Below are 72,089 nucleotides of genomic sequence, written 5' to 3' on the forward strand. Positions count from 1 at the left end.
TTCAGATAAAAAGTAGCTAACTTTAATTTTTAAAGGATAGCTGTCTTTGTTAATTTAAAAACATGAATTAAGGATTTCAAAAATCTGAGGTTTCGCTGTTTTTTGTTTTGTCAAGAGAACTGAAGTGCTTTTCATTAGATAGACTAGTAACTAACAGGAAAAAACACATAACTGAAGCTACAGCAGTGAGATGTGACTGCTGGAAGAAAAATTTCATAATATTCAAAATAACCTTTGACAGCATCATTTTGTTTGATATTTTACCAAACAAAGCACCAAATATAAAGTGCATTTGAGTCTGTGCAATTGGTACATAATTCAAAGGAGGTTCCCTGATATAATTTCTGCTAACGTTTTAAATCCTGCTTCTGTGCTTCTCTTTGGTCCTGTAAAGAATGAAGGGAACAATAGCTGTCTACTATAGCTGAATGCTGTTATACGGGTGAACAATAATTCCTGTGTACCTTCTAGATAGGAGAGATATTATAATCCTCTTAAGGCTAGGATTGTGTGATCCGTTTGTTTGCCATTTGTTACGCAGACGGTAGCAACTGAATGTCAGTTTTCACAAAAGAAGCTCTGAAGCCTGGCTGTGCGTTGTATCAGAAAAATGTAACCTAAATAATGTTTAATTGACAGAGCAGATTGTTTATTTTCAAATAATTGCACTAAATTGCAGTGTTTAAAATGTAGTTAGGCTTTGCCTGGCTTTATCAGCCTATCAGCAGCTGGAGAATCGTATGTTTTTCTGCAGTAATAGGCAGATGTAAAAATTAATTGTGGCAAAGTAGCCTGAAACTACTTATTCTAATGTAGTGAATGACTGACTCTCCAGCTCCAGATGTTTTTTTTGCATCGATCACTGTTAAGGCAATGAGCCACAGCCCAGATTTGGGTCATAGATTTGCCTATCTACAAGAACTCATATTAGCGTGTGTGTGTGTGTGTGTCGGGTGTGTGTGTGTGTATATATCTATATCTGTATCTCAGATGGTGAATAAAAACTTGGGAAGAGGGACTTGCATGCAGGAGCATCTCAGTTCTTTGATTAGGAGCTGAGCAGACAGTCATTAGAAGAGATTTAGCTGCTTAGAGCAGTTATTCTGGGTTCATGCACTTTAACTTCATGTCTCCTGTAACATGGAAAGTGTTAAGTCATTGTTCTCTGAAAAGCAAGATTTTGAGGCTAGTTTAAAATGTCTAATGTTGCATCCAGATCCATATGTAGTCATCAGTCCTGCAAGCACAGCAGAGGGTCAGGGGAGCATCGCCAGGGCACAGAAGTCTCCAAAGCTGCCAGCTGCAGGACAAGAAACCCAGTCATCTAACCAGCTGTATCCGATAGATGTTCTAAAAATGGGACATGTAGGTGGTCAGCTTGACACAGTTACGGGTGCAAGTCAGGGGGAGTCAATTTGTTCAGTGTTGCTGTAAGAAAGGCTGGATATTGACTTGCATATGGTGTAAGTATCTAGCTTTGGACAGTAACATGCAAAAAACCTGATCTTGTTCTCTAGATTCCGTACCTTTCATAAAAATTGTTATAAATATACTTGATAGTTTTTAACTACATTTAATTTGCTAGTAGTATTTAGGTGACAGCATTTCTGTCCAACTATTAACTGATTTTAGCTCAGTTTAACATAAACATTTTCAAGGAAAACTGTCTGTACGTGTATTTTAATAGTAACACCCTGTGTTAAAACTCATAATAATTTTAAAGCAGTCCCTTATAATTTGACCTCCATGATTGCTCTGTCATTTCAATACCATTTGTGCCTACCCTGTGCTCATACTTATTTTCAATGTTCTTTCCATCTATCAGCTGCCCACAAATGTTTAAAAAAAAAATCTGACAAAAAACAAACTATTGTACATGCTAAAATAAACATAATCTCCACACAAACTGCCCCTTTCTCCCCACACCTCTGAAATGCTTTTACCAGATGTGCTTTGACAGAAGGGCCAAAACCAGTAGATGTTGATCACATGGTCACAGCTGGAATTGACTTAAAAATCTCTGTTTAGTGGAAATTACCATCTTGCTTTATTTTCCTTCAGCAACAAAATGGTAACGTAGATGACATCTGTCTTTCCAGCTGTTTCTTGTGCTCAAAGAACCACTCCTCTTTCTCTGAAATTAACCAATCATCCCCTTAGAAATAAGAAGCAAGAAAAATAAGATAAAGAAAAGAAACTGATGTGGGAATACATATAAAAATAATCCAGAATGGGTAATATGATAAGCAGGTTACATTTATATGTTCTGCTGTAGTTTCCCAATGTTGAAATAAATCCCAAAGCACTTCACAGGCTTCACCATCTGATTAATATATTTATAATAAATTAAAATCGCTGTTATTAAATTGCGGAAGCATTCTTCAAACACCTCTGAGCATCTAGCTCTTCTGCACTCTGCCTGTCAGTTGATCTGCAGTAATATGTATGTAACTTTCTCAATAGCTCAAAATTTAGGAAAAGCAGCCATTAAGAATACCTCAAACAAACATGCCTTTCTTCATTTGTTCCCAATTCTGGACTTCTGTCCAGTATTACAGTAGCCTATACTGTATTCCATTTTTGTGAAATTTGATCCTGAACAAATTATCAAGTATGAAGTCTTCATATCTGACGGCTTTCTGCTTCACACAAGAGATTTTTCTGTGCTCCTGCTAGGGATCCTTTTTATCACAAATGTTGTTGCCACTAGATTTGGCCATAAACAAATACCTGCACTCTAGAAATAAAAAAGACCTCTTTTAGTTAAAAGAAACTTCCTACATTTTGGTGATGAACATGTCAGGTTGGACTATAGCAACCCACCAGGTATTCAAAAGAATTGTGGTTTGGGAGGAATATATTCTACACTCATTTGTGACAGGAATTAGTAACCAGATGAAAATTGTGCTATGCGTCCTAATAATTATAGCAAGAATGTGAAGCTGTAGGCCTTCTCTCAGCTGATATGCCCTAGATTTTATGCTTAAGTTCCACTGGCTTGTTAAGAAAATCATTCATGTCCTCTGAGGAAGAGAGTCAAAAATTTTAAAAGCATTTGGTCTGCTCCCTCCATCAGTGTGGGTACTTCCATGCAGTACTTCCAATGCTAAAGCACTTTTCGAATCCTGTCAAAGACATAGAAGGATGGATGGGACGGATGCTTATGTATATACCTATCTGTTTCTATCTATATATGTATAATTTATTTCCTGCTGTCATTATCATCCTTCATGCTTTTAGGAGATATGGCCCTTTTATTTCTGCAGCTACGAGTTCTAACGTCCAGTATACTCCCTTTCAAAATAGGAATTTCAATTGCTAGATATGGAATACTCGTATTTGTATTGCACATATTGAATAACATGCACGGGGAGAGGTATTGATTCCTCCTTCCCCCCTTTTAGGTTTTTTGCTTTTTTGGAGAGTGCCACAAATTCTTTGGGAAAAGAGGCTTCAATTTAACCTGTTGGATTTAAATTATATTAATATTTGGAAAAACCAAGGGAGTTAATAAATCTTAATCATTGGAGAGTGTTTGTATTACCTGGATTTCCATTACAAGCCAAAATATAGGGCAATTACCAATTTCTAAACATAGTTGTTTGTGGGAGTCTGCTGGCAAGAAGAAAAAAAATGTTTGGTTTAGTAGCTTGGTTTGACTTGAAAGCCAGTCAAGCCCCTAATTTTAAACAAGAAAACAGCTGTTTGTCTGTAGTTTTGACTTGGATATTTCATATTGATGCCTGATTTATTTTCCTCATTTTTCAGTTTTGAAAGTGTCAATGATCATGACATGAATGAAAGGGAGTTTACTGTGTTCCTAGGCTACATTATTGCCCATAGACAACTAACAATTTTATGTATTGCTGTGCAAGCAAATCACTTTGAATATGCCTTCCCAAACACAAATATTGACAGATGGAGACGGAGAGGGGAATGAGGGGAGATAGTGACCGATCTATAGCCTTGGTATGGCAGAGTCAAGTAGGGCAAAGTATTCTATTGCGAAGTCAGTCAAATGAAATGCTAGTTGATCTTTATCTGGGCTAAACCAGCATATTTTTAAAACAAATCTCATGTTCCAGACTAGGCACAGAGTTCAGTACTTTCCTATGCTGGGCAAATACTTCCACACTGAAACTGCACATATCAAATAGCTGCACTGGTGCAGTATAAGGGACTCAAATGCTGCTTAAACTTGCTAATATATACGCTTGACTTTTTTCCTTCATAGTGTAACGTCTAGTTCTGCTTCTTGTTTCTGACTACTGTCTGGGATTGTGTTTCTGTGTTTATGCTTCGCTCATAGTTTTATTTTCAGATATGATTTTTCCAAGAATCTGCAGCCCTTACCAAAGAGAAGAGTATTGGTCATTTTTCATTTTGGCAGAATTCCAGATACTAGTGACTAGATTAATTTAAAGTTGTATTTAACCCTAGGAAGCTGTGGCCGCCTTCTAGGGGTTTTACTTTTTTTTTTTTTTCGTCCATCTATAAAAATACAGGTGTATTTATTTCTGTCTCCATATAATTGTGTCCTTATAGCTGACCACTCGCTCTTTGGCAAAGCAAAAATTTCAATAACACAACACAAAATGTGCAATTCCAGAGATAGTTAATGTCCGTTTTAAAGATTGAAACCTAATTAAAATAGCAGTAAGATTTGGGAGAGATTCTGCAGCTGCTAATACATTTTCCAGAGTGAATTCCAAAAGTAAATTAACTGAAATAAAAATGTTGACTCAAGGAGTAGGATATTTCTCAATGTGACTAAGAAGGGTTATCCCACTTTTAGCCACTTTCCATAAATGGCTGCGCTGTAATTACAGCATGTGTTAAGTCAGAGGCTTGGCTGGATAGGAATATTTATAAAAGCTGACATTTCAATAAATTGACCTGGTTTTCAAGATTCTAAAGAAACAGCAAGAAATAAGGAAAAGCCCACCTGACGTGGCAAGCGAACTTGTTTTAAAACAAATCAAATAAGTAGTTCTGATTTGTGACTCACAAGTACTTTTATATAGCCAATGGAGAAAACAAATCCAATGCTTGTAAATGTTGTTTAAGGGCTTACACACAACTTGACTTGATTAGAAAACTAAATATTTAATTATTTGTGGTTTTGATTTTATGAATGTTGCTTTCCTTTACTTGTGCTCTCAAGATGTTTGACGTCTGGGGAGAAAAACTGTGGATAGCGTTTCCATGTGTGGTGCCCATACAGCAGATTTTGATCTTAATGCTGTGCTCGCTTAGCCATCTTCATGCTGGAATCCCATCCATGTCCATGGGAGTTTCTTAATGAAGAATACAGAAACTGAAATCTGAGATCAGAATTTGGCTTGAGAGTTCAATTCAGGTTCCTTCCTTCAGCCAGTATGATGCCATCATCATTTCAGTCCCCTGCTGCTTTAATACAATGTAGGCTCAAAACAAACCCAGGTTCCAGTGCCGTCTTGTCAGTATGACCACATTTGGAAGGTCCCAGTTAGTATTTTCTTTCTTTCTCGTGCTCACTCTTGCTCTCTCTCTTGCTTGCTCGCGCTCTCTCTCTCTCTCTCTTTTTTTTTTTTTTTTTTTTAAGCAGTTTGAATTGCACATGGGCTTGGTGGTAAGATTGTCAACAAGATTTTTAAGACGCATTTACCATTGCAAGATTAATGGGTATGTTTGATACTTTCAGAGCAATCAGACATGCTGGGTAAATGCCAAAAAAGTTACGAGATGCTGAAATGATTGTTGAGGCAGATTTGCTGTGTCTTTGGTTATCAGGTCCAGAGCTGTACTACTGTGAGGAAAACACGTGCATCCTAATTGCTCTTTGTCTCATCCACAAAGAAGCTCTCACTGAGGAGTTAAGGGATCCTTCTCCTATGTAGAGAGCACTGTGACTTTCTTGAAAACCATCATGGCTTTTAAAGCTTTACAGTTACAAAGGCTTTGTTCTCATAGTGTTTGCAATGTGCGTGGCAAGGCAAAGGAAGAAGTGGTCTAAGGCTGTGACATGGGCTCTGAGTCTAAAAATGAGAGAACTATAGAAAAGCAAAGAAAAAATGTGGCTGTATAATAGGAGCCTGGTGCTGTGGAAGAGAGAACTCTGAACAGGACACTGACTCGAGGGTCTTGGTTGGACACCCCTGGAGCCCATTGGAGGGGACAGAGCAGCATGGGGAGACTGCTTAGAAAGGACCTGCATGTGGGAGTTGTTTGGAGTTTGCAGCTACTGAGAGAAAATCTCCTCTGGCATTTTGTTCTCCTGCTGGTGTTGATAAAGACAAGACTCCTTGATCCTCTCCCTTCCAGAAGTTACTGGTTTAGCTTTGTCTAACCCCTGTGTTTCTGCATAAATATAATGAAACAAGTATGACTTTGGTACTGCTCTAAATATGACTGAGTTTTAAGCTTCTGTTTGCTCTTCTACACTTGAGTAACACAGGTGTTTTAAAAACCTGAATATTATACAAAGGCAAAATCTTTTGCATTGATACTTGTGCAAGAGATATCCTTGGGCAAGAGAAATTTCTGAAGATAGTTTTGAATCTGCTTAGTGCTGAACGCCCCATTGATTTCCCCTAAATCCAGTGGCTTCTTTGTTTCTCTGGTGCCAAATGGCTAAATAAACCAGCCCAGTAAGTCACACGTTCGGCAAGAGGCTGTAGATATTGCTGCATGGATCCTCAAGTCCCGAAATGAGCTTAGGGACACAAGCAGCCATTCATATTACAAATTACCCTTTGCTTTTGAACTGTAAATTATCTTTATTATTAGGCTGGCCATGGTACTGCAATTATTAGGTGCCCTGTGTCTAAAGGTTTGAGCAATTAGAAGTCTGGGGTGACAGGCTCATGATACAGAGTGATAAAATATGTCCAGTCAAGACAAAGAGATGGTCTATATTCGTGTCTTCAGCATGTATTACAGGGAGCCTGGAAATTGTGCTGCTCTTAAACATTTCAATTAGCCCTGACATGGCCACTGTGAGCCCACAGATTAGTTCTGTGTTGCTGTTAAGTTTTTATGAGGCTTTCCCCTCAGATTACCCATTTCCACTGTGATCTATAAATCTGAAACTGCAACATCTGATTAATTCTCCCAGAAGAGAATAGTGAAGATACAGATTTTTTCATTAATGAAGTATGTGCTGTTCTGAGGTCTCTCATATTTCAGCCATTGTTTTGCAGTTTTTCCCCATTCTAGTCTCTTTCCTTAGGTACTAAGGAAGGCAAAATCACCCCTTCCTCTGGCTTAGCAATTTAGACTGAATTTTCTTGTAGCAACATTTTGCAAGCTGATGGCCATTCTTTGTTGTTTTCAGAGTGAAAAAAGCTGTAGTGTACCATTATTATTTCTTCATAACAAACAATTGCTTGGCATCACTTTGCTATTGAGTATTGTGCAGTCTTTTTATATACCATATTCCAAATTAAATGTCATGTGGCTTTGCATATTTTTGAGCTTTGAGATCAGATGAATCCAAAAATGTAAAATGAAACTGAGCTAAATCCGTTACATATTTCCTGGTCCCAGATAGAAAATTTGAGAAACAAATTTCCCTTCACCCTTTGGAGATAGGGAAGCTGAGGCACAGATGTCTAATTAAGGTATTCCATTGGCAGATGGAGAAGAAATTTCCTCTGTGTTAGTGTCTTATCTGGTGGAGAAAGCTGGATGATATTCATGTGGTATTTTCTTCAAGAAAGCAATTGTTTCATTGCAGTATTAGATCAATTAGATGAATGATGAAAAGGCAGATAAGAATACAGATGTCACATGTAGGAATATCCTTTTAATTTGCTTGTGAGCCTTTGAAGTAATGCTTGCCAGGTTCTGTGTTATAAAGACCTCCAAAAAGGTGTCAGAAGAGCAACGTGATTTGTATGTTTGCATCTATAATTCTCATGCAAAGATCAAAAAGATATAGCCTGGATAAATATTATCCATGAACCGAGGTTGTCTGGATTTTTTCAATGTTTCTTTTTTTGTGTGTGTGGCAACAGCATGACAATGGTGCTGAAATTCCTAATGTCTGGAATTTTGTGAAGAAAGGACACTATCCTCCAGCTGTCCTTTCCTGGCTTTAACCTGGGGCTACCGCTTCTTGAATTATCCAGACAACAAGCTTAGGGGCCAGTTCAACTAAGCCTGTTTAGTAATTTTAAACTTGTCCATTTGGTGGATACTGTACTTCCCTGTATGGAGAGGGACAAGATTTGCCTTTGTCTTGCCTTCTGTGTTATCTGACCAACAACATGCACAGGAACATGCTCCAAGCAAAGGAACGAACTAGGTCAATGAAACAGGTCAAACTGTGTCCCACAGATCACTTATAAGCCTCTAGAAAGGAAACACTGAAAATCCGGGAAAGTGCATCTAGAGCAATGGTCTGCGAAACATCTTTTGATTCTGTACAATAAGTTGCAATCCTCTGGCCAGAGGGCAATAACTCATCTTGATTTCTGTTTGAGTAAGGTCTGTCTCCTCATGCTTTCATGTTCTCCATGTGGATTTCCTCTGATATCTATCCTGGGACCAATGAGATTTTGTTCTGTCAGAACATCAAACATGAGGATGTCAACATGAGTCGCAGGAGGGAGAGAGAGAGAGAGAGAGAGAGAAACATTACTGCAGCTCAAGCAAAAAAAAAAGTCAATTTTATCACATTCTTGTACAACCTGATAACATTAAATGTATACATTTTTCTGGCCAGTTTGAGAAATCTTGCTTATAATTTAAAAAGAAGAAAGGATCATAGTTTGTTCCATTTATGTAAGCTTTATAGGAATTCAGATGTTTTCCTTGCCTTTAGTATTTAGTGAAATAGTGTAGATGAATATAGGCATTTCCTTCACCTGTGTTGCAGACATTTATAGGTTTTTATTTCTTTTTTTATTATATATGTTTATATATGTGGTATTTCCCAAATAGTCTATTCAGCAGTTGAGAGCCTGAAGCAGCCCACCATGTTTTTTCAGCCATGTTATACGTATTGGTAGGAATGCCTGTCATCCCACATCTCATGCCAGATCTGCTTCATTTACACTCTGCATCCATTTGTTGTTCCTTAATATTCCTTAAGTATTACATTCCATAGAAATCCATGCTACTAATGCGTGTATTTTGAAACTGTGTTTGCTCTTGGTTGGTTAGAGCTCCAGGAAATAGCATGATTATTTAGAGAGGACTTGTAAAATGATCTGTGAAAATAGGAGTTGGTTTTGAATGTATGCTATTGATGAATGTTAGTTAATTCTTTAATGTTAAAGGTGGAGGCATTGAGTGTTTCAAAAAACAAAGTTATCGACTGATCTGTTGAATAAAACCTGTGGTGACAATGCCTTCTAGTAATTATACGGTAACTGTCCCCAGGCATGTCAGGTTATCTCAAACAAAATATTTCATTGTAAACTACAGAAATTAAGTTTGTATTCTTTTTAGTCCAACTCAATGAACATTATCCCTTCCACCTGCACTTTCCTGTTTGAACAAAGGTTTTAGTGCTAATAAACTCTCGTTCATCCTTCCCAGCCTCAGTGCTTCCATCCCAGTTTATTTTAGAAAGGTATTTCTTCTTGAGGCTCTTCTTTTTCTTGCCTGCAGTGATTTGAACTGTCAGTCACCAGATTTCTAGCAATGATACCAGCAGGGACACTGAAATAGTGGTGTTTCCAATTCAAAAACAAAAGTTTGTAGTTTCTGTTTGCATTACGCCTCAGCAGTTACCTATGATAGGACAATCCATTTCTTTTACTTCTGTTAATGCAAAGGAAACACATCAGCTGACACACGTGCCAGCACAGTAAAGCATGTGCTCCTCATATTACCTATCTCTGCCATCTTCCATTGTTAGCATCAACATTAAGGCATGTGCAAAGCATTCCTATGATCCCCCTTTGGCAGCAAGGATCATACATCTGACTAAGGGATGTAGGTTATATACCCAAGTAGACAGACCACCACATTGTTATAGTCACAGAACTACAGTGTTTTACAGTGCCATTAGTCATCACAGCTCTAGTTTTAGGCTGGTTAATCGATAGATGTCCCGGAGGAAGAGCCACTGCATCTTTGCCAGGCCTGGTTGCCCATGTTCTAACTCATGACTGTGAATGATCCCTTCATAAAAGGAATGTATATGTTGAAAGGTGTCTTGTCTTTAAGCTAGTACACTGCAGGATGCAAACATTGGCATGTGAATGTTCATCTATCACATCAGCTACCTAACAGGCATAATGAGAGTATACCCAGTACATGGAATTTGGAATATGGAATATATGTCGGTATATTCTGAGGAATCAGTATTTTGTGCATACCTCGTCTTTTCCTTACTCCTTAGTCTTCCACAGCTATGAAATCTTTCCTCTCTTCTCTCTGTCTGGCAGGGATAATGCCCTTGCCACTCCCTCCCTTGTTAGTATCCCCCTCTGTTCTGCAGATTCATACTACCCATTTCTCTCAAACTGCCTAACAGATTAACAGAATGGAGCTAAATCATAGCAATCGTTTCCAATCTATATTTAGCTTTGAGTTTGTTGCTTCTGTTTCAGGTGTGAAGATACTCTTTTATGCCTGAAAGCTTATCCATTTTTTCTCAATTGTAGCAGTTAGTCTAATAAAATATATTCCTCTTCCCTGAAAACTTTGCCTCTCGTTATGATGTCTGAGATTCTCCCCCCAAATCAGGATCATGCTAGACTGCTCTGTAGTAAAGCAGTAAAAGGGTTGTGTGACCATGATTATTTCAGCAAATCAGCACTGCCTCAACTTTAGAAATGTATGCATTGGGAATTATATCATTGTTAGAAAATTCATCCTTTGATAAAGAGACAAAAAAAAAAAAAAACCAGCCCAGTTCATGCAAGAGATGGAAGGGGAATCTGAATCGTTAGAAAGCTCCAGAGGGCCCTAGGTTTTGTGGAGGACTTAATGTGGCCCCTCCAAAAGGGCTGGTGGGTTCCTCTGCCCCTTCCTCATTGCTGTTTAATTCAACAAATCTTTTTTCTTTTCCCCTTTATTTCTTTATCCTTCCACAATCCATTGCTCCTTTCCCCTGCCAGCTGGCTCCCTCAGCTGCTCCATTGATCTCTCAGCCGCTCTGGCACTCCTGATATCAGACTCAGTGGGAGGCAGAGTAGCTCAGAGATCAGCAGACCGGCTGACAGACCAATATAGGAGTGAATCCCAGAGCCTCAGAAAAAAAACCTGAATTTGTTCTCTGACTCTCTCTCTCTCCCATAGCAACCCTCTTTGAAATGGTAGATTGGCATTCAAGAGTCTGATGCTTTTAGTAATAATAACAGTAATAGCTCTAATGTTTCACCTAGTTTCTGCAGTTGTTTTTGTATGGTTAGAGTTCTGGCTCAGCTATGAGAGGCACACATCGTATTGTCAGGAGAGAGCGTCCCTGACTCTGTTACCAACATTAGGCTGCGACTTTGTACGCTGCTAAATGCTGTCACTGCAGGATCTGTGCCAATCACAGAGTTTGCAAAGTTAATATTTTTAATTTGAGAGGTAATCAGGAATCAGTATAGGGTGAAGCAGGAAGGCTCTAAGAACAGGTTTTGGATATAGTTCTGATGAGTTACTTTTTCCCTTTTTCCCTTTTTGTTGACTGCTTGTTATTTGTGCTGTGTAAAACAAACGGCATGGCCAGAATGAATTCAGATGTGTCAGAATGATTTTACATAACATATGCACACTTTCCATCCCCTAGAACATGGAAGGAGAAGGTGACTCAGATAAGCTGCAGCGACAGCAGATACATCTGCATTTGTTTCCAGTGTCATTTATGGTTAGGTACTGCAAATCCACATTTCGGCAAAAGATCAGAATGTCAGTAGCTCTCATTTTGACAGCTCTTTAGAGCAGCAGCTGAATTTATTTTTAAATTTTGATTTTAATGTGCAGTGCCAGTGGAGATGCACTACAGTGCATGTTTATTCAAAGCAGGTCTAGGAAGCATTCTCCAAAGCCTCTATAGCCGGTGATGAATTTCGTTGCCCAGAAGTACCAGTCTGTATTCACTCTCCTCTCCCCTCCCCTCCTCTCTTCCTGTCTTCCCTCACATGCCTACACCAGGATGTTTAGAGACAAGCTAGATAAACCACTTTATTTAGTAAAGAAATTGGAAGTAATAAAAGATCAGTTGTTACTTGACATCTCCTTGTTTACAGTGAAAACAGATCACAGTAATATTCTTGTTGTTCTTTTCACGGGAAGATCTCAGAGTGCTTTACAAAAGTTATTTTTATCATTGCCATATTCTACAGATGCAGAATGTTGCTTAAGTCCACCCAGCAGGACTGTGACAGAATCAGAAATATCTGAGTCACCATCTAGTACTCTATCCATTAGTGAGAAATTCTGAGGCAAAGATCCCCAGGCTTTGGGAGTTCAAAACCTCAATGTGGATCAAAATTTCACATGTGGTTCCTTTTCCTTTTTCAGTGTTGGCTGAGCTGAAATAGCAGATCTTAAAACACCCGTCTAGGTCATCAGCATCTGAATATAATGATTTCACTGAGCTTATAAAAACACATTTATTTTCTGAATAAAGATATTCTCAGAGGGGCAAGAAAAAGAGTCCCTTTAGAGTAGGACACTTATGCATAAAGACCTGTAGGAATGGAGGAGCTAAAAGGGGGAGGAAAGAAGTAGTACACAGTTATAAATGGCTTTAAAATAATCATGAATATTGCATAAGTGGTGTTGGTAACAGCTTAAGTATATTTCCATAGGTGTTTCTTTATATTTACTTATCAGTTAATGGATACCTAAGATATTATGTTACTAGAATGTCTGTGATGTTCATGTTTTATTGACAGACTATTCTGTCCAATAAAAGTTGCCAGACATTATGGAAAATTAATTTGTACAGGCTTAGTAGAATGCAGAGTTTCTTAACTTGCCAAATGTTGTTTTTCCTTGCAGCCCTGGAACTGCTAAGTGTTCAGTGCCAGAGTAACCATGCAGTTTACGTGCAGAAACACCTTGTTCCCTGGCAGTTATGGGCCCTTCTCTCACCACCTGCAAAGGAAGTTTTGCAGTCTCCATATGTGGTCTTTGTATGTTGTGTATGCCTATCCTGTTTGAAGTCTTCTGAGGTCCTTGCAGAGCGTAGATAGGGCAGAGGAGTCAGTAACCTAAATGCCAAGGTTTAATATGTGCACCACTGTGTTTGAGTCTTTCCTTCCTTGCCTATTTTGTACACTCTTCCAAACACAGACCTTAAGCAGCCAGTTCACCATTCCTTTGGTCCTCTCACCAGTCAACCCTGATTTTATGCTGAACTGTAGGAACATCTGGTTTCTAATATGCAAGGGGTTGCTGCATGAGCTGTATCAGGCAGAGTGAAGGATGAATGGTCGGCCTTTTGGAAGTTGCTTTCCTGGCTCTCCGTTCCCCGTGTTCAAATCTGAAATCTACTGATCTTTGCTAATAGCAGATCTGAATTCTTGAGTTAAGATCTAAACCTTGGGTGTAGCCTCAGCATAAAATGTTTTTCACAGTTATGCAGAGCAGGTTTTTTTAATTAGATTTTCTTGCAATGGATTTATATAAAAATTTAGGCCAGGATCTTTGCATTTAGAAAAGACCCCTGAAATTTAATTTTTCTTAAGAATGAAAATGTTTGAAGCCATAGGTGATAATAAATGATAAATGGAAGGTAGTTTTGTTTTTTCTGAATCCTGATTCAAATTTCTTACATCTGCTCTTGTGCTTTAAAAGGGTTCAAAAGGTTTGGTTAATTAGTAGTGGCTTGAGCCTTTCTTAAAATGGTATTGCTAAATTCCACACATTCAGGAGCCTATTACACAAAATATTGGCATAGTGAGTTTGATTCAGTTGCCTAACCACAGGTGCATGGAGCCCTTGAAATCCCTATGTTATCCAAGAAACCTTTGCATGGCAGGCAGCTATGAGACTGTGCTGTTTTGAACCAGCAATGGGAGAAGCAGTTGAATCCCCAGGTGTGTCTCCAGTGGTGCTAGGCATCTGTGTTGGGACATTTCAGACAAGTTGAACTTGTCTGAAATAAGACTGTGAGTGTTGCCCAAGAAACTGTCCATTAGGACTATTTGGCAAAATTCAGGGCAAGGAATCCCCTCAGCTCTGCTGTTGACTCAGTTGTTTCTCTTTCCTCATATGAATGGAAATAATAATTCCTATCATACTTTCATGCTCAGTTTAATATTTGCACAGTGCTTTAAAGATATAAAATGCATTATAAATATTATATGTACACACTAAATTACAGCAATTCGATAACATAACACTATGAAATTGTCTGATCTTCCATGCAAAGCATGGAATTAGCATGAGTGATTCATTGCTGGGGAACTCTGCGCTCTGCGTCAGCTCTTGACTAGCAGTGTTAAAGGGGCACTGTGCTGCTGGAAGTGAGCTGTCTTCGTGGAGATGTAAAATGAGAGTCTTGATCACTGTTATTAAGGAAGGGGTGGTGCTTCTAGTTAACACTAGTGTTCAGGCCATTTCCAGCTGAGACAATTTGTTATTTCTGTACACCTATTTTCTCTGGGGAAGTGTTAATTGTATAGCTGGTCAAATGAAAGTGATCAAAAATGAGGTGACATATTCAATGATTTAGATATGTTAAAAATAAAATTTTGTGTTATATGTGTTAGATAAAAGAATTATTCCTCATTTTCCCTTGTGAATTCTTTCTGTGAACAACTCCAGTGTTCAACCAAAAGAAAGCTAGTTCCAAAAGCAGTTTAAGCAGTATACTTGCAATCATCTTGAAAGATGTTTTGGAAGAAAGGAGCAAGCTTTTCAGCATCCAAAAAGGAGAGCATAACTCTGAATTCGGCACATCTTTGTCCTAGTGTGGCAGGACCAGGATAATTATTCTGAATGCTCAAAAGTTGGAGCCCTTTATGGAAAAGTCTTTTTAAAAGATAAGTAATTAAAAGGTCCTCTACTTGTTTAATTTCCAAATGAGAATATAAGAAAGATCATTTTGAACCAGCTGTCAGTGAGTTTTGTGGTTTTCCTTCTCCTGACTGCATGTTTGATCATCTATTTATTCAAAAAAATACCGAAAAATGAAAACTGGCATAACAAAATATATAGGAAATTATTTATGTGTGAATGCATTGGAGATATTTTAGGAGCAGCTGACGGTAATTGTACAGACTGGCCCATATCATTGCTGAGGTCAGAATCATTTAATGCTATAGACTGTGTAAATATTTGGTCTCTCAAGCTAACGCAGCCAGATACAATTTTTGGATTTGTACCCTTGACTGATCCAGCTGTTTTCTAGTGGCAAGATCCTTAGCGAGGGTGACTGATATAGCTCGGAAAAGTTATTAGCAAGCTTTTCAGATTCACACCAATTAATGTTTAGTCCTTTGGATTCAAGATCTAATTTGCTGCTAGATAATATTCATTTAGTTTGGTTTCCTTGGTAGATCCATCTTTTTTTACTGTCTCCTACCATACTTCTATGTGATAAATTGGGAAAAATATACACTTCAGACAACCATGTTATTTTACAGAAGTAAGGAATGTTATTGTTTTGCTTTTGGGGTCTTTTTCTCTAGTTATGTCATCAGCTACAAATACATCATGCTGTAACCCAGAAAATAAAACTGTATGTTTCCATTTTCATTATAAATTAAACGGTCTGGAAGAATTAGATTGGAAGCCCTATTAGTAATAAATCACATAGCTCTCATCACAGGTCGTTGGATTACAGAGATCTTTGTATTTGGTTTGGGGAAGGACAGGAGAATATCATCTGAATGATTTTGAGCTTGATCTTGAGTTCTTGGGCTTCTTCCATGGCACACTGTGGCATTTGGTATCTTTTGACTTCTGTGAGAAAGGAGTCAGCTTTGCTGCAAGAGACTGGCATGGAGTGGATGTTTTCTAAATTTTTGCCTAGGCATTTGCCACAGGAGTTGTCTGGAGATCCAGGTTGATTCTTTTGGCCTTTTTAATGCAGTTTTTGAGTTTCACTGAGCTTCCATTTCATATAAGCACCTGAATCTCAAAAGAAAATGCAGTTAATGTATTGTTAGTATTACAGCTAATGTTACAAAGGGAGGTTTTCCAGAAAGCTGGCTATGCTTTCAGAAACTAGCCGCTGTTTGCAAGCAGTGTTTGCAGACTTCTTGTTTTTCTTGGGTTCAGCTGTTGTTTGTTTAAAAAAAACAGAAATGGGATCATACAATTTACTCTATTCTCTGCTCCCAACAAGCTTCAAGGCATCTTAAAATGGGGATTACTAATGATGATCTGATCAGTGACAGCTTAAACTGTCCACATGTACTTTTGAAATTCTATACATCTAAAGACATGGAAAGGTCTGATCTTCTAAAATAATGCTTTGAAATGCTTAGAATCCTATATTTTAAAACCAGAGCTATAGAGAGGATTTTCAAAATATAATCTAGTACAGATGCTTTTCTTAAAACTATCCAAATCCAGAACTTTTGACCCCAAAGCTTGCTATTATTTTAAGGGTCTACAAGAGATCAGCTTTTGAAGGAAATGGAGGTAAAACCTAAGTGTACACTTAAAAATACAGATTGTTTGAAAATTTGTAAGAGTAAAGGTATGAATTTTCAGAGACAAAGGTCAATACAGATTATATCCTGTGAGTCACAGAAACTGATTTTTCTAAGTTAGAATCCAGAGATCCTTATTTAAATTTTTCAGAACTTAAAAAAAAAATCACTTTAGCATTCATTCTGCAGTGCGGGGAAGAATATTCTGCAGAGGGTACCCTCCTCAAACTAATAGGATATTAAAACACTGAAAACAATCAAGAGACTGATCATTCATACAGCAAGCCTTTTATGTAACAATCTCAGCCTGAAACCATACCAAAATAAATGAATAAGTATGAGGCTTTTTGCGCTGTTCTTTTATGGTTAATATTTGCCCTTATCCCTTTTCTAGCTGAAATCCAGTATATTTTCTATTGCTTGGTACGTAAGAAATATATGAAAATGTCACTTTAAAATCCAAGTAATACATTATAAAGAAATATGAGACATTACAGTCTTTCACAACTAAAACAAGCAACATAGCAAACATGGTGGTGATCTTCACTCAGCTTTCGGAGCGTGGTCTGCTTTTGTGACCTTAGCCTGAGTAACATTTCTGTAAAACACAAGTGCTCTGGAGGGACAGGGCTGATGGTTTGCTTTACAGCCTTTTAGTTTATTTAACAAAGTACAGTAACAGTTGCTTTGTAGTCAACTTTGCTGGACGGATAAACAATAGTGACAATTTCATATGATGTATATAGACAGACTAGGTTAGCTGCAACCCCTGAATGATGGAGCTTGTCATATTCCCTTCTCCAGTAATGCACAAGGTTAGAAATCAATGTCTTAATCATGGGCAGCTCTGGGCAATTCAGATATATCACACACAAACAGGCTTCTAATTACATTTAAGAAATACATATCATACATATATAAACTGACATAAATATCAGAGTGGTGTTGCTAGCTGTCAAAATGGATAAGTATAATTCCCTCAGTGGCCCTTGACAGGTTCAATACCTGCTACGGAGGTGCTATGAACAGCATTATACGGCTGATTGAGTTATGACAGCTTTAACCCAACAGGGAAGCAAGGCAGGAAGGAATAGCCTGGGCTGCAGACAAATGATGATAAAGTGATCACTTTAAAGAACAATCTCCATAATATTTCATGCTCACTGCACGGTGTAAAGGCAGCCTTGACTGCGGGGCTAACTGCTCTATCAATTGATTTGATTCACTGCTGCAGCTACTCCCAGTCATAATATTTCAAATAAATGGTACCGTGGATAGAAATAATATCTGCATCAATATTAACCCTGAAAGGACTAATGGACACAAGCTATAATTTCCCAGACACCATAATAATGCATTTTGACTGGGCCTGGCATGGGATGATTTTTCTTTTTCTTTTTTTAAATAAAAACAGTGTATTGTTTACTTAAACTTTCCATTTATGGCCATGAAGAAGCTTTGCAGCACAGTCCTCATTCACAACTTCAAGTCTAACTCTAAATGTTTTTTTTTTTATGTTTTTTTCAACTGCTTGCTTATATTGAACATCTTGTATTAAAATTGCATTAATTATCTGAGAGAAAAGGCATGAAGGCTATATAGATGAGCACTTTTGGTTTTTGGGATGTGTGTATTATATATCATTTGTGTGTGCATGTGTGTACATACAGAAAGAGGTTTTATCGCTCAAATTATTTACTAAGATGCATTTAAAACAAACAGTAAAGGAGCTTAAAATTAATTATAAATGAGAATGGAGGCAACAATGTGTACTCTGGAAACACAAGGAACCAGTAAATTCTAATAATTATACAGGATGTTAGTTGTTTTTTTTTTTCCTTCAGAAATAATATTAAGTACTATATGAGACAGCCTGAACATGTAAGAAGTACAAGTGAATTTATGGGTTCATAACCTTAAATCAAACCTGATTTCTATTTTCTCTGCAGTTTTTCACATACTCTGTAACATAATGGATGTTTATTCTGTCCTTTCATTCATAACACCCTGTCAACATTTAAGTCCTTTTTAAAGATCTCCTGTGCTTATTATGAATCAAGTTGACATGTATAAATTGTATAATTTTATTATTGTTATTCTTTTTCCAGTAATCTCTTCCTACTTGACTGTCTTTGGATTGTGAGTTCCTTAGGGTCAGAACCATCTCTAAGTATTTAGAAATCATGTAAATAAATATTATTAATGCATGTTGACAAGAAATAGTCTTAATGGGTTTAGAAAATTCTTTCTCTGAGATTAAGATTGTCCTATCAGAATCTTTCTCTCTCTCTCTTTTCTTTTCTTTTTTCTTTTCTTTTTTTTTTTTTCTTATGTGTCTCTTAAACAGTTGTGGTAAATCAGAGGGGGAGATATTTAAGTTTGTATCTCATGCAGTTTCATGAGCTTTATTCCTTGATGGATGCAGTGGCTGCAGCACCTCACCTACCCCTGAAGTAGTCTTAAACAAGTTTCAAAAGACACCAATTCATAGTTTCCCAACAGACCTGAGAGATATTTGTATTTCTCAGGACGCAGCATAAAACCTGAGAGTTCCAGCTGGGTTTGCTAGGGTGGCTTGAATCTAAAATTGAGATTGAAAATTGTGGAAGGGTTAGCATTTACCTAACTCAGCTATTCGTACAAGCTTAATATGCCACAGAAGCACGGTGTTTTCCCTAGTTCTAGACCTGAGTAGCAGGCGCTTTCTGTCATGTTTGCTGCTTGTTCTCAATCAATATCAAATCAATATCAAATTTTACCAGATATGAAAGCACATAGCTTTCATAAAGTGTGTTTTGTTATTCTGCGTTTTATTAGGAGCCTGTGTCAACAGATGAAGTCACTGTTCTATGATCTTTTGAGTCGCTATTCAAAATCCTGCTTGAGTTCATGTTTTCCCAAGACTGAAACCACCTCTTTGCCTTCTCTGCTTGCTTTCTCTCTTCCCCTAAATTTTCTTCTTCCTCTCTCAAAGTGCATGACGATTGTTTTCTTTATTTTATTCCACTTTGTTCCTGTCTGCTGGTCGTTTTCATACTTGTCCATATTCCAAACATGTCTTTCTCTTGTACCTATCACTATACTGAGTTAACCCTTCACCATACAAACATGATTTAACTTTGTCTATCTAGAAAATGTTCCTGGCCTCACTTCTAGGACTTGAACTCTCATTTTCCTTCTTTGTCTCTCCTCAAAATTTGTTGCACTACTTTCTGAAGTTCTTCTCTAATTCCATTTCAGGCTCTGTCCTATCTGCTTTTGTAATTCTGTCCAGATTTTCATGGCCTCTTCCTAGCCAGAGCTCAGAACCCATGGCAAACCTTCTTGAGTTGTCCTCCATCAAGCCATGTTCTTCTCTTTTTTGGAGTGGGCATCCTGGTTTGGTTCCTGTGAATCTGTCCTGTGCTGGCTCTTTGTCCTCATTCCTTTCCAGCTTTATGTGTATCCTTTGCCCTCACTTTGCTATTCTTTATATACATTGTATCTGAGGCATACAGCTAATCCAGAAATGAGAACTCAGCAGCTATGCCTAGTCAGAAACCTCACAGACGTTTTTCTCCCTTCTTTAAAGTAAAATACTGGCCTATCACCATTTAACGTTTCTTCATAGGTATTCAACACGTCACAGGTAAACCAGAGCTTTAAAATTTTGCTGACAGCTATTTACAATAACTAAACTTCTTTTCAGCATCTCTGTTGTTGATTGCAATGTCCAGCATCATGGTCCTGTCACTTATTGTAACTGTTCCAACACCCACTATTTGACTTTGGCTTAGACCTTTTCTGACTCATGATGTCTAGGCCATGTCTTAGTCTTGTTGATTCTTTTAGAAAACCATTTCTGAAAGAGATCCTACCCTGTCCACTTGTGCATCATAAACTCTCTTCCAGGTTCTCATCATCCTCTGTTACTTATTGCAAAATAAACTTTGCTTGAAATATACAGTCTTGCTTCACATTTTCAGGGTCCTTTCACAAAGCCTATTTACCTAGACTATTTCTTTTTCTCCTCCCTTGCTTTTCATCCATTAGCTCCATCACATTAATAATAAAATACTCTTAATGTTCACTCCTTCCTCTCCTATCCTCTATCATTCTCCATGCAATATCATATCGTATGCCTCACCAGTCTTGATGAGTGACCATCTCCACCTCCCTTGTTGCTTTTTGCTCTAAGCATTTTTCTTCTGTGCTCCCCCATATGCTTACAAGTAGCTTGCCATTAACATCCACATTGTTGTTCTTCAAAGTCCTACCAAAATTTCTTCTTGGCTATAGGTCCAAAAATTCAGATCAAGCACCCACCTTGAAATCTTGCCAAAGTCAAGTCTGCTGTGTATGGGTATTTTATTTCTTGTCACTCCCATCAATGTTAACTACTTTTCTCTTGTACTCTCCAATCTGCCTGTATCTTTTTTTATACTTGAATGATAAGTTATTTGGGGTGAGAGCTGTCTTTGTTCAGTATTTGCTCACTAGCACACACAATAGTGCTGTAGCAATGCAAATAATTAATACAATAAAAATAATATTAAAAGTAACTTCTACACCAGAAATAGCTGCAAGACAGTCTCGTGTAATTAACACAGCTAAACCAAACTGAAGCAGAAAGAAAAAAATGTAATGTATTTCTTTTCGAAACATGAATTATTTAGGGGATCTGAGTAACTTCCAAATAGGAGCTGAGACTGAATACCAAATTTAGTTCTTTCATGTGACAGCACCAAACACAGCTTCTGGACTGGGCCAGCAACGTGCTTTTTAAGACTGATAAATTATGGAGTTGCATCCATTTGCCAGCTAATATAGTTGAAATATAAATACATGATGATAACTGAAATGCATCCCTTTACAGTATTGTAAATGGGGAGGTGGAAAAACCCTGGATATTTTAAGGGCCAAAGAGAATCACAGGAGCTGCTTCAAAGATTAATTCCTTGTGTCCAGTTTAAAACAAGATTAAATTAGCTTCCGTGAGCTGCTGTTAGCAGATGCACTATTACATTATGCATGATTCTTGACTGCTCATAGCATGAACAAACTGCACAGTGTTCTATTAGTGATTTTCAATGCTGTGCTAAGCTTTAAGTCACATAGACAGGCCATTGTATTGGGTTTACTTTGTGGATGTGTTTTCCAGGCAATTTCACAACCTACCTGATCACTGTTATTGACTGACTGGGTTTGAAATGGATAAAAGAATTAACCTGTGTAAGGGTAGCAGAATGAGGTATATACAGTATCCTATATACTTAGGAAAATCGATAATACTCTAATGTAGAAAACTTAACCAGCCAAGGCAAAACCTTCTTGCCCATGTGCATCAATCTTCATGCTCCCTCCAGTGTGTACCACTATACTTGCACTGCATGCATATGCTTATATGCTTTTAATGTGTTTTTTCCTTTGGCACCTCTCCTTGTACTATTCTCTATAACCTTGTGCTTGTATGCAGATGCATACTCCAGACAAATTTCTGAACTCCTGAACCAATGCATTTTTCTTCTTTCATGCCCGCTTTTGGAGAGAGAAACACAGGCAGCTACTCACATAGAGAAAGTCTCACATCCCGTCTGTAAATGTACAAACACATTCCTACTTTCTGTCACTTGCATTCTGACCATCTTGTGTCCTTCTACTAGTTCTATTGCATTAATAGTAAATTTCTTGCTTTCATGTTCACTGTGTCCTGTCCTACCCCATATACTTTGTTCACATGTTAAGCCTCAGCAATTTTCACCTCCTGCTTATGATATTTTCACACCCTCCTCCACTGTACATTAAGAAGATGCATATACACACATTCTTGGTGCCTTTCTCTTATCACACTTATCTCTCATGCTTACCAAATTGACAAATCTGCCTTTTTTACTCCAATTAATCTTGTCAGTATTGGCTAATTAAGTGTTTATCACTGAAAACTTAGTAAGCCCAAACTTGTAAAAAATAATTTTGTGGGGAAAAAAAAAGTGTTATGACTATTTGAAATCTTTGCCAGAAATACTATTGAAACTATCATCAGAGCTGTTGTTTATCCTCAAAATTCAGGTAGTGGATTTTTATATTTTACTTTCATCATTTAAATGGTTTGGGAAATAAGCTTTAGTACAGCTTCAGTTGTATTATGCTCATATTATGCTTGTTCCCTCTAGCATCAAGAGAACGTTAAACAACTGCCCATACCAAACCTCTGGCTTTCTGGGTATTCCTGCTGCCTTGGCCAACTCCTCTTCCTTCTTGGCTAACCTTCCCTATTCACAACCTCCTCTAAAGAAAAAGCCACCCAGAATGGCATTTCTGCATTTTCTTTCAAGAATCCCAGGAAACTTTATGAAGGAAAAAGTGAGAAGCAACAATGCTGCTCAGCTTGTGCTTACTCCGTAAGATGGGAAAGGAGAAAGAGAAAGGGAGGGACCTGCAATGCAAAGCTTTAGAATATATTTCCGATCTGGTCATTTCCAGGATGAAATTTTAACAGAATCAATATTTTTATATTAATTTCAAATGCAATTTTAATTTTTTTAATACTTGTAAGAGCTAGAGATCTCAAAATATTGTTCTGTTTTGGAATTAATATTGCTTTGAATCATTTCCTGGAATATGCAATAAATTCATCAGTGAACTGTATTAGGAGGTAGGTTAGAAGGAATTATATCCTGGGCTGATGCAGTCTATCTTTTGCCTAGAGCTGTGTCCAAATCACAGTCTAGCTCTTGGTAAGTTTTATGTCATATAATTTTGCAGTGATTTCCCCCATAGTCTATAGGTATTTTATTTTCTGTAGCTGTCTGAGTCAACAGCTTGGAGCTGGGAAATTCTTTATAATAATTTCAGCACTAATGGTCATTCTTGCTATGCCCTTTCTTCCTGAGCCCTTATTCACTGTAGAGTATCCTTGTAAAATGGGCGTTAGAGTGGTCATTTGCTGAGTCAATGTTGTGTTAGCTAATGGCCTTAATATACACTAATAAAATTACACAAAATCAGTAACGTCTCTTGGAGGTAACAATCTTAGACTGCAAAGTTAATACATGACTTCACAATGCTGTTATTATTGTTTAAAGAAGCCAATAATTCAAGATCTGTTTCTCACTCATGCCAAGGAATGGTGAAATTAGAAAAGCCAGATCAATCCCACGGTTTTATATATGAACTCCTTCTGCTCAACTTTCTGCCCAGACAGAATCTACTTGGGTGGTAAGGGCAGGGTGACAGAGCTGGCTAGCGGTGTCACTCCTTTACCAACACACGCTGTCCAAGTACTGTGGAATCGCCGCCAAATCCCCACTGTGATGGCAACAGCACCAACAGGGGAATTCGCAGTATGCTTCCTCTCAAAGGCTAATATCGCAAAAAGTGAAAACAATATTCTAGCTCACAGAAGTTGGGGAGACCTGTGCAATTTCAAAGCAGTTACTGTAAACAAATAGAATATTCCCGCAGAAGGCAAATACTTAGTAAAACAACTCACTCTCCACATTAAGCAGTTTCAAAGCAATGTAATAGATACTGAATCAAAGACTGCTGAAGTTCTTTATTACTAGGGGGGAAAAGGTCCAAATATCGCTTGGCAAATTACTGTTTGCTAGGGGTGCTATTACCAGTTGACACAATCATTGGTCAGCAAATTGGTCACATTATTGGTTAGTAAATTTGAGAGTGCAGAATTATTTATTGGTAAATTAGAGATGGCAGAATTATTGGTTGGTAAGAAAAGAATTGCGGTGATTGGTTAGCGAATTAGAGGTGCTTGTTTTTGTCTGTGGATAAATCAAGGTTGGTCGGATATTGGAGGCCAAATTATGAATAGCTATATTATTTATGGTCACTCTGGTGGATGTTGAAATCCTGCTTTATGAATTACAGACAAGCAAACATTGGGAGGGTTTGCTTGGTTATTTTTTGGTTTTACTTTTTTTCTGATTTAGATTTACATTTACAATTCACACTTTAAGAATTGTCGCAGGTATTAATATGGAAAGTACACATATAGACATATTTTTGCTCTCTTTTCTTAATTCCTAATAACATTATTTATTAGCTGAACTTGTTTAGAATGCTGGGGGACTTCTCTGAAATTGTTTGTATGAGGTTAATATTAAAGACAGGTGTTAAACTGAGAGCGCTAAAAACTGAAGCCTTTGCAATTCCAGCATCAAGCTGGTGCAGTGTAGGTAGTACGTACAGTGAGCTGTTACTTAATGGCCCATACTCAGCTGGCACCAGGAGGAGCAGATGATGTGGATCCCTTTCCTGAGAGGCTGCATCACCACCAGCTAAGAGCTGCTGCCCTACTTTATTGGGCTTTGGACGGAGATCAGCAAGGCCATGGAGCAATAGTGCCTTCACAGCAATAGTTTCTGTGAATTGTGGGGATTTCTGTGAGCAGTGGCCCCCATCCACATTGCCGGCTGCACAAAAGCTAAAGCACCACACCAGGGTCAATAACCAACCATTGTTACCGTATCGTGCTGTTTTTTTGATGCAGCTGCAACCAGCCTGTTCTTGCAAAACAGCTATGAAAGCAGCATTTTTTATCTCACTGAAATCACAAATAATATGAAATTTCAGTAGAGTACTGCAGTGGAAGTGCTATGTTTTCTGGCATTTTCATGTTCTTAGTTGTCTCCAGTTTTTCTGCTTTCTCTCGTCCCTTTATATGAAGAATTCCCACTTAAAAGTAATCTTGCTTGTGTAGTGCATTAGAGCAATTCTGAAGAAAAAGTGTGTTTCAGTATCCTTCTGGAACACTGAAAGAAAAATTCTTTTTATTTGATAAATCTTCCAAACAATGCAAGAAACAATGGTTAAACAATTAAATCATTTTAGATTTTAACAATGTCGAAAGCCATAATAGAATACTTATTAAGAGAAGTCCGTGATTGTTTACATAGCTGTTGAATTCTGCAATGGAGACCAATGCTAATTAATCAGATTTACTTTTCCAATGGGACACTTTGTAATGGTTTTGACAATAGTACAGATGGAGTCAGGGAGGATGTATTTTAAAACTTTAGGAAAGTCTTAAATTTTGAAACATTAAAATTTGCTTTTTTATGAACTCCTATAACAACAGTGCCCCTACCTTTCTTGTCTACTAATTCTGCCAAAACTGATGTGTTTATTTGGAAACAGTAAAGTATGTTTGACATTTTTAAGACAGAGCTAGGGGGAATTTTGCAAAAGTGAAGGGGATGAAAAGGAATTTTTATTCTGCTAAAGTAGCAATACAATAACAAGATATCTGTGTTTTATAAATCTCCTGGATTGAGATAACATATGCTGCACATTTTTGTTATTTTCATGAAATAAAAAGTTAGGACTTAGAATACACCAGAGTATTTCAGTAACACAATGATTGCTCAGTGCTGAGTCCAGCTTGAACTACTCATCTGGAAAGTTTTAGCTGAAACCATTACAATTAATTAGAGATGGTTTAACTCTAATTCAGAAAAAAGTAATTGTAGGGCTCCCCCTTACCCTGGGTAGATGCCTACATGATCTGTTCTCCAAAAATAAAATAATCCCATTGGTGCCAACCACATTCTGCTCTCAACTCTCAAGAGCAAGTGGGCTCACACTATAAGGCATCTCAGCCTGGACTGTCACATATTTGGGGGTTTTGACACTGGTGGTTTGTTTCAGCCAGTTATCAACCTCTGGATCCACATTCAGACTTTCTCAAAATCTGGAGTATTGAATTGGGACAAATTCTCTTCTGCGGCTACTCAAAGGTAGTGTGAGACAGGAAATCCAAATGAGCAGGAAGAAACAATAACAAAAGTAAAATGGAGGAGGAGTGAAGAAGGTATGAAAATAAAGCAGGACAGGGTAGATGACATTTTTTCTCTGTGAACAGAACCTGATGACTTGTAACAAAAAACAGCATAATGCAGGAAGGTGGGAATCTGACAGTTAAATGCCATTGGAAAACACCAGGCTTTGGACCTCTCTCTGTTTCAAATATTGATGAGCATAGGATTTTATGAGACCAGTGATTATTGGTCACAGTTTTAGCTGGGGAAATAAAATTCAGTAGGTTGATTTCTCAAGCAGTTTATCTGAATTCTCCTCAAGCTCACTGCAGAAGCTGGAAAATCTCAATCTACTGCTTTGGCTAATGAGTCTACCTTTTCATCTGATTTTTTATGACAGAATCAAACTTTTTATTTAAATCTGTTCAAAAACAGATGTTTATTGTCAGCTTCATATCAACAATGATGTATATCAGCCACTTTTCATTAATATAGTTAGTGAAAAGCTTAATAGTGGGAGTCTTTATAAAATGCAAAGCTTAAAATAGCAAGCTTGACAGCTTGCATGCAGAAATTTTTTTTCAGATTGTAACATTCTGAATTTGCATTTTGCTGATATTTACTCAAGACAGCATAAACTGAGAACTCTGGTTTTAAAGGTAAATATTCCTAACCAAATCCGCACCCCTACAGTTAGGTTAGATGTGTCATGTGACATTGTTTGTGTCATTTGATTTAAGAAATTATGTAATTACCTCAATTTGAAACTTCTCTGTGCTAAATGTCAATTTTATCTTTTATAGTTCAGTTTGTGCTGTGTTGACTGATTTGCATAATACATCTAATAAAGGACTAGAAATATAACACTTCATTTACGTGACTAACCAACATTGTACAAATTCTCTCCTTTGGTCTGCAAGCATTTGCCCTCTGTAATTCTAAATTATCTGCAATTCAAGGATTATGTTTCGCATGTAGTTTTTGAACACATTTGAGAATTTTGCAAACGATTCCAAGACACTTCAGAGAATGGAAAGGTGGTGTTCACTGAATACTGTACCGTTATGAATTTGGCCAAATCTTTGTCAATTGTATATATTCATTCAGACCTTTAGATGTTGGTAAGTTCTGCTGGCAGGGTTTTTTTTTTTACCAGTTGCAGTTTTTTGTACTTCACACTACACAAGTAATGACTAAAAATAAGAGACAAGTCAAAGCCTATAATGTATTATCATTGCAATATAAGCCAAATAGCAGATCTAAGTGCCTGAGATACTTAAGAAATTTTGACTTCGTCATTTGAATGGAATAACATGAAATATCCTATTCTGACATACATACTGTGATCATAAAATAAATTTCTAAAAATAAAAATAAATGTAAATAGATATGAATTATCCTTTTTGCCAGTTGCAGATATCTGAAAAGCTAAAGGCTATTTGGATTTTGTTGTGAATGGACCATTTTACACTCTAGGAAGAACAGGATCTTCCTAGGATTCAAATACAGTATTTTTCATCTTCACTCTGAAGGGCTTTTGTCTCTTCTCTTCTTTATAGGAATAAAAGGCCTTTCTGTTCTTTCTCTCTAGCAACCTCTGCCTTTTAGGAAGAAATTGACTTTCTGCTCCATTCACCCATCACCACCACCTAGCAGTTCTGCAGTTTCTGTGTCTGATGCAGGTGAGCAATTGGCAAAAGGGCTGAGAGGAAAGAAAAGAGAAGCACACTTGCACTTTTTAACAAAAGAAGACAGGAAGCGTGGTCACCACAAGAAAAACAACTTAAACATCTCTCAGGTAGAAATGGGGACATTTTCTAGCCTAGCTATATGATCAGGATGGAATGTGGAAGCTTACATCTAAATGTCTTAGGCAGCTTTGATGTTACATGCCAAGTAGATACACTTTATGCATTCAAATTAGTCTGAACATACAGTCTGCAGTATCCTTCACAGTCCATTTATGTGATTTTGTCACACTGCAGGATGTTAGAATTTCACTAAACTGTCTCAACAAGTCCAGACACAGCGTCCTCAAATATTTTGCCATATGTTCAAATAACATTCCTTAGGTGCGTTCTTCAAGCTTTTCTGGACAGCCCTTGATGGGTTTGAATTTTGAAATTGAAGACTTGAGGATCTAGAGTGTAGAAACTGTGTAGCTGAAGGGCTGGTAAAGAGAGAGAGCCCTTCAGCATGAGGTCACTCTGGGCAAAATCTAGCCAAGCTGGTTGTGATTCATTGGCAGTTGAAAACTGTTCAACGGCATATGTGAAATTAAGAATAAGTGTCCACACTGCCAGCATCATCAGTACTGTACCTTTTTATTGTCCCATGTTAAAATATGTGGATAAGCAAACTTGAAAGGAATCAAGAATTGAAGAGATTTGTATAAATAAGTATTCCTTCACCTTTAACTAATTCTTTCATATTAGTTATTAAATAGACCCCATGTCTCATTTACTCTATGAATTTCAGTCTCTGTGATTAGGTACCTGGCATCCTTCATACGTATTGTATAGGCTGTTATTCGTTCATGTTTAAATATATCTGTCTATACTAAGTTTTCAAAAAGTTTTAAGATACATATGCATCTATTCAAAAATATGCAAATATATTCCATTTATCCTTTAAAAAACATTTGGCTAATGAATTTACTTCAGGCAGTGATGGACTTATGTGCATGCAGTCTGTGGGGTTTTTTTCTTTAAATTAAATTATTTTCATTTTGTTAAGTAATAAATAAAATAAAAGGAGAGCCTTTGTAGGCTACTGTTTTTATGATGTCGTAACCTTGAGTAGAAAGCTGGGCCAACTAGTTCTTGCTTTTATTAAAGTTCCTGTTGGCAGCGCATTGATGGGATACATTAATCTTAGTATTAATACAGAGGAAAAGGGGCTTAGAAGCCTGGGATGAATAAATCACTCTAGAGTCCATTTGGATCTGTTGGCACGTTACCTCTTACATTGTTGCTGGATAAAAAGGCTTCTCTAAGTGTTAAAGAGCTGGATAACACAATTGACCGATTGCACTATTACCCACAATAATTTGTGGGTGTTCTGATGGGGTAGGAAGCAATGGGGCAGGCTGGTTTGAGCACCTGTAGTTGTTCAGAAAATTAACATCCTCATGAACATGCACGGCAAACTTGTGAGTTGGTGCTAATAGAAGGAAAGGGACACATTTGCTTTTATCCCCCAGTGTCCTGTGCAGTCTTTATCACTGAGATCAGCTAGTGGTGTTGTCTGTCTAGTTCTGAGGTATTTTTTGACACTATGAAGGAAGAAGAGTCATTAAAAAGCTTCCTCTTTGTGCTGTATAGGTCTGTCTCCAGTTACTTCATTAAAATCTTCGGAGGCTCAGGAATGAGCCATGTATTTTTTTCCATTGAAAAGGATTTAAAGTAGGTTTTTCTATTTATTTCTCCCTTGACGATTATCTCTGAATGTGCTGCGAAATAAAATCATCACGCGCCAAGAGTAATTGTTTCAGCTCCTTTACATGTTTTGCCGCTTTCTGGGCGGTCCATTCATGCCTGGAACATGCCAGTCTGTGTGCGAGTGGCTAGGCAGCCTCTCACCACTCTGTTTTGCCAAGTTGCTGTGCTCTCAAGGTCCTCCTCCATGACATGTTGTCATCTGCCTCAGAAATAATTACTGGCAACCTTCATCCCTGGCCCCTTCTCAGTTCAATTCACACCTAGTTCTGGGCCTGTTGAAGGTAGGATGCAGCCAAAACACGGCTCTGTGCTGGTGGGGGATGAGGTTACGGTGGGGGTGGAGGTAAAGGAGTAAGAGGAAAGACCAGGAGTGAGCTATGCTACGCATTGCTGTGGGGCTGGGGGGATTACAGCCCTTTCACCACCCACCTCCTGCCCCTGATGAATCCATGACTAATATGATTTCTTCTCACTGACTCAGACTGGGCCTGCCTGTACCTTGGAGTACTTCATACACTTAAAAATAGACAGGATGGGGTTGCTTTCTGGGTGGGTTTTTCCTGATTCCCACAGCTTTAATTGCTGTTACATGATAAAGTGGCTGCTGACATCAGAGGAAGATTGTCATACAGCAGTAGCTAAGCGTTTTCAATGGCAGTCAGTGAACAATTATATGCTATGATTTACACTATCTTCTATAGTCTGTTCTCTGACTGAAGAAGCACCTATTATTAGCCAGGCAATAATCAAGTGCTTAAAATAGGCATATAAAAGAAGATTTGGAGAATAATGTATGCTACCATTTAATAAGCATTTCACTCCCTCATGAGAGGCACTGAAGTGTAGAATTTCTAGCTCTATCACTGTATTTTTAACTGACAAAATTGCTGTTGAGACAGCTCTATTTCCTCAAAGCATTTTGTTCATAAAACAATCTAGTTTTGTAAACACAGAGATCATCTTTAATGTAATGGATGTAATGTACAACAATTATTTTGGGTAACTTTTAGTTAGATGCCACAAATCAAAGTTAAGAGAATATTGAAATAGAAGGAAGATGAAAAACAAAGTGAAATGTCTCAATACATTTTATATTCAATGAAATAATAGAATATCATTTTACTACTTCTAATATAAATAGGATCATTTGACAGCTATCAACCTGTACCTGTGCTGTAATAGATAGAAACTGACTTTTTCAAGTTAGCCAGTTTGCTGTGAACTTGGGAGGGAAACATTGTTTTCCTGTACGTATATTCCTTGTAAATCTGTTGGTTAGCAACAGTTTACAATCTGAAAACTCAAGTAATGAGCAATATGTGGTAATGCAACAGCAACAACAGAAAGGAGGGAGTAAAAGTCACTGGGTTGTATTTGTGCATTTCAAAATATGAATCTCCCAAGAAAGCACTAATAACCTGGCTCATTTCTTAAGCAGGAGAACAAATCTCTGTATTTGTACCTTGGCACAGAATCTTTTTTCCCTTCCACCTCCTTTCTGTGCCTTCTGTCTCTGGCCCAGAGCTGTGCTTAAGTACAGTGGTATGTGCAATGACCTAATGATTTGTTCAATTTGTTCAGGACAGATTACAAACAGTACGGTATATCTAGTTCCATTCAAATGCTTCCAAATTGAGTAGCTTCAATTAAAACTATTTTTAAAGCAACAGTTAAAACAAATAATGCTCCTGTTAGTTTGCACCTTTAGAGCAAATCTTTACTAGATGCTGAATTTAAACTTACCAGTATTTTTATAGTCCTCTTATATCTTTGAGCTTCTCACTTGAGTATTATAATAAAAAAATTAGAAAAATATATAATATAATGATGGATATAAAAGCACAGCTTCTATCAGGTAGAGTACCTTACTAGCACTCATTATATATTTGCTACTTGGTATTTAGGGAATGTAAAAGCTGAGTTGTAGGAAGGGGGTAATGTCTGTCAAACTGTTAATTTTGTTACTGTGGCATATGCTGATTACCTCTCTGTTCTTCCTTGAGGACTAAGCTGTGATTCTCCATTTCTGAAAAAAATGACAAGGATGTCCAACTGCAGAGCAGTAAAGACTGCTGGCTAGGACATCCACTTGGAAAGCACCCCAGAAGCGGACTCATTTCATGAAGCATGGGTCTGCACTGCTGTCCCCAAGAAGGTCTGGGGCTTTGGGGTTTGAAAAAATGGTAAAAAAAAAAAAAGGGAGTCCGAACGAAGACCAAAGCTCCATTCTGTGCAGCATGCTAAGCTGGAAAACAGTAGGCAAAGTCCTGCCTGGTCTAAAGCTATGACAAGCCTTGAACTCACAAGGAAAGGTAAGCTCAAACCATAGAAGAGAAAGTGGCTCATGACTTCTGATGTTAACAAAAAATCTGTAATTCCTAAGTGATTTGCAAGTATTATTAGAATATTATCTTTTCTAAATTCCTTACTTTCCTTCAACATTTTCATGATGAATTCACTCCCATAGTGTCAGGGAACTTACCTGTGAGCAGTGAACATAGCAATGGTCTCAATGCCTTATGTATCATGACAGACAAGGGGTATGAGCCTAGGACCCTGTGGAAGGGTCCAGGCTTAATACCATCAAAGCCTTTTAGCTTAGAAGTATGTTATATCTGGTGCTTGATTCCACTTCCTATCAATTGGTAAAGCAGAAGACTGCCCCAGTTTGTAACATTAATTATTATTAAATTGTGTGGTAGGCCTGAGTCTAATTTTTTCCTGGTTTTATAGAGCCATTGACTTTAATGGACTTATTCCAAATTTTCACTGGCATAACTGTGAGTAGAAATAGGCTCAATAACTGTCATGTGAAACAAAATCATTCCATCTTGTAAACCAGAATGCAAGTTACATGGTAATTAAGTTTAGGCCCACTAAATTCATCTTTCAGATGATGTGTTACATGGCAACCTTGGATACCTACAGTCAATTAAAATTTCCTGGCACTTCCCTGAATAGGGGTGTTTGTTACTAATAGGGTCCAAAAGAAATGCTAGCTAGTATAATTGTATTTGACTTAGCTAAAATTGCCTACGTGCGCATAGTTAGGTAGTTATTCTTCACTCTGCCTTCTAAAAAAACCCAACCAATTGTGTAGTGATTTTGGTGCAGGTGACAGCTGTGCTATCTCCAGAAGCAGCATGCAGTAGAGTTTCTCTTACCCTGTACCATTTAACAGCAAGCCATCTTTAAAGTCTACAAACAAAGAGTGTCAGGATTGTTGTTCTAGTATTTAAGGACAAATACTCAGCTAATGAAAATGGCTGTATGTTGATTGAAATATTATCTAAATTTATTTGGCTTTTATTTCTTAAAATAATGTACAATTTTAATTGGTCCTGCTCCTTAGGTTTTATTGCTCCTGTCTATTTAAAATATGCTGTGACACTTAGGCTTTAAATAAGAAAGCAAGGTACAGGCTATTACATTTCTTTTGGACCTTTCTCCTTTCATCAGTCCTGAATTCATTACAAATCTATTCTAAGTAACTCTGAAACATTTTCAGATTAGTTACTGTAACAATGAATATTGTTTGGAAATACCTGTCTTTCTGCCTGTCTGTCTTTTTGGGCAAACAAAGCTGCATTTAGGACCATGTCAACTAACACTTAGCTGTTGCCATATCCAGGAAGAAGTCGTGGATTTTGAGAGCTTGTGGGAAGAAGGGACAGTGCAACTGTAGTGGAGGAATTCCTATTCCTGCAGGACTAAAAATATCAATATTCCCTCCAAAGAAGATACCATGTATAGGCTGTATGTGGAGAGCAATGTGTTTCTTTCATTCCCTATGGGAAAACCTACCAGACCTATGGGCACATGACAGACTTACTGAGGAGAGAGTTTGAGGGCAACCAGGACAGTGAACCCTAACAGATGCAGAGGGCTCAAGTAAGTATGATTGTCCCATTAAGAGATTGCCTGTTGTTTATATATTATCCATTGCCTGTAAAACTTCATCATTTCTCCCTTTCAAAATAGTGACTGAGTATGTGCAAGCACAGAGCTGTGAAATTTTTTCTTACAGTAGCTCTTTTGTTTTGTGAGAATGTATTGGCAATACTAGGCAAAATGTGTCAGCAAACTCTTTCTGTAATCAAAAGCATTCTAAGTGCATCCACGGGCAGAAACATTCACTGCACTCTGATAAGCAAAGTTGGTGGTAGTTCTGAAAAGCTGTGAACAGGTTTGTAATGGAGTGAAAAAAGCCAAAGAAGCGAACATGAAACAATACCTGAGTATTTAAACTAAATACATCAGGATACAAAAAAGTGCTATGACCAAGCTAGAAAATGGAATGAAAACAGGAATAGTGGTGTCAGCTTACCAGCTACAGGTCTCCTAATCTGAAATATAATATTTTTCGGATTTCAATTCCATAATACTATATTTGGCTTTTCCAGTCCAAGCACATAACAAATTACTTGCATGCTGTGCTGAGAGTCAAATGAAAAAAAAAAACTGGTAGAAACAGCTGCTGTTGGCTTTGACTGATTCCCAAACTCAGCCAACAAATACAGTCCTGCTCCACTTGTAGAGCTTCTGGTTTATCTTGGCCTATACAGCCCTTTGTCCTCTGGCAAAATTTTGCTGGAAACCTCGAGCAAATTCCGTTTGATCTTTACCAGCACATCTCAAGGAAGAGTACCTTTCTTTTAGCTTCTCTTCCTTCTTTGCAGTGAGGAAGAGAGAAAGGTAGAAATTTAATGTGAGGAATCAACTGTGTACGGGTCTAGTTTCAAGAGCTGCAAGATATCTTGAGTAGCTGTGACTCCCAGGCTTTCCATACTCTCTTCAGTGATGTATTTGCCAGGATAACCAGTGACTGTAATAAGCATAATGGTGTCTTACTATGTTTTCCATGCCGTTTAGCCAGCTCTCTTACCCTCTCCAGAGCTATAGGACTGTGAAGACCTCCTCTCTATGAAGTTCAATACACCATCTTATAGGAGTAGTAGCCAGGATAAATTTACATGGGGGAAAAAAGTAGGGGACTGTGGCACTTACCTTTTGATGACTGCCACAGTTGCAGATGGCAGGTTTTCTGTGATCAGATACTCTGTAACCCCTTTGGAAATTCTAATCAAATTATTTAATTTCTGAGTCCAGAGCCCGGAGACTGAAGAATGGAGTAAATCAATGCCAGAGAAAACAGAGAAAGACTGAAAGGTCAAAAAGACAGGAAAAAATCATGCAGAAGAATTGTAGGAGGAATGCAAAAGAATGCAGTGGCCTTGCATGTTTAGCTGATGGTTCCCTTCTCAGCTTTCCTTCTTTTCCTCCTGCACTTGCCTCCAACAGAACAGATTGGCTGCTTGGCTTTGGGTTACAGTTTGCTCGCTGTATTCAGCTGGTCAATGAGTACCTGCTCTGATTTGCTCTCCACAGCATCCTCCCTTTCCCATTATTCTCACTTTTGCTGCTTGCACATGCTGAGGTTCTGAAAATTAATCACCCTGTCTCTAAACCAGAGAAACCAGATCATCTAGTCAGCCTCTTAGTTCTGACAGCAAGATGGCAGAGCCATCAAAAATCAACACCAAGAAGAGTAGAGGAGTAGATTACAAGAGCAATGGGCATTTTTCATAGGAGCATGAGAAGAAGAGTAATGAAATGAAAGGAATTGTGGTAACTTAACCCCTTGACTCCTGGGAGGAGTGCTGCATCCCCAACAGTGTGACAGGGCAAGTGACACAAAGGTACCTATCCATAGTACCACACCTCATTTCTGGAGATACGCTGGCACCAGAAAGGTGCCGTGGGGTGGATGCTGCAAAGTTGCGTTTTGGAGTTTTTCCCTGTCGTGCTGCCTGCAGCACATGCCTGGGAGGTGCTTATTTAGAATGAAGGAGACTGCAGTTTCCTGAACCCCCAAGTTAAATTATCAATGTCAACATCTGCATGTCAGCAAAACTTTTACTGGTAAAACTCCATAATACAGGTATGGTTTCTACATCAGTTCTGATGGCTGTCTCGTAACTTGTTACTTGACTGAAGTTCATTCACTTTAGTTGTATGCGCATATTAGACACAATTTTATGTGCCTCTTTGTGCACTTATAATTCTGACTGTAACCTAAAGAAATACTGTTGATTTCTGCATATATAAATTCGGTTATGTGCAAGGTTGGGATAACAGTTCACCTACACAGAAGCAACATCAAAAATGTTTTTTGTTTCTTCAGTGAGAAACTAATAAATTCCTGGTACAATATAAGAGTATTCAAAAACCTACTATTCATTATTAATAGAAATGAATAAATACACAGTGAGTTCTATTTGCCAGCCCTATCCTGAATTCATCTTTGTTTAGGCTTTGGAGGGTCTGACTCAGAAACAAACTCATCCTGTTAGTAATTCATGCTATTTTTAACAACTCCGCTGAATTGCTTCAAAAAGTTAATTTTAATAATCATTTTGATTTCAAATATCTTTGACTATATGTGCATCTTATGCTATCTGAGCTGTGTAGAAAACACTTATATTCTACCTTATACAATGTTTTCAGAAGACAAGATAAAACTTGTGAGGTGTTTAGATATACCAAAGGAGTATCTGGAGCTAGCCAGTCAGAAGTACTCTCTTATTTCAGTCTGGAGTTAAAGTGAAAAATTGCCATGGTCAGGTTGAAAAAAAGGTCACTTGCTTTTTGTTCATTTACTGTGAAAAAAATAGTTAAATAAAAATGTTTTTCAATATTCATTTTCAGGTAAAATTGATTTTTGTTCAGATAATTTTGGAAAAGTCAAAAAATTCCTATAAAAATATGATTTTGGTTGCCAAAGCTGTTTTTTGTTAAAATATTTTTACAACCAAACTAATTCAACAGCTCTGCTGCAGTCGCACTGGTGGCATCTTTATTCGTTTTCCAGGTGGGAGGAGCAATCAGATGCTTACTCCTGTGAAGATACTCCTACCATAGTGTGTGGGATGGGACCTTATCGTGGGGCAGATGGCAGGGTAGGCTCAGGCAGTCAAGTGAGAACCTCGTGAACCATCTGAACTCTCCTTAAACTGCCTGATTAATGCCACTCCTTTTTTTGGTGTAAGTAGGTATAATGTCAGCAATAGTGGGACAGAAAAGAAATGAGGGAAATGCATGTGATTTTCGGCTTGGGCAATCCAGTCAGTGGAGAGAAAGACATGCAGCAATCATTTGTTCCTATCATAAACAAGTTATTTGTTCTTTCTGTATCATTTCTTGTTCATTTGGAATATTAACAGGGGTTTTTTAAACCGTTAAAGGTTTAACCTCGCCACTCACCTTCAAAACTGCCTCTAGGCATCTTTGATTTGTATGGCCAGCATTTACTCCCTAAGGTCTTATCGACCTTGGCAGTGTTACAAATCATATTTTCACATGCATGAATTGCCCTTGACTAACTTCTCAAGTACAGTTTGAACATAAATAACCTTTCCTTTGGCAGTTGCATTTTTTACTTTTCACCCATTTATTTTTAATAAATATGGTGTGAACGTGGTATAGTTATATGGAGTACTGTAAAGTAAATTCATTTCAAAACTTAATTAAGAGCGTGTCGTCTTGCTTTCCTTGAATATATTAATGCTAGACGAGAGACTTTTTCTCTTCCCTCTTTTTTTTTCTTTCTGTGAGTCTCTTCTCTAGTCTCTTGTTCAGAATCATACAGTTTAGAGTGGCTTTTGTTATTGTTCTCCTCCCCTGCAGTAGTTATGAATTTCCAAGAACAAAGTGAAATTAACTTTCTCATTGTGACATCTGACATCTACTCCGTTATAGCCCTTCCTGCTTATTTTTACGCAAGCATCAGAAAAGCTACAGGTTCAGAAGATCTTGGGGTCTGCAAAAGTTGACTTCCAATAAAAAAGCAAGCCACAGCCACTGAAAATAAGACTAGATACATCGTAAATAGCAACATCAAACAATACCTCAGCAAAGAAATGCAAGAAGACTACAAAACTCTGCTATCAGCACCCAAGCATCAAGAAAATACTTTAGGCTGAATCACCTGGTAGCTCCCTGACTAAAAGCCCAGAATATGGGCACTGCACCATGTCATGGGCAGGGGACAGAGCAGTTGTAGTTTGTTGCAGAAGCTGGATATGACCTCTCAAGCTATGTAGCTTGGCATCAACAGGGAAGGTGACAAGAGCTGGGGAGCAAGATTAGTCAATCCAAATTAAGACTCTGCAGCTGGGCCACTATAGCCTGGTCTGTGTTAAGGAAAAGTACTGTATTAGAACATGCTTAAACTGCTGAATGCTGTTCCTAGAAAACTGATGTGGTTTTGGTACTTTCTGAGACATGTTCAGAATTCTAGTAGAAAGTCCATAGCTTTGTTTTTAATTTGGTTTTTAATTTGGTCAAGGTAAACCCTACATAGCTGTAAATAAACAGATGACAGTAGGATGAATCCAGGAGCAAATAATTATTATGCAGTACTTCAGCTTTTTGATGAAAATACAAATCTGTAGCCATTCACAGCCTGTTCAAAATACAGTGAATAATTTGCCTGGAGTCTCAGACACAATGTATGCTATCATCTGTTTGTGGATACAGTGATGCAACTAGAAATAACATGCATGAATGTGCTACAGGATAGTCCATCACACTGGATATAGCATTAGCTGACAGACAACTCTATAAAGTGTTTTCTACACATCATCTTTGGCTTGGAATAGGAATTTTCCTTCTCACTTAGAGCCATGTATTTTCAGTTCCTTTTACAATGTCTTCCTCAGACATTTTCCGGACCTTTCACCAAAATGTTCTTGACAGCAGTATGATTTTCATTTTCTGATTTTTAAATTGTTGTGTTTGAAATGAAAACAATACCTTAAGTTGATGACACTGTTTTCGGAAAACCTGACAGTGGTCCCAGTTCTGCCTCATCAGCTGTGACAGGACTATGGCCATGAAGGGAAAAGGCACCAGTCTGCTTTCCGGTTCGTATCAATGAGCTCCACTCCACCCTTGGGACCACAGCTCAGGAGTGCATGGACCTCCATGACTTAGTTATGTGAAGGATAAAGACATCTTTGTGACTTTCTCACAGTGTGTTGAATTAGTACCTATGTAAGACTGAAATTCTTCAAGGAGATACAGAAGCGATACTTAATAATATTGATGTGAGTCAAGCAGAAAAGATTCTTTTAACTGTGAGCCCTTAAAGAGCTGTTTGGTTTTCATGAGGAGAGTCCTCTTTTCCCTCTTTATGCACTGAAGAGTTTTGTTACAGAATATTACTACATTTTTTTCTAAATTGTATCCTGTGGACTTTCTCCCAAATTTCCATCAGTTCACTGTATACCATTTCTACTGATATTATCTTTCAGATCCTTTACTTTGTAAAAAGTCTTTTCTGTGGCAATCTAATGTGCAGAGTAATTGCACAATGAGAGCCTAGAGGCAAAGGTCTCCTCTTGTTAATATGCTTTTTACAGAAATACAACCTTCTATGAAGACTGAAGCCCTAGTCTATGGAATTGGAACCTGGCTGGCCTTCAGCACAAAGAGGAAAGGTTTCAGCCTAAGAAACAACTGTACCACTATGATTTTTACTGTTAGTACTGTATCGTAAGTAAGTTTTCAAAGGTTAGCTGTTTCTTAAAAGGCTTAGCTTTAGCTACCATATTAGAAACTATTTGTAATTTATTTTGAAGACTATGTTAAACTCTTGAGGGCATCTTGTATTAGCTGTCTGAAGTACTGTCAGTATGGTATTTGTATTGTTCCTTCTAGAAAAGTCATATAGTAACGGAAAGTTTGCACTGGATAATTTTCTAATTATGTGGCACGCTTTCCAATTCATAGGCTCACTGGACAAACATAAAACCGATCTCCTGTTCATACAGAGACACCTTGGAGACTGAAAGATCTAGTCAAATCCACTTGCATTCAGGTGAGGATTTTATGTGACTTGCCATTATGAAACACTGGTAGAAGAAATGTTTCAGACAGAGTAAGATGCTTTGATCACGCTGCTTTATTGAGCGAAATATTTTTAAAATTGCAAGTTTTAAGCATCAAGTAGTGGGGGAGAGTGGAATTGACTACCTCTCTATCTAAAAACAATTGCCGTAATTGCAGGGAAACAAAGCCTAAGGGAGGAGGAGCACTAAATATTTTCAAAGACATAAAGAATTAGATCACTTTCTTTTATAAATAGGTTGCGTCATCAGTATTTTGATTCAAGCTGATGTTTTACACTCTTTTCTTCTTTTCTTTCATTCTGTTGTTATGTCAGAACAATAATTTACTACATTATTGTCAAGGCAGACAAGGTGACTTTTTCTTGTTTTTATATTGTTTGAATTCACAGGATAAGATTGTTACACAAGCTTCCTTATGTGCTCAATCTTAGTGCTAATCTCATATTTTTGAAGTTGTCATTGTCCATGTCTATTAGAAAGACTTCCAGCAAAAATGACTCAATATGGTTCAACTACTATGTGTATTAGTCTCTACAGATTTATCTTTCTTCACCTTGAATATCCCCTCACATAAGAAAAGGTATAAACCAGAGAAGGTTTACTAAATGAAGCATATAAAATCTTCATCGTTCTCTCTTCTATGTTTCAACACTGATCCCTTGCCCTTCATCTGCTCTGTATCACTTAGCACGTTTGTCCCGAAGGAGGGACAGCCTAAACCCATGCTTGGACAGAATTCAGTAAGTGTAAACCACTCCTAATTGCAGTATTACCCTAGGATAAATTGTTAAAACTATGACTTTTATTTAGAATATTTACTTATGTGACAATCTAGACCCTGCCAGAGAATTGCAAATACATGCTACAGTTACAAACCACTGATCTGTGAATCTCTGTGACCTCATGAAGGAGTCTTACTCACTGAAGTAATACCTTAATTACTAAATAGTTTGTTTACTGAGGCAAATGCGTAAATCAGAATCCATATTTAAAAGAAAACACACTATCATAACTTAAGGAATATAGTTTCGTCAGATTCATTTTGTTAGTCTGATTTATCCAACTTGGAATGCTGGGATGAATTTATATGCCAACATTTGAGAAGTGACTTGGGAAACTGGGTAAATATTCAAAAAGAGTAATTTATACTTAGTGACCCTGACTTTGCTATAGTGAGCATAGAAAAAAGAGCAAAAAAGGGAGTTAGGAACGCAGTTCAAATGAAAGTCCTGACCTAGATGCTCTGAAACAGTGTCTGGAGGAGCTCCTAACTTCACAAGGTTAAACTTAACCCTTCTCTCATTTTCAAAGGTACTGCAGAAATTCAGATCCTCTCCAGTGGAACCTGCACTGACAATACTTACAACAATAATGACAACAATTACTGACAACAACTATACTTACAAAACTGACAACAATTATACTTACAATTACGGATAATACTGACAACACTTTGCAGAACTGAGTACATACTTTCTCAAGTTGGACTACCTCAGATGAGGCCCATCTGAGAATTTTGTTCAGGCTCTCTAGGGACTAGAACGAAGCACATACAGGATTCTTGCAAACATACGTATTTTTGATAGTGGGGGACAGAGGTCCATGTAAGTGCCACTTTTGATTATATGAAAAACTCGTGGCCATGGGGAGTTTTGTAGTTGTATGCTTAGAGCCTCATCTCTATGCTATCTGTCTGAGGGTTCCTTATATATATGTTGTCCTAGCACACCTAGCAAAGGAAGGATTGTTAAACTATTTTGCAGATGGGAAGTTAAGTCATTTTCCCAGAGTCACGTAGGAAGTCATAAGATTCAAGAGGTTTCTTATCTTCTGTTCCATGCTGTAAAACACAGGACCATCTTTCCTCCCTAATCTTGTGTGGTTATCTGGAGAGAACCACAAAAACAATGTACTTGGTTCCTCAATGAAGTAGATTTCATGGATATACAATAATGGGCACATTAACAATCTTTCTACAGCTACACCTAATTACTTAGACTCTTGAATATGCATTGCAGAAGTTTTCTGTCCCTCTGAATTCATCAGTCTCACTGCTCAGCTTTAATTACTTTACTTTTTCTTGTTTGATTAATTTGTATTGTTGTAGCATTGATATACTCAGTGTTCTACTTAAAATAATTGAATAATGTAACCTTAAAATTCTTTGCATGTGCTGTCTGTAAATTTACACCTAACAAACCTTGAATGCAGTATTTCCAGGGTATCTAAGGAAGAGCAGCTCATACATGCCTATTCAAACGCAATCCAACATGGTGTTTATTGTTGCAAACTAATATTTTTTTCATTGGGCTACATGTTCTGAGCAAGATGCAGAGGTGCATAAGGCAGGAGAGCCTGGGGCTGTATTTGATCACAAACTGCACACAACCTGACTGGGTCAATGATTTTTTCCAGACAATTTGGGCAATTTTCTCTCTGCAGACAAAATCCCTGGTTCTCTCCTTAGTGTTTACACAGGTAAGCTCCACAAAGTGTTTCAGAAGTCTCCTTTTATGTATTTTTTTCAAAGTTTTACCCACCTCCTTCTGGTAAGAAGTAAAAGTATATTGATACTAATTTAGGGCTGGTTTACACTTCTACAGATCTACCCTAACATGTTAGATCGGCATTCTCATTACCACTGTATCTCATGTTAAAGCAAAATAAGGGGCCAGTGGAGGATTCGCACCTTCTGCAAAGAAGTGCAGCAACAGTTTTTCCAATTAATGGAGACAACATGCCATAATGAAATCTAGCAGCGTGACTCTGCACTGTTGGAATGGATTTCACTTCTTAAACCCTATCTTCTGGAAGTTCACCACCACAATTCTTGATTAATCCACCTTTATGCTGCTGAAGCGTAGTTTGAATTTAGAACCTTCTAATATTACACTTTTCTGTATTGCTCCGTTTCAGTACTATTTTTTTGAAGTGCATAAATCTAGCCACAATTTTTGTTGAGAGACTTGGCATTTTGGTACGGAACTGTTAAATGTAATGAGGTTTGAAGCACAGTTTGGAAGGCACACACATTTGCAGGCCTGATTTGTACAGTGCATCAATTATTTGTGCCTCTGCAGTGACACAGGATTATGTGTAGAGGTTTTGTAGGACATGGGGCTAAATTATACTGTATTTTCCCTTCTCACTGAAATAGTAATTTTTTAGTTCTGACATTTAGGTTGCAAAGTTTGTGAGCTTGAGCACAAGTAAGGCTTTGTGGTGACATTACTGGATTTATTTAGCAACATCACAACGCATCTGAAAAAACAGAAATAGTTCAATATAGGGCTTTGTTTGCTGGTAGTGGAGAAATCTGCTTAATCTTAGAATCACTGGCTGTATGGCTCATATGACAAAAAGGGAAGTTGTTAAATTCTTTATGGTTTCCAAGAAAACTGAAAGTGGACTGCTAGAGGCTATCAGAAGAACAGGCTAAATTGCTGCTATTCTCAATTTCGGCGGTATTATTTTGTATAGAAAATTATAGCAATTGCATAGGATATAGGAGAGATCAGTGTAAGGATATAGGAGAGATCAGTGTAAATACTTACTAAATAAAAATATTTTTATTTTCTACTCCTATGTACAATTAGAAAAAAGCATATTTGGGGATTCATACTCACTTATTGAGCAGGTCCATATACTAAAATACAGTGATACATTTAATGGAAGGTGCCAACAATCCTATAGTGCAAGAAGGAAAATAGTGCAATGACTGTTGAGATGTTTATGAAGAAGGCACATGGCAAAGTTTGCACTGGTGACTCTAATACTGTCATTTCATGTTTCTGGAAGGATTTAATTTGCAATCATAATGTCTTTTGAATAGGATGAGAAGTCAGTATGATGTACATCTTACATATTCTTTTAATATATTTGGTGTTTGTACTAACCAGGGTGAGGGGAAGCAACAAATAAACCTGTAGACCTTGTATCAGTAGTACCTAGCTTTACATCCCATTTTACTGCATAAACAAAGCAAACCAACCCATAATAAAAATAAAAGAAACCGAAAAGAAAATAAACAGACCTAGGGAAATTGAAGGATTGAAGCATTAAGTGTGGTATAAATAAGAATTCTGGATTTATAGGAGGGTATTGGACACAGTCTTTCCCCAAGCTAGCACTAGTCTATTATGTATATTCTCTGCTAGTATGCAATATTGATAACAGAGACATAAGTTTTGGAAAATTGGATAACAGTGACACTGTTGACCACTATTAAGCATTATAAATAGCATTTAATAAAATCAGTAATCTTTCTTCATTTTTATTGCCCTTGTTTATGGTCAAACTCTTCTCTTGAAGAGCATTTGAAAATGAAAAAAATGGTGCATTCTGTTGTCTTGAGTCACTTGGCTGCATTAAGATTTAACAGAAGCAAACAAATTATACAAAAATAATACGTTCTCATAAGAGTTAGAAACTATAACAGGGATTTCACTGCAGGCCATACAGAATCTAAAATAGGCTTCCATGTTACAACCCGACAGTTAGAGCATATCCAGCTCAATGGGTCTTATGATATACAAGATATAATTTAGACATTTCATCAGTGCTCCCAGGAAGAAGCTACTATTTGCAAAACCAATGCAGATATGAATAGCAGCATGTTGGCAAAAGTGTGCTTGGAAATGCCACCACTGTTGAAGATTTTAAAGGATTGACGAAGAAGAGTTTCAAATATTGGAATTTGGTAATAAAAGACTTCAAGGTGCAAAAGCTATGAGGACCATTTTAACGGTCATGCATAATAATAAAAACATCTCACTTCCTGCCAGAATTTGAGAAATATGGGTCAAATGTGCTTGTCAAGTACAGTTGGGGGTAGATCAGAAGTTTTTTGGTCAAGTGATTTTATTTCATGAGCCGTAATGAATTTATTTCCACAGTGTTAGATGCAGGGATATGTTTCATGCACAGAACAGCAAGGGAAAATTAAGGCCATAATCATCTTTAATTTGAAATGAGTACCAGTGAAAATGTTAGATCTATTTCACAGAAAATGCCCAGTTCTGAAAAGAATGATGTACTAAAGTTCCTCTTTTGCAGACAGTTTAGCATTCTCTCTCTATTTAAATCTCGTATCATTTCTTTTGGAGCCATAAAGGCTCAGCACTTCTCGACAGCAGACTCTGCAGTCTATAGCCAGAGACCCAGAAAAGAGGACTACATGATTATTGAGTGACTTCTTGTGAAAGTTGTATTTGGCAGGATTCTGTCTGTCCCTTGGTGGTAAGGGAAGAAAAAAAGGAACAAAGTTCTTAGAGCATTGTGAAAAGGTTGTTGCCAAAGAGGGAGGGAAATGTAGTTTTCAGCAGTAGCGTTGAACTACAATGGTTGAACCGCCATGCTGAAAATCATGAGATTTTTCCAGTGTCATTCACTGCAGATTATCTAACTTCCACCTCAAAGAAGGCAAAGGTCCCAGTGACACCATTCTTCTCGCTTTGTCATTGAAATACATTACTAGGCAGGTTTATCATGTGTAGGAAACAGGACAGACACTGTGGTGAGAGAATATGTGACTTTGAATTTCATTATGCATTTACACAAAGCTGTCACAGAAAATTTTCATTTAGTAGATATTTTGCATTCCTTGATGCCTCTCTGACTGCTGCATTTTCAGTTTATTGGATTTTGGTTTCATCTCTTGCAGGTTTACCCTATCCTACCATGACTTTCAGTGGCATTCATTTCTATAAAGGTGTCACGGTAAGTTATGCCAAGATAAATACTAGAACTGTGTCCATGCTAGGAAATTGCACCAGTGTAACTATAAACTGAGATAGTTAAATCAGCACTGTGAGTAGACCTAAGTGCTTTGCTGGATTTTCGTCAAAACACTTTAAAAGTAATGTTTAATTTTGGTTTTGTGCCAGCTGTGGACCAAACTCAGCCACCTGTATTCATATTGTGCATGTAGCCGTGAGAATGCCACAAGTATGTTCCAAAATTTAAACAAGAGAAAGTCCCACTCTAGTCATTTAGGACTTAAGGTTATGGTTAAAGCTAAGCATCTGCTTAACCTCTTTCCTGACTCAGGAGGGACTTAAGCATAGGCTTAGAAATAGTTCTATACTAAAGCTTTATGCTGAATAAGTACCTTTATTTCTTAAAAATGCAATGAAAAAAAATCTTTTTTTGAATGTAATAGGAAAATTCCTAGAATCAGTCAGCCAAAGATAATTGCTGTTTGGAGAGCTTTGAATGCACACAGTAAGAAAAGTACATTTTATCCAAGGAAAAACACACCACTTTAAATCAGTACAACCTATGGCGCAATATTATTTTTATTCACAAATATGCCGTACTGCTGAAAGTTGTTTTACATTTGAAGCTACATACTTGGCAAAGTAACTCAATCCAATAATCACAAAATGCAAATGATATTCACACAAGGGTATATTACACTGCAAATATTAATTAATCTGAAGCTTATTTTATATCATTCTTCAGGGCAAAAAGTATAATTTACTCTAAGGCTAAGGCCCTTTTACAGTGTCAGACTGCTTCAAAATAGTTTCTAAAATTCTTTTGTTGCAGGGCAAGGCAATAAATTATTCTACAGGACACATTAGGTAGTACAAAATTCAGCCAGCAGACTGACTTCAAAAGTTATAAAATGCACAATAGACTCTTTCTGGGCCACAAACCCTCCAGTGATTATCCACTTCAGGTCAGTTACACTAGAGGAGAATTTCACACACTTACTGCTCAGGTGAGCTTCATGGGGCCAAAATGATTACCTGGCCTCTCCGGAGGCTGAGGTAGTTCCATCCAGTGCCATGCCACCAGGAATATCCCTTCTCCATCCATATTTTTGTGTGTGTTTGAGCCCCTTGAGGTGTTAATTAAGCCTTTAGAATCTGATTTGTTCATGTTATTAAATAATTTTTAGTGTTCACCATATAATGCATTTATAGCTTTTCTGTACAAAAAGAGTTCCCAAGAGGCTTCAGAAGATGTAGCTTTCTTTATGAAACCAGCTCTTGCGTTAAATTTTAGATGCTTGCAATTGCAGTCTCTCTCTTCCAAATTCAGAATGCAAGTTGTTTGCCCTGATGAACTCCCTATCAAATCATTAGACTTCATGCTCCAAGCTCTTTTGAATGCTTTTGGGAGGAATATTTTGTAGTACCAAAGGAATTCATGTTACTGTATTTTCCTTTTTGTAGTGTGGATGCCTCAAAAGTTGCTTTTAGGTGCCTTGAAATTTGTTTCTCTCTGCAGAATGTGTTTACAGAAACCTGTGCGAGATTTTTCCCTTTCTACACATGAGATTTCCTTTTAATCCCTTTTTCCCTTCCTAAAGCTTTGTTGCCTCTCTTCTGTACTGGAAGCACATATTTAAGCAGTGCACAACATGACATTTTCGCATTAATCCTTAATGTTATTTTATTGGAATGTGTAAACATATATATTTTTCACTGTCTCATATGCCATTATAATTTCTTTTACTCTGTTAAATTCAGATGTAATTTAGGATGGAAAAATACATTTTAGAATTACATCTGCAGCATGTAGTATTAGTATGACTTTTCCATGGCATGACAGTGATGTTTCAACAATCTATACATATTGATTTAGGCTGATAATAAACAATTTGATTAGGCTCTATCTATAGGCTGTCATTTCAATCACTGTCACTGGTCCAATAGAGTGGAAGGCAGCTAGCAGACACATATGGCAAGATTTCTCAAAATAAGAAACTCTGGCCTGATTAGAGCCCTAGGTTCAGTGAATTGGACAAGACAGCTCAGCTGCCAGGTTATTAACTCCCTCAGAAAATACTCTGCCTTTTCCCTGGGGCCAGCCTGAATATTCTGATCTGGATCGATAAGCAATCTCCGGTGTGTACAAAATGCCAGCTAGAATCATTTGTCTCAGTGCAGTCTCCTTACAAAGGATAAAACACCTGCAGTATATGGCCTTCTCTCCCTCCTCCCCCACCTTCCCCATTTTAACTAATGACCCACAGAGAAGGAAGAAGTAACTGAATCTATTCCATCATCAGGAAGGCTCTCTCAGGTTTGTTTTAATGATCACAATGGCTACCTTTCAATCTTACAAAAATTATATCAGTCATGGTTTCCCTGTGGCATGTTTATGTAAGTAATGTGAACTGCAATGTAATGACAAGTGTACAGATGTCATTGTAAGAGGGCCCTTGGCAAGAAGATCTCTCAGAATGTCAGAATTTTAATAAACAGCGGACTGCTGGTAGGGTTCTCTTTGGTGGTTGTCTTTTATATTTGTAATGTGCACTGTGATCTGTTGCTTAGACCAGAGATTTTTTTAAGAGTGTTTAGCAAGAAAGGATGCTTTAAAATTGATTGGAGCAGGAGAATTCCTTTCCAGAGTGGTGATGTTTGCCTGATCTGGTGCACACTCACAGTTTTGTTTGTACTAATGGTGGATTATAGCCAGGTAACTTGTACTTTATTCAGATAAGTACCAAAATCTGGAATATTCATCCAAATCTCATTTCAGATCCATCCAAAGCTCCTGGACCTTGTTTTCTCAAGAGAGAAAACCACCTCATAAGATGCCTTACACTTCCCTCTTTTGGTTAGAAAGCGGAGCAGACTTGAGAGAAATGCCTTTGCTTTAATAACTCAGCACTGTCCCATTCTTCTTTTAATCCCGGACAAAATCAAAAAGTGTAGAGGAGGATGAATTAATAGGAGCAGTCTTTACAAATATGAGACAATCTAGTTTGGCGTGAAAGAAAATATGGCTGTGATAGAATGTGAGGATAAAAGTTCTGTCTTTTCATCTGGATTATGCAAAAGTTAAGTATTACGGTTGTTGACACCTGTCTCAGAGTGGTCAGCTGCAAAGTTAAGACAAAACAAGGAATTTCTATTTCTTGATGTGTGTAATTTCAGGGTTTTGGTTCTGATTAATCCAGAACCCTTGTCCTTTTTTTAATATTTTAGGAAAGGATATATGCTGTTTCTTTTAAAATTCTTCAATGCACATCTTTGGTGAAATACAATTCTGACTTCTTATGTAATGCTCCAGAATTTGCTCCCTGACTGTACTCAGTATCCTGGATGTTTGAGTTTAAATACAGTAAAAAAAGAATGTCTATCTAGCAATGAGCACTCCTGACTCTAATTAAAATCAAATAACTGCAAAATTGTAGAGAAGCCCCAAAGCTCCAAATTCCTCTCCCTCCTGGTCATGTATTAACACCTGGAGGCGCAAGTCAGAACTTCCCATTGCACAAGGGGTACGTAGCATGTTGTCAAGAAATAAAAGCTGAATCTCCTTAACTATACACATTCAATATTTACTAAGTAAGTTCTTATACTAAATAGCTGTTTCTGAGTACAGATTAAAATTCTTTCAAGAATGGAAGCCAGTTTTAGTTTGTTTTTCCAGGCTATTGAACTGGCTCCTCAACCTGATGTAAATGAAGGCATAATTCTGACCTCAGTTTATTTAACTGTTTGCCTCCATGTGTCTACAGAAAACTTAAAAGTAATGTAAACTTGAGATCCAGGCATAGTTCAGAAATAAAAATGGTATTTTGTATCCTCTTTTCTCATGTCAGATTAGAAAGGTGCATTTTAAGTTTGTACTGCCATCACTTGAGAAAGAAAAGCAGCTTTGCCTCTGCTTTCTGCCCTTTTTTGCTGCATGATATGTCTTTGCCCTGATATTGTCAAGAAATTACTTATTGTCAAGAAATACTGCCTTGCAGACAGTTTCTTTCATATTTGCTATCCAAATCTTCAGGAAACAAATGATGCTTAAAAAAAGAACAACATAAGGAACAATTTTAATGAATTGATTTCTCAAATTAGAAAACACATTTCCCATCAAGACGCTTATTAGAATGTTTATCTCCGGGAAAATGCACACAGTTTATAAGAAAAGCTGATGTTATGTTAATTCCCATTATTATACACAAATAATATTGAGGAAGCTGGAACAAAGTGCCTTTAAACCAAAGCTGATCACATTTTTTTCTTGTTTGCTACAGTTTTATTGTACTGAAATATGTTCATTTTAGCAGTGGAAAATCACCCTAAATAGACAGCATAAGAGCAATAAGATGTCACATCACAAAGCACAGTTTTAAAATGATGTGCTTTAGAAGTAAGGCTTTTAGACATTTTGGTTTATGTATTAAAACTTCCCACAAATTTGATTGAGAATGAGCCTTTGATGGATATTTGCTGCAGTTACGCTGCATTAGACTCGATTTATCCACCACATCTCATTGTTGCTATTGATTGATTTTTAAATTAGATGAAGGCAATCAGTAAATACCACCCAATCAAGTCCTAAAAACATACAGGAGATTAGACAATTTAGGGTAATCAATGAAAATATTCTGTGATTTGCTACCGCTCAATTTTGACCATAAATTACGACCATAACTTGCAAGTTAGTAAGCCATAAAACAAGTGGATGTGACAAGAAAAACTATAAGAAATGAATTAAGGAGATGAAGAGGAACCACTAGTGTTGTCGTTTAACGAGACAAAATTACTCTTTATACATATCTTGCATTCCTAGTTGAGACTTGTCAACAGTAATGGAGTACAAGAGCACCAACACTGCTCTTCTCTCAGTTTTGTTTTTTTTTTTTGGTAGTACAAAAGCTGTTCTTTTGTTTAACAAATCAGTTTAAACAATAACTAATCAACCTAATTTTGTTGCAGCAAATAAATTAATGTAATTTTAGGTTCAAAACCTGCTGTTTGCTAAAAACACTCACCTACATCACAGGCAGTTGCAAACACTAATTTTAAAATCACACTTCTACATGGTGTTATATCCTACAAAGTTTAAAATGTAACAATAATTGAATGTTATTTTAGACCAACACTTTGGAGAAGCTGTGCTTCTACACTGTTTTCCTATGATACATTTCACCCATTTTCTATATTCTCACAGCAGTTTCACCACCAATTAATAATTCACATGCCTTAAACAATCTATTTTACAGTTTATTTACCGGTTGAATATAGGTGATCAGATCTTTTCTATTTATGAATTTCTGTATGTATTCTGTTTTTCTAGGCTCAGAAGCTTCTTAGAAATATATTTTAAAAATTGTTCACAGCCATAGGTTTTATTGAAATAAATTTGTAAGCTAAAGCTAGTATTTACTGTAAATCAGCACCCTTCAAAAAGTAGCCCAGATGTGATACTGTTGAGTAGCATGTCAGTGTCTTTTTGACTAATGCCTTTACCAGTTACCTTGAAATGAAGAGGAAAATTTAATAAAGGTGTCCAGAATAATTTTGAGGGTTTTGATTATTAAAAAAGAATGATATTAACAAGATTCCTTTGATGAGAGGAAAGTTTGCAGGCCTCTTTCTACACTAAATAGTAAATTAAGAGGTCTGAAAATTGCACAGTGCACTCCCATGAATGTTGATGAGAATTAAATGTAGGGACAGCAGTACAGGGAGGATGAAGGCCCTAAGTGTACTCATACATGCTAAAATGAGATGATACAGAAAGTGCCATTGTACAGCTTGATGACAGAGCATTGTCTCTGCTGGTACATAAGCTCAGAATGCACAGATCAAACAAATGCTGAAAATATATGGATTTTATATTTGCTATGGTTTAATTTATTTTCGGTGGAGACATGCTTCACATCACATGGAGAAGGTAAAATCCCAGGGTGGGAGGAAAGCATTAGTGATGTTGCAAACAAAACATTAATCAGCAAATACTGACTCTGTACCAGTGGGTGGACTCTGTGTGAGAGAATCCAGGATTAGAACACCAGGGTTATTTTGTGTGGAAATTTAAAGCACTTGCTGTAGTAGACAGATGTCTGGCACTAGCTAAAACAAAACCAAAAAAAAGGAGGTAGTTCTTCTTAGATGGTTCTTTTTTTAAAAGTCATGTCTTTCAGCTTAGTGTTTTAAAATCAGGACTTGCTTCTCTATGCATGTCTGTAGGGTAAGCCCATGAAAGTCCCAAGCCCCTCAACCTGTGAAACAACTTACTTTCTGTCAAAGACACTTACCATCTGAATTTTGGATTTAGCATTTTAGAGCTGCCCAGGTCTGCGGTTTTTCAGATTGTCCATGTTATCGAGATTAAAATAAATAAATAAGTGAAATGAAATTTTACTTATCTTTTGTGTTTTATCAATTTCTACAGGCTCATAAGACATTAGTGAAAGAGAAAAAGTGGACCCTCTATCCCAAAGAACAGCTGTAGTCAGTTTTGGAAGACAATGTCCCGGTGGGAGTTCAAGACAGAGCGTATATATGCTTAGGAATTGTCACTGTGACACTTCCAGGTAAATTCGGTGCTAGTGGTATCTTTTTTTCCTTCCAGGTAAATTTGGTACTACAGGAAGCTTCTTTGCCTTACATCCCTGCCATAATTTCTGGATAGGATGTGAAATGAGACTGGGTGGGACACAATTTTCTTTTCAAAAATAGTGTTTGCCCTTTTTAGCTACCATTATTTCTGAAATTTGAGATTTTTACTTTCATTTGAAATCTCCTTTGAAAATCTCCAACTTGTTTCCAAGCAATTTTGGATGAGACTGATCCTCTGAAAGTCTGGTGGGAATTTGTAGAATATCCAGCTAGTCATGTAGGCAGAAAATGAAAAAGCTCAGAATTTAGATGGACTTAGTGTTCACATTCCCACATTTAGATATTTGCCTGTGTTACATCTGAATTAGAAATCGTGTCATTCTTTTCTTTTTGCATTCTTTCCAGTTAGCAATACTCCACACAAAACAGTCTGTTTACACTATTTTTACATGTTGTATTCTAACTCATCTTTCCCTGACTTGAAAAATAGATAAACAAGAAACCAACAAACCTCTAGCTAGGGGGACAGGGAAGGGAGAGAAAAAAGAAAACCCCTGGTTTGAAACAAAGACAGGGACCTACTTTGTTGTTCCTGATGGACTGGTGCAATACAATGAAGCTGGTACATTCAATATAACTTTTAGAATAATTGCCTGGGAGGTAACCAGAAGAAGTACATTTTACTTTATCATGGTACATAAATAAAAGGGCAGACTAATTAATCATATAACTTACTAAAAGTGCTTTTTATTTTGCCATTTAGTATGCCAGAAAGATCATTTTCTTTAATGTATATACCCAGTATTAACATGATTTAATCCATCATGTTCTGTATTATGAAATTACTTTGTTTTACTCCCTGATCCAGCTGAAGATCATTAACCCACACTATTATCTAAGTCATACATCATTGGAGTGTATTACCTCATATAGCAAAAAAGCTACTTCCCTCAGTTACACACTCCAACTAAGAAATCATTTTTTCTAGATGTTGCTGACAAGTAGAGCTGTTTTCATTAGAAAGCAGATGGTTCACTATTTCGATTCTGTTTTACCATCACTTTTACTCCAGCTCCGAGTTCTTTGCTGCCAGTCACCTCATCCTTTCCTTTGCACAAAATCCACATCGTACATTCAGACCTGTCCCTAAAAGTGCCAAACATTCAAGTGCTTTGCCTTCCTTTGAGACCTCCTTTTTGAATGCCTAATGTAGTCTGCATCCTCACTTGTAGCAAGTTAGTCTTTAAAAAGCAATGAAATTGAATCTAATCATCTGTACAGTAGCTTAAGCTCCCACAGTTTTTCAGGTCTCTGTTAGTTGGGAGTGCCAAAGATAAGATTTACTCATTCAAATTTAAGTTTGGGCCTGAAGTCACACCACTTGTGGATTTGCCCCACTAGAGCTTTAAGGAAGAATCTGGTCCTCTGTCATTTTTGCAGTTAACAATTATGATGTTAATGCCAGTTTGATATTTTCAGCTTGTTGGGTCTATATAACGCAGATTCTGCTTGGGCTGACCTAATGCTGTGGGAGCCCAGTGAGTGTCAATAAGCAGCAGCCTGCAATGTAAATGTGTGCATGATAGGAGTAGGTGGTAGTGGTCACTCTGCTTCTCCTCCCTTAATTTTGTGTATTCAAGTGTTTCTTGTGTAAGTACCTATGTCAGCTGCTGCGGCATAAAAGCACTGTTGGTTTCTGGAATACTCCGGAATATATTTTCCAAAAGTAAATTTCTGTGCAGTGTTAAGCTCGTGAAGGAAGCAACCACTGAGTCTGTAGCCACAGAACAAGACAGCAGCATGGGGGGATCACCACACATCTGACCTAAGGAACTCATTGATTTAGAGCTTTGTATAACAAGAGCTAGTGTTCCTGTTCGTAGAACTCCAAACTATGACTGTGATTCCCTCAGCAGCTTTCTGGCATTTTATCTCCACACGTGAAAATCAGCATCCATGATGGAGATGAGGGAAGGAAAGGCAAGCAGGGAGTTAAGATTCTTTCAGCCTTAGTTTTGCACTTTACATTTCCAGATGCTGATAAGTAGATTAATTTTTTTAAAAGGCTGTTTTCTTCATACCATCTGTTTTGTGGGACCTTAGTAAGCACAGAAATGCAATTTGGAAGAAATATCCCAATATTTGAGGGTCATAATATTGCTACTGTATGATTTTATCACTTGAAAGAAGCAATCATCCCTTCTCACTATGTTTATACACACATTATTTTTCTACAGAAGAAATATAAGAAGGAAAATTTTTTTTAGAGTGCTTTGGGAAAATTATATTTGTTATGTTAACAGTAAAGCAAAAACATGTAGTGCTCTTGATAGTCTGAGGAGACTTGTTTTCATTCTCTGGGGATTTGCAAACAGCAGAAAATTAGCTGCTTCTATTTGCTCAGTGTTTTCACGGACTTGTGGGAGAATGGCTAACTCACAATTCTGTGTAGAAATGCTAGGCTAATGAGTTACCATAGGTTCTAGTTTCAAACCCGTATAAAAATGCTAGCATAAGCATCCAGTTAAGCCATTTTGAGTGTTTTGTGTCAAAATAAAGACTGGATAGTTCCTGAAGAATCTTTCTTGGCATTTTTATTCTGAAGAAGAAATAAATGGTATTTTAAAATAGTTGCATTTCTCCAAGTAACAGAAGTAATGCCTGCAAGTTTAAGGTTCTCTATATTTATCTCTAAGCATTCATCCTGGGAAGTAAATTCTCATTCTAGTAAGGAAAATAAGTTATCCCATTGCTTAAATAGGAAGCCACTTACTAAAGTTGAAATCCTCAGAGGCAAATCATCATCGTGTAACTTCTGCTCTTCCATGGTGTACACTTTGGTTTCAAAGGCTTTATACTGGTGATGGTACTCAAACATTGCAGTAACACATTCAGACCTGCTTTGTGTGGTTTTCTCTGATCTCTGCTATGTCCACCATTTTTTCTTATAGCTTCCTTTTTCTGAAACTCAGGTTTTCTTACAGAGTCAGGAATTTTGATTTTTCTTACTGGTAAAACACACTTCCTAACTGATGTCAGATTTATCATTTAATATTACACAGTAACACTTGTCAAGATGTACTCTCCTTTATTCACACTGAAAATTACTATACTGCTTGGCAGGAATAAGGGTACAGTTTTGGGATTAGTACTTTGATTTTGTTAATTTTAAGGAGAACCTTTTCACAGAACTTTAAAGTGCATCATATGCACTTTTGTGATGTGATTTTAAGCAATAATCCTAAATAAACAATTACCTTTTTTCTTGTACAGTTTCCACTGAAATTTGCAGGAAGAGAAAGCTGAATGAAGGGCTGGAATGAACATGCTTACAAAATTCAAAGAAAAGATAATAGATTTGCTTTGGTTCCAAATATCGTCAGCTAGATGAACACCAAGGACAATGTTTAGTTATAGATTAATAATCTGTGGTACAAAGAGTTCTGAACAAATTAGGGGAAAACATAAAGCCACAATATTAAGCAAAGCCAAGGCTGAAGGTCAGCCTGCAGTTACTAACCATGCTCAGAGTTATATTATTTTTAGTGATGACACAACATTTAAGCTATTGAACTTGGCACCACACACAGCCATGCATATTGTGCAGGGGGAAGAAGTATGCAATTGGTTGTGGTTGATTTTTACATTTCTGTTTATAAAGCCCATGTACTCTGGTTTACTCTCAGTCCAACATAGCTTCTGCATCCAACCTGAATAAACCTCACAGCCATAATCCAGCTGCAAATATGATGAGGCAAAAATAGTAGGGGCTGATACTGCTGCTTACATGTTATGACCCAGACTCCAAAAAGGATAAGGCATAAAAAGAGACTATCTTCTGCAGAGGGGTCTGGGTGTACCTGTCATTGGGAGTTAAGAGGTAATGCCTTTAAACAGAAAAGTCCCTTTTGCATGGCTTTAAACTCCACTTATTCCTGCAGACAAGGTAGCTGCCATGGTGAGTGAAGAGCAGACTGTGTAGTCTTCTGGAGGTGCAGGGTTAGCCTTCACTGAAGTATGTATAGCTCCAGCCATACTGCCATAAATCACCAAACCAGCCAGTTCTAAGTCAGCCTGGGCATATCCGCATGATCTGTAGTTTGGCTCAGTCTGTAAATGGTACCACAGGCCTCTGCTCTGTAAACAGGCCCTGGTATTGCATTGTCCTAGAGGTGAGCACTTTGAATAATATTAATTGCGCTCTGTTCAAAATGAGATTTCTGTGCCCCTGAGAAGTTTCCCGGGCCAGCTCCCCAGCTGTGGCAGTGACTCTGTTGAATGACATTACCATGAGCTTCTGCAGATATTATAATCTACTCCTCAAACTACCAATTTATCACAGGTATTTTCATATGGTGGATGCCTGTCTTCTTAGGGCGCCAATGCCCAAGTGATTTAAGTATTTACTTCCAGTAAGCTAAGAGAAGAGGTGGACTTTTTGGTTTATGCCTTTGACAGTTCCACAGAATATGATTAAGGATAGATATCACCCAAATTTTTCTGCTCAAGAAAATGTTTTGCAACTACCAAATGCTGTAGTTGAAAGTAATTATCAAAAAAGAAAAAGGGTATACCAAAAAGAATGAATTACTATGAACTGTACTACGAAACTTTGTTTGTTTTTAGTGTAAAAAATTTAGTGTTTTTGCTTTAACAATTATGAGTTTAATGTACACAAAAGATCTATTAACTCTTCTAGCCAAGGTTTTATCCCTACCTGAATGTTAACAGTATAACTGCATAACATCATGAAGTATCAAACTTTACTAAAGCAATTCCAAACAAAATAAAGGAGAAAGCATAGGAAATTGTAGTGTAGGTTTTTGAAAAGTTAAAACAGAAAACAGTTAAGTACACCAGGTGTCGTTTTAGGATTTGTGTGTGAGGATGACTGGGTAGTGCACAGACACTCCTGATGTTCATACAAAACATATGCACAAATTATCACTTGGTACTCTATGGGAATAAGAATCATGTCATGTACACTTTTTGGAATTATATCAGAAGCAGTTGGAAAATATAAACTATTAAAAAGATATATTATTGGCAATAGTAATTTATTTATAAAAATATGTAATTTGTGTTTATGAACACTGTTCAACGTGTATGCATGTTTTGTTTGCTATTTTCAAATAACAAATGGCCTTTCCAAATTCATAATGAGGTATGAAATAAATGAAAGAGTACTGAAGGTGAGTCATTCATTAATCATAAGCAAAACAGGGCTGAAATCAAGGACACAGGAGCACAAACTGTAAAAGTAATAGGTTGCATAATCATTGTATTTAATATTAACTACATTATGTTTTTCATGTGAGTTCTGAGAAGTTGATTTTTTTATGTTTACATGAAACTAATCCAAGGTAAATTTTATTTCTCAATATTATTTTATCCTAGTGGTTGCCCCCTTTTTAATAAAGCAAAAGACCTGAGTTCTAACTTATCACTTTATTACGAAGATTTAATAGAGGGGCTTAGCAGCAACCTTTCAGCCTACTGTAACTTTTGATTTAAGATATTCTGCTTCTGACTAGAATGTACTGATACTTATAACTACATCCCCTTCTTGTTTGCAGTGGCAGATATCTCATGAAGGATGTAAATTTACCCCAAATTGCTTGTTTTAGCCAAAATAAATTGTTATTCATATTCTGCTGTCAGAAGAAGACAGATCAACAACTATTTGAACCATGCTTGGCCCTTATCCTACAAGTGTTCAGCCTGCAGTGATTACATAAAGTGCAACAAGGTTGTTCATAATTTACAACTGGCTAAATATATAAATGGTTGGAATAGCTCAAATGGATCATTGATAGTAATGATAAATAAAATAACATTTTGTTCTCCCATGTCATATTTCAAGTAAATACACAAAAACAAGCTAAAGTGAGGGAAGATAAGGTAGACTGGTGACACAGCCAGGAGTCAACATGTTTCAAAATTGCTAAACAGATGCATCTCCCTGTTCCATACACATTTGTTCTCTCATCTGTGAGGATCTAGTACTGATGTTACTCTTACATGCTATTTCAGAATTTGCTGGAGAAGGAAAGAGCAAAGAGCAGAATGACAACTACTTATAATTTACAAGAAGGTACTGTTGTGTTTTGTGACCCACAGTGTGATACTCATTCACACCCTTGTCAGCTCTGTGTGTCTGTAACTCTGTATGTGTTGGCTACCACTGATCAGGGTGACCAGCCTTCCTGATCCTGCAAGCTGCATGCTGAAATCTCAGCATGGCTAATGGCTGTGGACTGCACACCACCTACCTGGGCACCTCTCTGCAGGGGCTTCTCTGCTACTGTATGGGATGGGTCATGCTAGGGTGTGGGCAACCCATCTATGCTAGCCTTGATGACCCAAACTCGTTCATCTTTCCCACAGCCAAAAATTGCAGTTATCCAGCAGATCTTGCCTCACCACAGCCCTGTTACTTATCACCTGGTCTGTGTCCATGCTGTGGGGCAGATGCACGTCCTGGGAAGCTCCATCGTCCCCGTCCCTTTATTGTCCAGGCACAGCTACATGTTGGAGTGCACTAAAACCAGACTGCAGTTGAGCTGAGCTGCCTTGGGAGCTTGTCCTGCTGTGAACTCAGGTTGCAGCCCATGTTTGCAGCAGTTATCCTGGATCCTCTAGTTAAATGGACTCATGTTATAGTCCAGATGTAGGAGCACTGCTCATTACTCACATGTGGTTGTCCTTGCTGTCATACTCTCTGTTGCTCTGATACTTTCACCCCTTAGTGTGGTACGGCCCACTGCATGAAATGCTGTAGCCCATGTTACAAGTGCTGTAGCATCCCTGGGTCAGAGAGACTGCACTGCTGGACTATACCTGCATGCATGTGACTTTGCATCTAGTTCACAGCAGTCTTTGTTCACACTGTTTCTCAGATATAATTAATGCATGTTGGTTTAGTATATAGCAGTGTCTGAATAAACATTTGCCTAGATTTACACTATATAACAAGCATTACTAGACCAGTGTTTAATACTTAGATGGAAATCATGATTTCTTAACATTTCTGTTAATAATCTGTGAAACTTTTCTTAAAGTTCTCTCAGAAATTGTCTTCAGAAAAAAAAGGATCAGTTGATTAAAAGTACATACTCTTTCATCTTTCATATTCTTTCCATGCCCCCAATAAACAAAAAATCTTATTTTTCAAGCCTCATATTAAACCAATATCGTGACTTCTCTACTCCAAGCTTTTCACATTGTACAAACTATGTTGGTGTTAGATTCACACAGTTCTTAAGATGTTTCTTTCTACTATATATACTAAGGTGCAAGGTGTTAAAACCAACAATTCAGTTTATTGATGATGTTTTTCTTTCTAAAGAAGTATAAAGAGCATATTATTTAATGACTAGGTCTAGGTCAGATTTTAAGATTGGATGGTTTTAGGGAGAATAAAGATAGTCACCACACTTGTTTAATTTTTGTTATCATTTAAGTGCTGTATTATTAAAATTGAGGAGATTGCCCAGGTCTGTTAAAAATGATTCATTGCATTCAGGTGAGGACATCCCCTGTAACATTTACCTTCATTTTAGATGCAGGTAGTTTAAATGTGGTGCTGTGGTTTTGATTCCAAAGCAAATAGATTACCTATGATATTATCATTCCCAAGAATGGATTGCCAAGCACTGACTTTCTCAGGCAATATGGTTAAAGGGTTCACTCTGTCCCCAGTGGTCCTCTGCTTGAGTGCTTTTCCCAAGCTCCAAATCAATGTTTAACTCCTCACTTCTAAATTAGGTTGAAATTCTAAGGAGAAACAAAGGGAACACAACTACTTCCAAAATCAGAGCAAACAGGAAGGATTCCTCACTCTTCCTTCTTTTAAATGAGCTGCTTATAGTTATGAAGCCTGTAAAGTCTTCTATTTCTACTTCTTTGAACCAGTCCCTAGCCTTCCTATAGAGTATATTATTTTTTCAGGTAATATTCTAATGCAGTTGCAGGGTCTTCAACTCAGCACCAGAAACTTTGTGCATGGGCTGATAGGTCTGTCAGAATGGAAAACTTCGAAAAAATCTTGATTCTGGCAGTGGAGATAGGTGGTTGCATTATCTCCAAAAGTTAAAAGGTGCCAAAGAGCTTGGCTTTTGAGGGACCTTGGACTTGTTTATCACTTCAGCATATTTGAAAATGTTGTTAAAATACCTACAAATGTGTTCATTAGATATATCAAAGATGAAGGAATGCATTTTAAGCTAATGCCCTATCCTAGGTTAATAATTAATACTGTGAGAATTCAGTTTGATATTTATCATATAATGACACAAGTAAATTAAATTCCAAGCAAGTCATTATCTATTTTTTTAAGTATGCAGTGCCAAATGATTAACTTCTTTGGTAAAAGGAGAGTAAAAATGTGGGGCAAGCCGTATCCATTCAGATTCTTTGTTCAGACTCTTTTGTCCGTGCTCTTTGATACAGAAGAGTCACAATTCTTACAGAGGAAGGCTTGCTATTTCCAAAACATTTTTTTTTTCCTTTGGGGATCTGTCTTTACAGAAAATTCTTCTAATGATTACAAAATTAATGATTACATGCAATATTTTTCTTTGTTTTTATTTGTATTAAAATAGTCCTTTTATTTTACAACTGTTCCTCACTGCTTGTCACAGTTAACTGCATGTACTCTCATCTACATAAGTGCAGTATTGCTTACATACTGTTGCAATGATAATTTAACTTCTTGGGAATAGATCTGAGGACTGGAAGATCTCCATATCTTAATATCCTGAAACTTCAAGATAGGTTTTGCCTCACACTTGAGCTGATCAGATAGATTTGTGGTAGTTTATTTGCATTATGTATGTTCAATTCTTAATTTTATTCTCCTTCTTCTCTTTGTAACATACTGAGCTAAGAGGTTCTTAGAAATGAAAATGAGTTTATTATTATATAATAATAATAATAATAGTGTGTCATTCCCATAATCAACATGACTTATTGAATAGTTCCTGCTTCTGGAAAACAGGTGGAATTGTAAAACTGGTATAGTTAGAGCAGAGCTCAGTAAAGAGAGAGTTTTAGTAAAGCCTATTTTAAAGTTAGGGGAGGTTGTTTCCAATGTTTCTGACTTAAACTACTGACAAAGGCTTGGGAAAAATAGCCTCATCGTTCACTTGAGTTTCAGAGTACACTAACACAAATGAAGACAAGATTTTACAGGTTCTTGATATTTCAAAGACTAAAAATCAAGCAAAGAACATGCTCAAAAAACATGCATTAGTGGGGAAAAATGAACAGGTGAACATTTGGCCGTTGCTGAATGTCTTTGAAATTCTACTTTTTATCTACAAACATGGCTAAATCGAAATTGTTTTTCAGCAGAACAGTCAAAGGCACTTTACTCATCTATTTTCCTGGCAGATTTTGGTTTTATCCCAAATATGTCAGCACTGTAGCTGTCTCTAAATTAAAATTTCTACCTTTTTTATTCTGTGGGAAGGAAGTTTTACTTCTCTAGAAAAATAGTTGTTTTATTAAAATTTAAATATTACCTTCCAGTAAAGATATTTCCTGGAATATTCTGTCTGAAACATGAATATTCTAGAAAGTTATGAGCAACTAAATATTTTGGATTAGAATAAAAATGCTTGGGCAATATTGAGTATCCCTTGTTGCTCCTGAAGATAGAATATCCTGTCTGCAAAGACATCACGGTTCCAGTTCCATTTTGCAATTCACATATCTTTCATGGTCATCTCAGCCACTGTTTGGTGGCCCAAAGGTGTTTCACCTGCTTTTCTTGTATCACCAGATAGTACATGGCCAAGTTATTTAGATACAAATACATCTTGAGAATATCATCAAATCCATTCTAATTTCATTCATGCCGTGGAGATAATAATTTAAAGAGCTAGTCACTGCTTGCAATTAAGCATGGAGAAAATAGATCTGTCCCATAATTTATGTCTGCAAAAGGTTGGGCTGGATTTGTAATTAATGTTTGCTCCTTTTAATGAAATACTCCAAAGGTCTGCACTTCTGTCATTCATGGAGGTAATTTTTCAATTGATTAGTAAAATAATACTTGAAAAGTAAATGCACCTGCTTTAGCACAGAAATGTCTTAGTCAAGTAGAGACAATGATTGGAGTGCTAAAAAAATACCATTTCAATACAGTAGAGACTGGAGTTTTACTCCTCCAGAATTCAGAACTCCCACTAAAGAGAAAAAAGGCAAAGGTAATTAAACTTCCAACAACATCTTAAGCATGCTTTCATCCAGTTCAATTCCTGGGTGGTTTTCAGCATAGCTAAATACTTTAAAGAACACATGCCTGAACTGTGAACTGTGTACAAGTGAAATACCACTGGAAAGCACACATTACAGCAAGACATAATTTTTACATTTGTGTACCTTAATATTTTGGTAAGGCGTAATATTGGGAGTTTGGTTTCATTTGGGATAAATGCAAAGTCTGACTGCTTATTGGGATCCTATTCTAGCTGCTTTTTCAGACTCAAATACTTTCAAGCAAGCAAAATTGCAATACCTGAGAGTTAGTGTCCTGCAACTGCTGGTTAAAAACACCTTCTAACATCCTTTCTACAAAACAACTTCCAACAAAGGCAATGAAACAAAATCAGAAGCCACCTCTGCCTTCTTTCAGGGACTCAGTAAGTATTTTGTTTAAATTAATCACTCAAGAAGGGATTTTTGGTGATTTCTCCTGTTAGTTCAGTCATTTTGATACAAACGGAGAGTTACTATTCCTGTACTACAGAGACCACAAATTCTCTAGTAATGAACCTCCTGGGAATGCTCACTTCCTACTGAGTCAAACTAGGCTGAATGCAGGGATACAAGCCAGAATCTGTGCTAAATATCTCAAGGGCCACAGACATGGTAGTCTGAGAGGTTTTGTACTGCCTGTCGTATGGGACGAGAATTTTGCTTTGAGAGAAGGAGGCAAGAGAAGTGAATAAATTTGGTGAAAGCAGCCCTTATCCTGCACTCAGCCTGGTGGAGCAGATTAATCCAGACAGTGAAGGGAGGGGATCTGTGTCATCAGGCAATGGAGGGAACAAAACCAACATCTTGCACTTCCTCGGGCTGGTAAAATCACTAAATAAAAAGATAGTTTGGCATCACATATGGCAGAGAATTTGCCAACAAAATCTCCAGTTACAATTTTAAAACCTGAGCTCTGCTCAATTATGGATAAGCCATAGGCCTCTGTTCATGAAAATCTCAAACCATGGCTTCCAAATGGATAAGAGAGTCTGTTTTGCTGCTGAAAGGAACTGGATTTAAAGGCTTACTTCTTTCCTTGGTGTTTCCCTGCTTATGAACTTTAGGCAGCCACGTTTGGACCATGCCAACACTGGCTGGCTCAGCAGGCAGCTGCTGTGGATCACCTCTGAGGTGCTCAGCTCTCTTTGTGCACTGAGAGGGAGCCCAGGTTGGACCACATGTGGCTTATGCTTATGGTGGGCAATACCTTTTAACACATCAATATAGGAATCGTTCCCAATAGCAGCCCCCTCCACTAGTGCAGAATGTATTTTGCTGGTCAGAGAAGAGAAAGCACTGGTAGTGCAGTGTCCACCAACCCCTTGGTCTCCTCACTGCTGGAGCAGAGAAGCCCTGCAGGTCTTAGACATTTTCCCAGATCTTAGGACAGAGAAATGGTGGGAAGTGGGAGCTCAGAGAGAAGCACCATGGGGCTAAGCTAATGCTGGGCCACAGGAGTGATAGCAGGGCATGCAGTCAGCATCAGGGCATGCAGTCAGCTTGTGGATATTGTTTGATATTGTGTATGTTTAGCATCACTGTATTATCTTACCCATCAGAGCATTCCACTTTAAGGATAAAAGTTTATAGTTTTAACGCTAGGGTTTAAGTGCTTAAATCACCTGAAAGATCCAGTTGTTAGGCTCAAAGTGAAGCAGTACCTAAAGCCTTTTAAAAATCTAGACCTTGAACTCAATATAACTCTAATTAAAGTCAATGGATGCTGAGTCAGGCTCTAATTCCTTTTGCACACTAGAGACTTGAAAGGTGAAAATCTTGGCACCACTGATGTTTTACCATTGACCTAACAGGGTCAGGATTTCATGCAAAGAGTCGTAAAAAGACATTGACATTTCGTCACTGCTATCTCAGATCAGATTCATACCAGTGACCGAGGAGAGAAAGTCTGCATAACCCATTACTACTATGCAAGTACCCGGCACTGTCTCACTACCTTCTACCTTGTTTAAAGAGAGGGAATAATCTACACTTTCGAATTGCCTTTATTTTAGCCAGAGTGGAGAAGAATGGAAAAATGCTTGGATTCATTTCTCAATCACCTCATTTAAATTCTCTTAATTGTTGGAAATGCCTGATTATTTTAAATAAATAGAATTAAAAAATTATCTTTCCTAAATGGAGATGTTTTCTTTGTTTCTATACTTAGTCTAAAAAGGCTTTGTAGTAACACTGGAAGGTAAAATTTAGAGTCATTGCTACTTGTGAGTGAAGTGTCTATGATTAGCAACGGGAACTGTGAAGTATGTATGTACAATTCCTTAATGATCCTTAACAAAATATTTAATTAAAGGCCAGCTGGAAAGATAATCTTGGAGAATAAAAGGAAATCGGGGTGAACTGATTTCTATAATGTACAATGGATCCAGTAGGAAACAGGGACTGAAAGAAGGGTTCCTCTCAAAATATGTATAATAATAATCATCAGAACCTCCAAATTTCAGAAGAGAAACCCTAAACCATAAATAAATTAATAGGATAAGTGTATTAGAGAGAAATAAATTATATCATAACTGTTGACTTAAGCATCTGATTAAAATCAATGACAAAGATACGATAATGCATGAATCACTGATGTGACAATTTCTCCACAATGTGTCCATTTCTAGATACAGCAAATACACAGAAAATTTGTAATCTCTGTCCTTTCTGCTGGCCTCTGTAAAACTTTGCCCTCTATTGCTACTTTTACCTGCTTTTGACTTTAGAAACATAATTAGTTTATCTGTTGCGTAACAATGATTTAGTTATATGTTGGAATCTGACAGCTTTTTGGTCGTAAGTTACATATTTTCCTTTTGTACTGCATGCAATTGACAGTAAATAATACTGAAAACATGAATACATTTTGTTAGCTGTGATCTTATGATCATTAGATAATAAGAAAAAGAAATCCATGCTTATAGTTTATGTTCATCTAGGATAAACTCTACAGGAAGTTTCAGCTAAATGCTGCTTGTTATATACCAGACCAACTGGAGTCAATATTAGACTCTGGAAGCAGGTGTGAATCTCATCAGAAAGCCCTGGAAAAGAACTGTGAAAACATGAACCTGTAAGAGAAACTATCCAATGGTGAAGGCAATCACAGTAGAGTATAACAGTGCTATTAAATAATGAGCAGTAAGAGGTGACTGTCAGCTGTAAGTTGCCTTATAAAGCATCTGCTACCTGCTGCAGGCTACAGGATTAATTCTGAAACATGTAATTTAGCAAAGGAGCAAGACTTCAGTCTCCTCAGTCTTCAGTGGCAAATAAATCGGTGGCAAATGCTTTGGCATGGTGTCTTATTACTTTGTGGAAAATTGCTGTGTCCGATGCTTTGGGTTATAATTCTCTTTCTTCTTTTTTTTTTTTTTTTTTTTTTTTTGGTAAGGATTGGCACTCTGTATTCCTTAATCCACTTATATTATTAGTTGAAACTTTTGATTTTGGGGGTGGGGGGGGGTTGTTAATGCCTTTATGTCTGTTTCTTGTTTCTTAGCTCCTTTTGAAATGCACATATTTTTGAACCCCATAATTTTCATAGGTGAGCGATTTTGTCTGATCAGGTGAATACTTTCCTGTCCTTGAGGTTCAAAGTCCCCATCCTTACCTTTAAATATGTCAATTTGCTCATTAATTTTGTAACAGAGTCAGATTTTCAAAAATATACTGTATGTAGAGGAGGAGGGGAATAAATAATCATGCTCTCCAGCTTGATTTACGTTAGACAGGCAATTGTTAGCCCAACAGGCCTTTAATTTCTTCAACTGCTGGTTGTATTTGTCTCTGCATGCGGTTACCTAGTTTACGTTGTAGCTATGCTAGTTAAGACACTCAGCTCCTTGTGTGACTTGAACACATATTTGCAAGCCTACAAAGTTTTGAAGAGCTGCCCTGCACTGCATCTTCCCCATGTCTAATACTGGAAAATAAATCACCTGCTGCCACTATTAATATTACCAATATTCAACTGAGAACAGCGCATAGATCAAGGTAGGGGTAGAGAGTTTGGAAGCCTAGGCAGAACATGTGGCACAAGACAGAACTGTTATTCTGGAGAAGCCTGTGTTCCACACAGGAATGAAACAAACATTTTGCAGGCCTATATGGACATATATCATTATAAAGCTAAAAAGGATGCCTAGGACAAAGCTTATCAACTTCTCAGTTCTAATCATAGGCATTTTAATAGTTTTTTAAATTACAAATACTCAATTATTATAATTCTTACTAACTGTTTTTTATAACTTTCTTCCTAGTGATACACTTGCCACCCCACTGGAAGCAATGGATTTGTATGTGGATAAGTACAAGCATAGTTGGAACGGGAGTTGATCTCTTTACTAAAATAATAGATATTTATATCTGGAAATGAAGAAAACCTGCTTGTGAGTTTTATGCAACTTCATTTTTTTTTCATTAAGACATCTGTTTATTGAGCTGCAGAACTTGAAACTTTAAGAGTGATTGCATTGCTTAACTTTGTTTTTCTGACCTCTTTCTGAAGGAGTCTAGGGAGACTAATTTAGAAACCTCCATTATATTCCTAGAGGAAAGTGGTGTGGACATTCCTGTTTGTGTCAAATTCCATTTGAGTGCATATATTGACTTTACTGGAGTAGCCTGGGCTTTCCACCACTGAATGGGACCTTAGTGTCCTATGAGTTTTATGCAGTTGAACATCCAAGTCAGGAATGATACAATATTTCCAAGTAATGTGTATTTAAACATTGATAATCATAAGATTTTAACCATTTTTTCCCTGTCACCATTAATGAAAGTAAATTGGGCTAAAATACTCATATACCTAATATATTCTAGAACCCAATAATTACGTGTTGAACCCTTTCAGATTTATTTGCTTGACTTCTCTAGGGATGTAAGCATAGTGTACAGCACGTTATTTCTCCATGTAATAGATATGAACACAATGATATGCTCTAGTAGCAACTCCCTTTATGCACAATTTTTTCAGCTCCTGAAATTAATTTAGTTAAACTAAACTTTGAGAAAGAATCAAGCCCTCTTTCTCCTTATGTGGAATTTTTCTTAGAATGTGAAACATACTTTCCTCCTGAATACAGTGCAAATATTTCTAAAAGAGGTGCTTTGCAAACAAGCTATTATGGTACTAAAGAAAACATTGATTAGTGTTAAATGGCAGTAACAATTCAAGTATATGCAAAGACAAGTGCATTTGCTTTTGAGGTTAAGCCTCTACATTTAATAATTGAAGGAAAAATACAATAAGGTCCAATAGAGGAAGCTTCTGTGAAATACATTATGCAATAACTTACAACTGCCATAACTACAATTGCCTTACCAGATCATATTACAGTTTCCACTCAGACTGTTTTTCAAACAAAATATTTCTTTATTACTTTGTTATTTGGAAATATGTATTATTTGGAAAAGATTATACACTGTGTTGATTCAGAAAATCTGAAAAATGAAGACACCATCAGAAGGAATTCAAGTGAATATGGTATCCAGCTGAAGTGATTGACTTATTTTTAGTCTTGTTAGCATTGCATTTTGGATGTCAAAACTGAGTTTTGGGGGGTAGGAGGATTTCTTTCCCAGTTCCCCCAATTTAACTGTAGGTGTTACATTTTACTTAATTTGCACAGGACCAGAATTATAGAAAACAGATTTTGGCTATATATCGTGCAGTTTAACTTAAAGAGCCTCTTTATTCTTTTTTCATTTGTTAAGTTGCATATGTCATTAACTGTCAAGATCAGAGTCTAATTGTATTATTCATATAGCCTGTGTGCTCCAAAAAAAGCTTTATGACCTGAAAAAAACCTAAAACCACACAATCTGAAGCAACAGAAACTTTATGCCCATTTCAGAGAATGGGGGAGTAATTTTTCTGAAGTTGCAGAAGATGTCTTGGGCAGAGAGAGGAATCTGCACTCAGCGTGATAACCCCAAGCCATTCTTCCTGTCTGTAATGAAATTCCAGATCTGTGAGTCCTTTTCTGGAAATGGTATATGAGGAAGGGCAGAAAGAATGGGATTGGAATGAAAATGTGATGGCTGTCTTCACATACTCAACAGTCTATTGCGAAAGGGAATAGTATAACCCATTCTTCATTATAGAAGACAGGCCAAGAAGTAGGGCTTAAATTACAGTAGCAAGGATTCAGATTAGACATTAAAAAAAACCTTTTATTAACAGTAATATAATAAAGCACTGAAATACATTACCTGGGTTGTTGTGAAGTCTCTGTCTTTGGAGATCTGCAGGAACAGGTTAAAGAACAGTTGTCTGGAATAATACAGATACACTTATCCCAACTCCCAGCCTTTCTTTTTCTCTTATCCAAGCAAAACTTCTCTGTCATCAACTGCAGTTTGGATTACAGGATTTGGCCCATGTTATTTTTGCTTTATCCAGCTTCACGGGTAGCCAGCAGTTACATGGTTTATGTAGTTGTAATGCTGTGTGAAAATATAAGGGCCACATTGACAGATAGTAAACCACATATTGCATCTTGTATCATATATAAGTATTCATGGAAACATTTCTGGCTCTGTGTTCGTTTCCTTTCTGTGTATACAAATAGATTATCTTTGCATGACTGCAGGCTTACTCTGTGGTTGGTTATGTATTGTTCAAAATGTTGGTCAACAAAAGATAGAAATAATATTTTGTGTGAAATATTATTACTTTTTTTTCATTTGCATACCCCTTTAATCCTTGTAGCTTGTGGAATTTCTTGCTGGCATTAAACTAAAAGCAAGTTTTAGGAAAGCTGTGAAATATTGAAAGGTGGCAAGCTTACAGACTGATGTATGAAGGCCAACACCTCCAAAATAAGCAGGAGAAAAACAGAGAAATGGCATATAGGAAACAAATGAAATGGCGTGCTGGGGTGGCATTGTTTGCGGAGTAAAAGGGCAGAGCAAAACAAAAGGCTGATAAGGAGAAAAGATGGAAAAGGTAAGACATATGAAGAACTGTAGAGGATGAAGAAGGTGAATTAAGGCAGTAGATTGTGGTCCAAACCAGGATTTTAAGGACTGAAATTAAAATTTGCATCTTAGAAATGGAAGAAGAAACAAAGCTTGGGCTTAGCCTGGATGAAAGAAGCAAAAGAGAGAAAGTAGTCAGACATCTTAACCAAGAAATTGCACTGGATTAGGCCGAAAACTGTGATGAAGAAGTAGTGGGAAGATGTTGGGCTGATAGAAAGAACATTTTGTCAGTTAATGGCAGCTGGAGTCTGATCCAAAGCACAAGGGGTTAGTAGGAGTTATATGTAGTTCCAATGAGAAGTCCATTTTAATTGTGACTGGGCTAAAGTTCCCTCTTATGAAAAAAGTGTTGTGGTTAAAGTATAAAAGTGAAGTCTAAGTGTTAAGAATAACTTTTCACAAAGAAAGATTTCCCAAGAAACTCTTGTTATTCGATATTAAAATGTGTGGCATATGTTAGAGAAGATAGTGATATAGTTTAATACAGCTGTTTAGTTAGTATGGGCCTTTGTTGTTCAAATCCCAGCTGTAACTCCTGTGTGTATTGCAATTCTTCATATTTTATACCAAAGTATATAAGGCCACACAATCTATTTTCTGTAAATGCTAATATGTGCATACAGACATGTACATAGACTACAGTGATCTCTGATCTGGCATAGATATTTTGTAAGGACCTCCAGCTCAACAGCATTAAAGATGACAAATGAAAATATAAATCTAAGGGGAAAGTATCGAAGTTAATAGTGAACTTTTTTGCATAAAATAACCATTACTTCCAACATTTTGCAAAGATGTCCCTTCTCAGCTTAATGCATGCTGATAAACATCAGTTACTACATTTCCTTCTCATCTCACCACCCCATATCTGCAGTTTTTCCTTATGATGTCTACTCCTCTTAAAATCCAATTTTCTAGTTATACTAGTGTTTATTAAAAGCTTGACTGTAAAGTCTTTGTTTACCCAAAGATCTATTTTTATCATAACTGTTTATAATGGTTGAACCTCAACAACTTAAACACTTTACACAAAATAATGTATTTTCAATAAATTGAAATATTAACCAATCATATGTAATGGTTCAGTTCTAGCAAATGGATTGCTAGAAATCCTTAGGGTTTCATATAAATTGAAAACTGTATTGACTGACCAGGCTGCACTCGAATTACATTGCATTTGGATCAAAAAGCATAGAAAAAGTTCTCATTATAGTTCCCTGACATTAATTTGAGCATTTTTATATGTGTATCCTATTAAGTACTTTAAGTGCTTTTTGATAATTGTGCTTTGTAGTTTTTACAGCACTTCAGCCTATTCCCAGTTCAATTTCCTCTTTTATCCGATGTTTGAAATATTGATTTCTGACAGATAAAAGCAAACCTTATAATCTCAGCAGCATGCAATAAGTGAATAAGACGGGGCTACAGAATGCATCAGGGAATGGTCATATTTGAAACCGTCTTTGTTTTATTACATTTCGTCAACAGAATTTACTTACCGCTTACTGATATTTATGTAAAAGCAGGACTCCTGATAGTCCAGTGATATTACCAGTTCCTGGTATACTTTTGCATTTAGTAAGATAAAAGAAGAAACTCCCTTGGTGGTTGATGATTGCAGCTGCTTAAACTGCTGTCAGCTGGCTTGAAGTAACTGTGATATATCTTCTTCAGATTGTGGAGCGTTGTGTCCGTGAACTTCCAGAGTTTGCATTAAAAATTGACACAACATCAGAGTGCCAGAATCTTCTCATATTGTGGCTCTCAAGGTAAAAGCAAGAGACACCATCCTTGTTCTGTGTTTGGGAACACTGTTCAAGCCCACTGCAAAGCTCCTGTGACATGAAAGAGACCTATAAGAAATGGGTGGGAATTTTGAACATGGACTAAAAACAAGGACAGGATGTTAAAGAATACATGTTAATGTTCTGTTTTACTTATTTTCACGATGTCTCTTTCTCAGATTCTAGAAACTGGAAAGCAGACTGAAGAATTCAATCCAATACAATTTCTAGTTCAGCAGCTAATGTGACTCTTATAGTTCAGTTTGCCTGTGTACCCTTCCCCTTTTCAGAATCCAATATAAGTATAACCTCTACTTACCTCCACCACCACCTGCGGTAAAAGAGCAGAATATATGGTCTACAGGGGATGATGTGCTTCATTCCTGGCAGTATTTCCTCTGAAGTTATGAAAATCAAGATGGCAATACTGTTCTAAAAGGCAAGAAAGGTTCTTTAAGCTACACAGTAATTCTGGCAATCAGTAGTAGGTCTATCAGTGAGAACACAACAGTCTCCATCCTTAAGACCAGGTCAGGGTGAACCTGCCTATGTTTCTCTTGATACATGCACTTTTTTTAGAGGAACCAATTTACCTGAGAACACATGCAGATAAAATAAAGGAAAGGGAGGAATTGTTTTTGATAATTTAGACATTTCTAAAATGAACATTAAGATATTATTTAATCCCAAATTAGCCATTCCTTATGTAATACATCCTGATAATTCAGCCACATTTTTTTTCTCAATCCTGGAAATACTTAACACAACCTTCTTGCAACAGTCTAGGCCTGCACACACTTGGATATGGGGTAGTTTTCATAGAAAGGGCATTTAGAAAAATGTTATATTAGTGAATCTTGGTTGTTATGGACTGGAACTCCGCCAGCCACTTAGCAATTAAAGGTTTAATCTCCCAGCAATTAAAGTTTTCATTACTAGGCAATTAGCACTTAAAGTTTTAAGTGATAAGCACTTATCTGCATTCTGGAAATGGTGGTTGGTGACAGCAAAGCTGGGCAGGGTTCTGAGGAACAGCAAGCCTGGAAAAGTGATTTGGGGAAGGCTGCCAGGGAGAAAAGAGGTTCTGAGCCGATACATGCCCT

The sequence above is a fragment of the Dromaius novaehollandiae genome, chromosome 13 (genome assembly GCF_036370855.1).
Source record: "Dromaius novaehollandiae isolate bDroNov1 chromosome 13, bDroNov1.hap1, whole genome shotgun sequence".
In the NCBI taxonomy this organism is placed as follows: Eukaryota; Metazoa; Chordata; class Aves; order Casuariiformes; family Dromaiidae; genus Dromaius; species Dromaius novaehollandiae.